The sequence below is a fragment of the Lithobates pipiens genome, unplaced genomic scaffold (genome assembly GCF_037356315.1).
Source record: "Lithobates pipiens isolate NorthernLeopardFrog02 unplaced genomic scaffold, aLitPip1_a1.2 Scaffold_18, whole genome shotgun sequence".
Taxonomy (NCBI): Eukaryota; Metazoa; Chordata; class Amphibia; order Anura; family Ranidae; genus Lithobates; species Lithobates pipiens.
Window position 1 is genome coordinate 600635531 of NW_027507758.1, and position 72089 is coordinate 600707619.

A 72089-nucleotide genomic window follows, 5' to 3' on the forward strand; every position below is an offset into this window, starting at 1 on the left:
CAAATCCACTTTACACTGAAAGTGCACTTGGAAGTGCAGTCAATCTAAATATAAGGGGTAGATCTGAAATGAGTGGAAGCTCTGCTGATTTTATCATCCAATCATGTGCAAGCTAAAATGCTGTTTTTTTTTTTCTTGCATGTCCCCCTCGGATCTACAGCAACTTTACTTCCAAGGGCACTTGCAGTGCAAAGTGGATTTTCCTTTAGTAAATAACCCCCTATGTCTTCAATAAAGATATTTTCTTGGAGTGCGGCCATCCGGATTATTTTTGCTCACCCGTTTATATACGTGTAGCTGAAGGGCGGGGACTCAACCCAAGCTCATCCCTAATCCCTAATAAAGGTTTAATTTATATCCTTTGATGGAGTGGACATACAAATTGGTAATATGTATCATTACGCTAACTATTAAATACTAATATACCCCGAGTACAAAGAGAAGAAATTATTTTTTTGGCAGATGACACCTCCTGATGAAAATAATCTCTCCTTAACAACAATTAAAAAACCATTAAAAGGTCTTCAATATCTTTAATATAACAGAAGTGCGTTGTTGATTGATATGCAGAAAACGCAAATTTTCTCTGTCTCTGATACGTAATTTTTTCCCTTTGTAGCCTTTTCTTAGAATTGTTGCATCTCTTTACGCTAATTTAACAACAGCGATTTCACAGGAATTGTATCATTAACTGATCATTTATTTTTCAAAAGATTTTATTGTTCCCCGTAATAGCGGTGTGTCAGCCCTATAATGAAAGGCATTTGTTTTTGTCTTTTTGTCTATTGCAGGCAATTGAGTGAACAAGAAAAAAATTTGAGGAGCATAAAGTGATACATTGTTTCTGACGCCTTCCATTCTTTCTGCTCACTTTCACGGAGAGGAATTTGTACCTTTCAGTGGAGTGACATGTAGAATTTAATGAGATTGCTGCATCCTCCGCTTCTTAATTTTTCTTTTTCCTAATGTCATATTAATTACGGTTTAATGGGCTCATTGCACAATGGGAATTTTCTTCTTCTCTCTTCTTCTCTTGATGATCAAAACCTAAATCCAACTTTTGAAATCCACTCCATGGGGTTGATTTACTAAAAGCAAAACTACTGTGAACTTTGCAAAGTGCGGTTGCTCCAGAGTTTAGTGAATGAGGTACAGCTTCACTTTGCAAAGAATGCCCAATCAGGAGCAAGGAAAATTTAAAAAAAAAAACAGCACATTTGCTTGCACATGATTGGATGATGGACATCAGCAGAGCTTCTGCTCATTTACTAAGCTCTGGAGCAACTGCACTTTGCAAAGCGCACAGTCTATTTGACTTTAGTAAATCAACCCCCATGTGTTTTTTGTTTTTTTTAAAGTGGTTGTAAAGGCTCAAGGTTTTTTACCTGCATGAAGGTAAAAAACCTGTTCGTGTACAGCAGCACCCCCTCCAGAGCCCTTAATACTTACCTGAACTTACTTGATCCAGCAATGGGCACGAGTGCAGCGGCTCTCCCAGGTCTCTTCCTCCTCATTGGCTGAGACAGCAGCGAGAGCTTTCAAGCACAACCTGTGAGCCAATGAGGAGCAAGTGTGGGTGGGGCTGAGCCACGGACTCACAGAGAAGGTGTTCGGTAGGGAGTCTGCTTGGGTGTTCCCCACAACAAGCTGCTTGCTATGGGGGGCACTAGACAGAAGGAGGGGGCCAGGAGCACCAGTGGGGGTCCAGAGAAGAGGACGTTTGGGGCTGCTCTGTGAAAAACCACTGCACAGAGCAGGTAAGTATGACATGTTTGTCTTATAACTTTAATCACTTAATCTCCAAAAGGTTTTACCCCCTTTGTTCTGCCTCCAGCAGGATTTTAATTAAAGTGGAGTTCCACCCATTTTTTATACTTACTGTCTATTGTCCCTTAAGCATCCTTTTCCCAATGGAAATAGTTTTTTCTTTTCTTTTGTGTGTAAGTGCCTTTTTCAGCTGCACTTCCAGCAGCCCCCCACCTAGACGATTACGTCACTAGGCGAATCACAAGACTCCTGGGATAGTGATAACATGTATCCCAGGAATCCTTGCAAATTGCCTAGTGATGAAATTGCGCGTTATTTTCAGACAGGAAATTACGAGAACGGGAGGACTGGGATGTCATGATTTTTTTTTTTTTTTTTTTTGTGGTGAGGCTAGGACGGCCTTCAAACCTATACCAGCTGTGTTTGTGGCCAAGAGGGTTGAGCGAGAGGGGTGTGGTTTACAGGGCAGTGGGAGGGGCTAGGACGGCCTTCAAACCTATACCAGCTGTGTTTGCGGCCAAGAGGGCTGAGCGGGAGGGGTGTGGCTTACAGGGCAGTGGGTGGGGCTAGGACAGCCTTCAAAACTATACCAGCTGTGTTGGCAGACGGGAGGGCTGATTGGGTCGAGCTGTGTTTGCGAAAAAATAGGTGATAAGTAATCCCTAACGTGCCACATCCCTATAAAGAACTGAAAATGGAAAAACATCTGGGGAGGACTTTAAAGGCACTCAATAGTAGTACGGTAGAGTATTCGATAAAATACAATTTATTAATAGAGAAATAAAAATTGGAAACATGAAATGAACATGGCCTAAACAACTGGAAATACATACAGACAGAAATACAGATACTTATTATTCATAAGGTTTATAGAAGCAACAAAGTGGTTGCCTCTACCTGGCACACAAGCCTTCAACTAGCATACTTTGGATCCTGGCCAATCCAGGGTTGAGCTTCATGGGCTTGGTGTTACCCTACATAACTCTGCCTGTCTGGCCTCAGTGCTCTTGGTCTTTCCCTGCAGAGGCACCTTTATTCTAGGGCCGCTCCTTTCACCTTATATGGGGGTCCCTCCACTCCCAATATCTCCATCTCGAAGCAGCTTTAAAGCAGGCAGAGTTTCCAGACACTCTATGTGACAGTGTTTTGTTTTAAATACAACATGGAATTATTACATGTACACGACTGGAATAGATATTATTGCTATCCGGTTAACCCCTCATGAAAGAGATGCCAATCAGCTCTGAAACGCGTCGGGTTAAGAATACCAGTGTATCTGTATTTCTGTCTATATGCATTTCCAATTGTTTAGGCCATGTTCAGTCCATGTTTCGAGTTTAAATTTTTCTATTAATAAATTGTGTTTTATCGAATATTCTATTGTACTACTATTAAGTTCCTTTAAAGTCCCACCCCCAGGGTACACTTTACTTCATGTGACACTTCAAAAAATCTCCTGAGGAAGCTCATCTGAGCGAAACATGTAGAGTAAGAAGTGGTTGTACATGTAAAAAATTGATACATAAAATGTATATTTTTCTAAATGTATTGTTTATTTTCAATCCTTGGTACCTTAAAAGTCCCACTTGTCCCTTTTCCCTTTTTTTTCCCCACCCCCAGAGATTTTTCCATTTTCTGTTTGTGGACAAGAGGGCTGAGCTGGAGGGGCCTGGTTTACAGGTGGGTTGGTGGAGCTAAGATGGGACAAATAGTCTCGGCATCAGAGCTATTCGCACTGTCTGTAGACAAGAGGAGGAAAATGAGCAAGTGAGGCGTGGTATACAGAGCGGTGGGAGGGGCTATGCTGGCCTTTAAAACTATACCAGCTGTGTTTGTAAATGGGAGGGCTGAGCTGGAGGGGCCCGGGATGTCATGACAGGATTCTATAGCAACGAGGCGGGGACATCCGCCGACGCCGCCATTGCTATGGCAATCTGTCGGGAAAAGAGAAAGCTGTTCAGTGGCTTCACTGCGCAGGCGCGAGATTGGAACCTGCTGGGTAGCCAGCTGCATGGAAATCCCAGAAATGAAGATAGGAGGACTTCAGATGCCCACAGCTAACATGGAACCTGCCGGCTGGGTAGCCAGCTGCACAGAAATCCCAGGAAATGAAGGCAGGAGGACTTCAGATGCCCACAGCTAACACGGAACCTGCCTACTTCCGAAATCTGGTTAGTAATAAACTTTTTTACAGAAACTAAAACTACAGCACATATAACATGTTCTAAATATGTTCTAAATGGTCATGTACATTCTTAGACAAATACAGAGGAGTCTTTAAAAAAAAAAAAGCGTTTGGGGGACTGGAACTCCGCTTTAAGTTGTTTGCCTGCAATATCAGATTTGACCACAAGATAGTAAATTTACTGTTTTAGCTGAAACATCATTCTTCAGAGAAACAGGTGCATCCTGGGAACTCTGGAAAAGAAGGAACCAGCTATCATGTTGGACTAAAATTTGCATCCCCCTAAATGCATTATCACTTGTGAGATTCAATTCCCTATCGCCATCGACAGCCTAGCCTATTCCTATTTCTGTATACTTCATATACCAATATATGTATCTGTATTTATTTTTTTCTCAATAGTTTCACCCGCCCTGTTTTGTTAATAAAAATTTAAAATATAGCTCAATCTGGCTTATTGCAGGATAGGAGGGTTTAGTTTCATGTCGAACTACACACAGGGAAACGTGTAGCGGGGACAGAACACCCTTTGTGACCAGGGAATTTTTTGCTATTTCGCACTGCGCAATTTTAACTGAAAATTGAGCGGTCATGCAACGCTGTACCCAAATCACATTTTTTTTAAAGAAAATTCACAGAAATAAAGATTTGTTTTGGTGATATTTGATCACCACTAGGTTTTATATTTTTTAACATATCAACCGAAAATTTTGAAAAAAAAAAATAAACTATATTTTTTACTTTCTGCTATAAAACAAATCCAACAAAAACATTAAAAAAAATTTATTCTTCATAAATTTAGTCCAAAATGAATTCTACTACATGTCTTTAGTAAAAAAAAAGAAAAAAAACAAACAAAAAAAAAAACAATAAGCGTATAACGATTGTTTTTTGTGAATGTTATAGTGTCTACAAACCATGGTATATAAATATACTGGAATTTTTTTTTTTTTTTTTTTTTTTATACAAGTAATGACGGTGATCAGTGACTTATAGTGGGACTGTGAGAGTGCGTTGAGAAATTTGGCACTAACTGACAGTGGGTGGGAACTAACAGACACTGACACCACCAGTGACCCTAAAATAGTGAACAGTGCTAACACTATACACTGTCACTGTACTAATGACACTGGCTGGGAAGGGGTTAACATCTGGAGGCAATCAAGAGGTTAACTGAGTGCCTAACAATGTGCAATGTCAGGTACTCAGTGCTACTTTTACTAAGCGATGTGGCTGATTTTAAAAACTGTGTTGTGAGTAACCACAGGGCTCTGTACTAAGTACATCAGTCATTGGCCAGGGACCCGCTGATCGGCTTGTGCTTTACCGAATCACAGGACAGATGTGGTGACGTTCGCACGTGAACATGCCCCGCCTTCTCGGAAATGCCAGATCACGTACATGTACATGATCGTGATCCGGCGCAGAGCTGCCTCCCTGTATGTGTATGGGGCAGTCCTCAAAATGAATATATCACTTTGTGCATACATTAAAGCAGAGTTCTGCCTGCAAAAAATAAAATAAAAATTAATTCAGCAGCTACAAATACTGCAGCTACTGACTTTTAATCTAAGGACACTTACCTGTCCAGGGCACCTGCAATGTCCTCACCCAAAACCGACTCGTTCCTTGGCTCTGGGTGGAGGCGCCGGCATCTTCAGTAAGGGAAACAGGAAGTGAAGCCTTACGGCTTTACAGCCTGTTTCCTACTGCACATTGACAAGTAGCTCTGAGCGTTCTGAGTGGTCCCTGCTATCTTCAGGGACTTGTGTGTCTCCCAGAGGACATTGGGGGGAAAGAGGAGGGCCGGACAAGGCATAGTTCACTGCAAAATCCGTGGCACTCTTTCACTGGAAGTGGGAGCAAGTACCTGGATTTGACAGGTATCTGCTCCCCCCTCCCCCTGAAAGGTGCCAAATGTGATTGTCATTGATAAAGACATATAAACATCTGTGAATTTTTACAAAAGCTTTTTAAAATTCCACAAAGAATAGGTAATAACCATATACAAACATTACAATATATGCAGATTCCAAGGATATGGTAGACAGGCATGCAGGCCTGTCTACCATATCCTTGGACTCTGCATATATTTTTGAGTACTCTCAGTATCTCCATTTGAGTTATGGTTATATTACAGTAGCGGTAATGTTTGTATATGGTTATTACCTATTCTTTGTAGAAGTTTAAAACGTTTTTGTAAAAATTCACAGATGTTTTTATATCTTTATCAATAAAAATGTATTATTTTGATAAACAAATGCTTGTTATTGTGCCTATAAAGTCCATAGTCCCTCTATTATTTTAGTTCATGTTATGTTAGGACGTGGCACATTGTTACTTTGGTTTTGTATCCACAGTACCACTCTGTGATTGGATACATCAAAAATTCTGTTTCTCAGCCCAGTGTTAATTAACATGGCAAGAAACTAGGAATTTTGCCTGAACCCACGGTCCTCGGCCAATAAGCTTCAGCCCCACAGCTGCACATGACATAGCCCCTGTACACACGGTCGGAGATTTCGACAACCAAATCTGTCGGACCTTGTCCGTCGGATTTTGCCCGTCGGATCTTGTCCGAAACTTTTGCATACACATGGTCGGACTAAGTTGTCGAAAAATCCGATCATTCAGAACGTGATGACGTAATTTCGTTACCATGGGGCTACGTTCAGGCTAGTAGCCAATAGCTTTGATGTAAGAATTTGATCTGAGCATGCGTGGCACTTGGTCCGATCAAAATTCTCTACACATGATCGGAGTATGTCCGATCGAACCAGTTGGTCTTAAAATATTTCCAACAAGTTGGAAAATTGGGTCCGATGGATATTCCGATGGAATCAGTCCGATGCATACCACACACAGTCGGATTATCCGACAACGCGGTCCGATAGGACACATTCCGATGGATTCTCCAACCGTGTGTACAAGGGCATAGGAGCAAGAGGAATGTTGGTGACATTATTGACCTAATCTAGCCACCTAGTCATAGTTGGGCAACGCCATTAAACAAATCTGTCCATGTGGTCATATTAGATGCCACCAGAATCCCAACCCCTTTGTTACAATGGCTATGGGTTGGGGGATTCCTGTCCACAGCTGATCGGGCCGGCGACCTGCTATCGTGGCACCATAGCTCATCACTAAACAGGAATGCGCACCTGTGTGTGCTCCTAGTTCTCAGACCCTGCTGCTAAGCTGAACCATTTTTTTTTTTTATAGACATATTCCATATTCAAGTTAATTATTGTGGAGCGGGTCGTTACTAATTTTGATCTGGTCATTTAAGCTTCAACAGTCAACAAAAAAAACGTTAAACTGTCTGTGCATTTAAAAACACACTAAAAATATAATGATTTCCTAAGATAAATGGCAAATGAGCCATCGGTTCTATTCCTGCTGTAAAGAGGTAATGCCATTGTTTGTAGGATAATTCACAGTGTGGAAGATAAATCAGGACAGGGCAGACATAGCTCGTGAATTAGATTGCAGAGTTAATTACAGTGAGAATTAGAATGGAGGTGTGCACGCATTATCCTGAGACTGTGATGGAAGCACAAGTGACCCCAAGCGATGGATTAATTAAAATCGTACATTATGTGTCACCCATGATTGATCATCCTCTGTTAGGACACCATAACGTCTGATTTTCTGGGCTGAGGAAGAACCATCGGTGGCTGAGCAGTTTACATTTACAATCGGAGATGTAGAGAACAGAATACAAATCATTCCCATTTAGTTGCTTAGATTTCAGGGTAAGCCAATAAGCTTTTCTTGGTACAACCAAATTACTCAGAGGCATATCTAGAACCTTCAGGGCCCTGGTGCAAGAAAACCTGTAGGACCTCCCTGGTCTCCTGGCAGGGGCCCTTCCCACTGATCCCTGGGCCCTTTACTTCCATTGTGGGACCCTTTATTATGGTCCTGCAGTGGGCCCCGTTACTGCCGTCTTGGGTTTCCCCCCACAGTGGCGGAACGCCAGGGCCTAGTCGGAAGTGCGACCTTTGCGACTCCAGTAGTTCTGCCACTGGGGTCAGTAGTTTTTTTTTCATTTTTGCTATTTTTTTTTTTTTTATTATTTCTTTACCATTTTATTTGATTCATTTATTTTTCTCAATTTCATATTTTAAAATTTCGTAAAAAAAAAAAAATGCTAGAACCCCTGTTGGGGAACTTTGGTGAAATATCAGAGGTCTAAACAGGACACCTCAATCTCCACCTCTGCAGCCTCAGCTGCTCAGAATGAATGAACAGGAATAGCTCTGTACAGAGCTTCCTGTTCGTTCATTAACTGAAGCATAGTCAACACAGTTGACTATGCCTCAGCTATGCATGGAAAAGAAAATAATGATTATATTCATTTAGACAAGGAAGGGGCCGGTGAATGACACATTTACCGGCTCCTTCCCTGCTCTCTATCCTGATAGTATCCCCCATGGCAGCCAGAAAGAAGGTGGGAGAGGGAAACCTGGTAGCACTTTAGGGGGCAAGGGGGGACCAGGTAAGCACCCAGGGGCCCAGGGCAGTAGGACAGGGATAGAGTGGTGACCAACCGATGACCTCCATTTTCTTCCTGTAGCCACTGAGGAGGGAGAGGAGGAGAAGCATGCATTCAGTGGCTGCATTAAGGGATTCCTCTACATGCCACTGTCCCTTCTATCCAGGTGTAGAGGGAGGGGAGGCACATGGGTCGCAATCGTGATCCCTGCAACCTCTGTACATATGCCCTTAAAATTAGTCATTTTTGATAATCGTTAATAATCATTGTCAATTTTGCACTAATATGGCCACATGTGGACAATGTCATTCACCAAATGTGGCCATTTGACCATATTAGATCAATGATGTCCTCACCCCTATGTTATGTTTGGCAGCAGGGTGGAGTGTTGTTCCTGATTTCCTCACTATCATGTGACCCATGGCTCATCCTTTTGATCTGCAGATAAATTAAACAGAGAAGATACAAAAGTGTAAACATGTTACTTTCTATCTCTCTCTCTCTCTCTCTTGTCTGATCAATGTTTATAAACAATGTTACTTTATTTCTCTCTAGCTACCATCTGATCAATGTTTATAAACAATGTTAATTTTTAACTCTACCTCCCATCTGATCCATATCTATAAACAATGTTACTTTGTATCTCTCTATCTCCTGTCTGATCAATGTTTATAAACAATGTTACTTTTTATCTCTCTATCTCCTGTCTGATCAATGTTTATAAACAATGTTACTTTGTATCGTTCTATCTCCTGTCTGATCAATGTTTATAAACAAGCAGTGATTGCTATCATATCCTAGGTAGCCCCCCCCCCCCCCCCCCACACAGTTAGAATCACTCCCCGGGACACACTTAATCCCTTCATCGCCCCCTAGTGTTTAACCTCGTCCCTGCTAGTGTCATTTACACAGTAATCGGTGCATTTTTATAGCACTGATCGCTGTATAAATGTCAATGTTCCCAAAATAGTGTCAAAAGTGTCCGATGTGTCCACCATAATGTCTCATGTCATGATAAATATCGCAGATCGCCACCATTACTAATTTAAAAAAATCAATAATAAGATGCCATAATTCTATCCCCTATTTTGTAGACGCTATAACGTTTGCGCAAACCAATCAATATACGCTTATTGCGTTTTTTTTTTTTTTTTACCAAAAATATGTAGAAGAATAAGTATTGGCCTAAACTGAAAAAAAATATTTTTTTATATTTTTTTGGTGATGTGTATTATAGCAAAAAGTAAAGAATGTTGCTTTTTTTCAGAATTGTCGCTTTTTTTTGTTTATAGTGCAAAAAGTAAAAATCGCAGAGGTGATCAAATACCGCCAAAAGAAAGTTCTATTTGTGTGGAAAAAAGAATGTCAATTTTGTTTGGGTGCAACGTCGCACGACCGCGCAATTGTCAGTTAAAGTGACGCAGTGCGGAATCGTAAAAAGTGGTCTGGTCTTCGGCCAGAAAAATGGTCCGGTCTGAAAGTGGTTAAAGCGTATTGCAAAAAGTGCTCTGGCCTGAAAGGGGGTATATTCTTCCGGGGCTGAAGTGGTTAAAGATGTAATTAAAGGATAAAGGAAAAGGAGGAAGTTTAGCAGGAGCCAATCAGGAGTGCTGCAGCTCACATGTGTGGACAGAGTGAGCAGAGGAATGACCTCATCAGGCTGCTGCTGCTTCTCCACTGTCCAATCACACTGTACATGCCAGAGCGGTGACCGAGCTGTATTGCTCAACTGCAGCAAGTAAAAGTCAGGTCACCCACCTGTTTGACCTACCTGGCAGGGCTGTGTAAATGCGAGGACTGGCTGGACACAAATACAAATCCTTTGATGGGGTGATGCAGATTTCAGAGGTGCATTTAGCTGTTTGCCCGCAGCTCAGCTTTAAAGGAATCCATCGCGATGATGAGGCTTCCTCATTTCCACCGCAGAGATCTGGAAGGTGTCTTTGATCTTGCAACAAGCAAAACCTGAACGTCTCCCACAATGATGAGCAATGACAGTGACAGATGGGCCCGCTGCTTGTTTAGTTCTTCATGAAAATCACGCCATAAAAACTTGTTATTTTACTGGTGTCAGCGCGATTTCCATTTTTCACGCCGGCTTTGAAAGACTCATTATGATTCTCTGTCATAAAGAAACTCACCAGAGTCTTCATATACAATAAGAGGTGAAGGGGAAATATTTCTCAAGTGACTGCTGACAGCTGAGCTTACAATTAAATATTTCTTGTATCAGCTGTGACCTGTGAACACCTGAGATGGGCTTCTGATGAGGCTGCATGGCGATCAATATGCATAGAGCCTTCGATCACCGGTCCCCATCATCTTTTATTGTCCCCATTCACACAGAACGAATGTACATGCAGATATGCAGGCCGAATAGATCTGTGAATTTTTTATTTCTATATCTCTTAGGCTGCTTTCACACTGGGGCGGTATTCAGGCGTTACAGCGCTAAAAATAGCGCGTGTGTAACGCCTGAAAAAAAACGGCCCCTTTAACTCCAGTGTGAAAGCCGGAGGGCTTTCACACTGGAGCGATGCGCTGGCAGGACGGTGAAAAAAGTCCTGCTAGCCGCATCTTTGCAGCGGTGAAGGAGCGGTGTATTCACCGCTCCTACCCATTGAAATCAATGGGACACCGCGGCAATACCGCCGGCAAAGCGCCGCTGCAGCGGCGCTTTGCGGGCGGGTTTAACCCCTTTTCGGCCGCTAGCGGGGGTTAAAACCACCCCGCTAGCGCCCGCACACCGCCGCTAAAACGACGGTAAAGCGCCGCTAAAAATAGCGGCGCTTTACCGCCGACGCTGCTCCCGCCCCAGTGTGAAAGCAGCCTTAGTGATCATTGTTTTTTTTTCCTGGGAAATACAATTATCATTGTTTTGGCAACCAGGTGAGGAGTACAAAGACAAGTGTGTCTTGCCTACAATCAAGCATGGTGGGAGTGTCATGGTCTGGCGCTGCCAGCACTGGGAAGCTACAGGTGATTGAGGGAACCATGAATGCCAACATGTACTGTGACATACTGAAGCAGAGCATGATCACCTCCCTGGACCGCAGGGCAGTATTCCAACATGATAATGACTCCAAACACACCTCCAAGATGATTGGTACAGATCACTCACTGTGACATCCTGAAGCATCCCCCTTTCCAGCAACCTCCTCTCCGCAGAGGAGAGGAGGGAAGCTGGCAGCACCACGGGGGGGGGGGGGGTACAGGGTACACCAGGAAGCAGGGGGAATCATCACTGGACAGGGTGATTAGGGTGTGCCTAGGTACACCCAGCACACCCTGTGCGCACGCCTATGGAAGCTCTGTGCACGCATAGTGCGCACGCCTATGGAAGCTCTGCTGACTGCCATCATCCAATCAAGTGCAAGCAAGCAAAAATTCAGTTTTTTTTTATTGTCCTTGCACGTGATTGGGTATTCTTTGCAAAGTGAAGCTTTATCTCATTTATTAAGCTCTGCAGCAGCTGCCCTTGCAGAGTGCAACTGTACTTTGCAAAGTGCACAATCTATTTGCCTTTAGTACATCAACCCCTATGTGTTGAAGAGACAACCCACAGGGGGTTGATTTACTAAAGGCAAATAGACTGTGCACTTTGCAAGGGCAGCTGCTCCGGAGAGTAGTAAGTAAGGTAAAGCTTCACTTTCCAAAGAATAACCAATCATGTGCAAGGAAAAAAAAAACAGCATTTTTGCTTACACACGATTGGATGATGGAAGTCAGCCGAGCTTCTGTTTATTTACTAAGCTCTGGAGCAACTGCCCTTGCAAAGTGCACAGTCGATTTGCCCTTAGTAAAGCAACCCCACGGAGGGCCATTCAACTGAGTGGCTGCCCTACTGTCCAGGAGGACCCTAAGCAGTAGAGCCGTGATATCTCCCGTGGTGAGATCCATTGTCTGCACCAGCGGCATGCTTAGGGGGTCTATGCCATGTATAAACACTCTGGGGGTGCCAAGTGTCCACCCAGCATTTTTTACATTGTTGCACTATAGTGCTACTATCATAGATCCCAGCTCGAGAAGGTGATCGGGGAGCCCACATTAGAGAGAAGGAGGGGGGAGCCCACATCAGAGAAAAGGGGAGGGAGGGGTCCAGTTTGGCATTTTACCTTGGGCACTGGATGACTTTGACTACTACTGGGTCAGACTTGTCCTGACACCCCCTCCTTCCTGCATAGCTTTTCACTGGGAAGATCAGTGTAATGCTGTTTCTTCCCCCCTCACCTCTCCAAGATCCTCTAAGATCCTTATGCAGCTGATAACAGAAGGAATGTGAAAAAAAAAGGAAAAAAGGGTATTTATATATATATATATATATATATATATATATATATATATATATCTATATATATATATATATATATATATATATATATTTATATTTATACTCAAATGTTTGCCTTTCATTTCTAATTTAAACTGAATTGGTTGTCTTACATGGTGATCATTTACAATCACTTTAAGCACTTGACGACCGCAATACATATATATACAAAGCGGTTCGCAGTGGTTTACCAGAATTATGACTGAAGATATCAACCATAACCCCCGGCTTTTTGCAGCCGGTGGCTGTTTTTTAAAATTTTTAGTTTATTTTATATATTTATCAGTCTTACCGTTTCTGCTGCTAAGAAAAGATCCGATGGGGCGGTCGGCTGCTACCATAGGCGATCAAAGAGTTAATACTCCTTTATCCCCTCTGTGGCTTTGGAGGACTGCAGCTAAGTCATGACTTCACTTCCGGTCCAGACTGGAAGTAAATCAGTTAAAAAAAATAATAATTTAAGCAAAAGATCAAAAATATATATTTTTTGATCCTTTGCTTTTAAAGGTAAAGAAGAGATTTGGGGTCTTTTCCACCCCAGATCTCTCCATAAAGATGACCTGCCATCTTTATTTATATTACATGGGATGTTTACATTCCGTGTAAGAGGAATAAAAGTGATAAAAAAAAAAAAAATTAAGGGAAAGTGTAAAAATAAAATATAAAAAATAAAATAAATAAGAAAAAAAATGTAAGCGCGCCCATCCCTTCGCGCTCACGCACAGAAGCGAACACATAAGTGGTGCCAGCATATGTACACGGTCTCACACCACATGTGAGATATCGCTGCGAACGTTACAGTGAGAGAAATAATTCTAGCACTAGACCCCCTCTGTAACTCTAAACTGGTAATCTGTAAATGCGTTTAACCACTTGCTTACTGGGCACTTAAACCTCCCCTCTTGTCCAGACCAATTTTCAGCTTTAAGCACTGATGCATTTTGAATAACAATTGTGAGGTCATACAACACTGTACCCAAATTATATGTTTATCATTTTTTTCCTACAAATAGAGCTTTATTTTGGTGGTATTTGATCACCTCTGCGATTTTTATTTTTTGTTAAAAAAAATGTAAAAAGACAGAATTTAAAAAAAATATACATATTTTTTATATTTTGTTATAAAATTTTGCAAATAGGTAATTTTTCTCCTTCATTGATGTACGCTGATGAGGCTGCACTGGTGGGCACTGATAGGGGGCACTGGTGGGCACTGATGGGTGGCACTGAAGGGCATTGATATTTGGCATTGGTGGGCACTGAGAAGTGGCACTAATAGGTGGCACTGATTAGTGGCACTGATAACAGGCAGAGATGGGCACTGATGAGTGGCAGTGATGGGCACTGGGTGGCAGTGATGGGCACTGATAGATTAAACTGAAAGGCAGCACTGCTAGGGGGCACTGATGAGGCACTGATTGGCACCACTGGTGGGCATTGATAGGTGGCACTCATGGGCATTAATAGGTGGCAGTGGTGGGCACTGTGGGCAATGACAGGTGGCACTTGCAGCCATAGAGGAGGAGGCAGATGTGCCGCCTTCCTCTATGGGACCGATGTCCCTTGAGCATAAGCCGGTGATTGGCTTTTTTTCTCCTCACGCTGTCAGCCGATTACCGAACTTTTGTTTACATACGTGATCAGCTGTCATTGGCTGACAGCTGATCACATGGTAAGGGGTCGGGACCGAGCGTGCAAAGGGGAGGACGTCCTATGATGGCCTCCCTGAAATTCAGGTCTGCGCTGTGGCCATCATTCGGCTATAACGCGGACCTCAAGTGGTTAAAGCGTCGTCTATGGAGATTTTTAAGTACCGTAGTTTGTTGCCATTCCATGAGCATGCACAATTTTAAAGTGTGACATGTTTGGTATCCCCCAGAAGAAGACCCCTACTTCTAAGGTCGAAACGCGTCGGAGTTGGGGAGCATAGTATGATTACATAATTGTTTATACCAGGGATATGCAATTAGCGGACCTCCAGCTATTGTAAAACTACAAGACTCTGACAGCACAAGCATGACACCCGGAGGCAGAGGCATGATGGGAGTTGTAGTTTTACAACAGCTGGAGGTCCGCTAATTGCATATCCCTGGTTTATACCATACTATGAGTATGTACTCATGGCTGTATTACTATGTACATGTTTTAGCCATATGTCTAGAAGCTCATGTTTTAATACAGCAACGTCTTTTTTGTATTTTTTATTAAATAAACAATTTATACTTTGTAAAAGAAAGAACCTGTTTCTTTAATTTTATGTTTTGCTGGCAATAAAACCCCATGGGGGAAATTTTTCCATTTCATATATACTCGGGGTGTGCAGCACCTTTCATCTCTTTAATAGTATTGCCATTCCCTTTCTATAATGTTTGGTATCTATTTACTTGGAGTAACATCATCTTTCACATTATACAAAAAAAATATAAATAAAAATCTTTTTTTTAATTCATTAGAGTGTATTTTTTTAAAATGGTGTTTGCAAAACCGCTGCGCAAATACCATGTGACATAAAAAATTGCAATGATCGCCATTTTATTCCCTAGGGTCTCTGTTAAAAATATCTATAATGTTTTCTAGCAAAAAAAAAAAAAACTGATTTAAACTTGTAAACAAGAAGTGTCAGGAAAAGCCTGGTCGGCAAGTAGTTTTGGATTTTATACCTATGTCACAGGCACATTACATCACATGCCTTTTTTGGGGGGAGGGGGCAGGTAAAACAGTAGCCGGAGTTACCCTTTAAAGCGGAGGTCCACCCTAAAGTGGACCTTCCGCTCATTGGATTCCTCCCTCCCTCCGGCGCCACAATTAGCACCTTTCAGGGGGGAGGGGGGTGCAGGTACCTGTACAGTACAGGTATCAGTACAGTACAGTACAGGTATCTGCACCCACTTCCGGGATAGCTCTCTGTGGAAAGGGGCGTAGATTACGCCCCTTTCCGAAAGTCCCCCGCTGCCTGCTGGGAAACACACAGATCCCAGAGGCAGCGGGTCCATCCTTATTGCGCAGCGAGACTCGCGCATGCGCAGTAGGGAACCGGGAAATGAAGCCGAAAGGCTCCACTTCCTGATTCCCATACCCAAGATGGCGGCGGCAGCACCCGAGAGACGATCGAGAGATCGGCTTCGGGTGCCGACATCGCGGGTGCGCTGGACAGGTAAGTGTCACTATTTTAAAAGTCAGCAGCTGCAGTATTTGTAGCTGCTGGCTTTAAAAAAAAAAACAAAAAAACGCGGACTCCCAGCGGACTCCCGCTTTAAGACGGATTTGCAGGTCATTGTCATCGTCACCTTGAAAGGAGCGATCTCTCCCGCTCCTCCGGCTTCTGTCACTTCGAAAAGTGTTTAATGATTGTGGCATAAACTTGGCTTGGACTGTCTGAGAGAATGGAATATGCCACATCCAATTTATTACAACAGATCTTTCATTAAACTTCTCTGTTATCAATTTATATTTATATAACAGGCAGGACGTACCGACTTTAAAAGGTCAGCGGCACCCAGAACTGGAGAGGAAGCATGTAAATCTTCTGTATGCTGCTACATAGGAAGATTGAACACCAAAAGCCAACACAATGTGTATAGTGCTACCAAAACAAAAATGTCAAATTGGTAAAACAAAATGTCAAAATTATAAAAATGGAAACAAATATAACTGTGTATCCCATGATAAATAAAAACCTAAAATAAATACTAAATAAATAAAAATAAATAAATATTCCTCATCGTTCTCTTCCACTGTGATACAACAACCAATTTGTATGCTGCACTTGACACCACTTATTATTATATAGTTACATATCTATAGTTACATAGTACATATAATTGGTGGTATGTAGTGGATTAACGAGTGGTAATAGCAATAATAAAAAAAACTAATTATATACATAACATAATAAAAAACTAAAAATGTGTACACCAGGTGATACAGAATAATATACATTAGGTATACGTGAAAAAAAAAATGATTGATCACAAAAATATACAATAGTGATGAATTTAAAGTCCCAAATGTGAAGAACAACAACAATAATATTGTAGACAGAGTGGTCCTCTAGGTGTATAGACTCTTCTGTGTAGATAGTGGGAGTTCCTTCACTAAGCCCTTGTACACACGGTCGGAGATTCAGACGGAATGTTTCCTATCGGACCGTTTTGTCGGATATTCCGACTGTGTGTGGTCTCCATCGGACTGTTTCCGTCGGAATTTCCGACGGACCAACTTTTCCAACTTGCCGGTAAAATTTTCAGACAAAATGCTCCGATCGGACATACTCCGATCATGTGTAGCCTACTCCGATGGACAAAGTGCCACGCATGCTCACATCAAATTCCTAGACCAAAGCTACTGGCTACTAGCCTGAACGTAGTCCCGTCGTAACGAAATAACGCCATCACGTTATGTACAATCGGATTTTCCGACAACTGAGTCCGACCGTGTGTATGCAACATCATTTCCGGACCTCTTCCGGAATTAATCCGTCGTAATTAATCCGACGGATTTGGTTGCCGGAATCTCCGACCGTGTGTACGGGGGGCTAAGAAACAAAATGACATTCCACAGTGCTGAGTAACAAATCTGCTTACCAGATACAATTGACTTCTTTAATTAAAAAGAAAGCCACAAAGAGCTTATGCAGGATTGCGTCTGCTCACATGTAGAGACTGGAGATCAAATGGAAAGCTTCCTCCCTGGATTGTTAGACATGGGATAAAAACAATGCAGTTTAATATGAAAGATTAAAAGCATAAAACATAGCCAAATGGCCGCTTACATGTGTTGGTGCCTACCCGGCACTGAGGCTGCTCACTTAACGATATTAGGGCTGTGCATGAATGTCGTGAACCACCTCTGTTGGTCGGCTTGCGTTCCACCCAATGATAGCAACAACCAGAGGAATACGGCGTAGGGTAATGTGACCAGGTACCGCTCCAACGTACGTTTCGTAATGACGTCTTCAGGAAGCTTTCTGAAGACGTTATTACGAAACGTACGAAACGTACGTCGGAGCGGTACCTGGTCACATTACCCTACGCCATATCCGGTTCCTCTGGTTGTTGCTATCGTCAGGTGGAACCACTCAACGGGAGGACCACTCTGTCTACAATATTATTGTTGTTCTTCACATTTGGGACTTTAGATTCATCACTATTGTATATTTTTGTGATCAATCATTTTTTTCACATATACCTAGTGTTTTTGGCAACCATTATTCTGTATTATCTGGTGTATAAATTGTTAGTTTTTTATTATGTTATGTATATAATTCGTTTTTTTCATTATTGATATCACCACTCATTAATCCACTAGCGACCTCTACATGCCACACATTCGAATTAATCAATTTGTTCAACTAGGAGAGCAGCTTAAAATGGAAGTAAACCCTTCCAAACAACTTTGACCTACAGGTAAGCCTAGATTAAGGCTTACCTGTAGGTCCAAGTAATATCTCCTAAACCTATATGGTTTAGGAGATATTTGCCCGAAAATGGGCACCGCTGTCTACGGCGCATGCGCCGTAGACAGCGGCGCGCAGGCGCACTAAATGCGGCAAGTCCAAGAATGGATTTGCCTAATTTGTCGACTCCCGTGCGCATGCGCGGGAGTGACGTCATCGCGGCTCCGCCGAATGGCAGCGTCGGAGCTCCGAGACGCGACTCCCGTGCGCATGCGCGGGAGTGACGTCATCGCGGCTTCTCCGCTGTCATTCGTCGGAGCTGCGAGAGACGCCACAACCAAGATGGATGCGGCGGACTACAGGTGACAGCGGCGACTTCGCTGGCTCCTGTGTCAGGTAAGTGACACATAATGAGCTACTATGCGATGCATAGTAGTCCATTATGCTTTACCTTTGCAGGGAAAAAAAGAGGAAGTAAACCCATCAGGGTTTACTTCCTCTTTAAATATTAATTATTTCGTTTTTTTTCACTTTTTGGCGCAGAGTTTATTTAAACATTACACATAGTACTTATAGTTACATAGTTACATAGGGGTCACCAGTACAGTATTTGTATATTGAAATAATATCCCCTCTCAAGCATCTCTTCTCCAGAGAGAATATTATTATATAGTTACATAGTAGGTGAGGTTGAAAAAAAGACACTCACTCAGGTTGGACTGGGTGGACTGGTGTCTTTATTCAACCTTACTATGTAACTATGTAATTCTGTAAAAAGGCTGTTTGATCCTCCCCTTCCTCTACAGTCCCCAATCTATCTGCTAATAGAACAGAGCCCCAGGAGGCATTCTGCGCATGCTGCGTTTGTTGTGTACAGTATTGTTAGAGAGTTTTTTTTGTGAGGATGCATGTGATCAACACAGGGCCAATCTGCACTGTGCAGACAGAGGGTCAGGGGTCCTGCTGCCTCATGGGACAGTCATAAGAGAGTGAAAACTCCTCCTATAAGCTTTAACCAGTGCTGGGCCAGACACTGATAGAAGTCACAAGACTGCTATATACTGCTGATAAGAAAAGGTATTGAGCAGCTTATATTTACAAAAATATTAGCATTTCCATGTTCTGTGTACTGTGGGAGACCAGATATAGTAAATGCAGGCTCCGGGGTTTAGTAACACTTGAACTAGCACCAATAAATAGACTTTTTTCTGTTCCAAATGCAGCTTTATGCATTGGTGTAGCTCCTTAGGCCGCGTACACACGAGCGGATTGTCTGCCCAACTAAGTTCGTCAGACAATCCGACAGACAGTCCGTTCAACTTTTGAATGAACGGACTTGACCACACACAATGAACAGACAGTCCGACGGGACTAGAAAAACGACGTCCAATACACTGCAATGCAACCTTCGGCCGTGTAAATCCTTTCTGAGCATGCGCCATACTTAGTCCGTCCAACTTGCCTACACACGAGCGGACTGTCCGCTGAAACCAAGTTTGGACGGACAAAACCAAGTTTGGACGGACAAAATTACGGAAATTCCGAAAGACAAAGTCCGTCAGACTGTCCGCTGAAAAAGTCCGCTGAAGCCCACACACGAGCGGATTGTCCGCTGAAACACGGTTCAGCGGACTAAGTTGGGCAGACAATCCGCCCGTGTGTACGTGGCCTTAGACTTAGGCCCCTTTCACACTGGGGCGCTTTGCAGGCGCTACAGTGCTAAAAATAGCGCCTGCAAAGCGCCCTGAAACAGTCGCTGCAGGACGGTCAAAAAAGTCCTGAAAGCCGCATCTTTGGAGCGCTGTAGGAGCGGTGTATTTACTGCTCCTAAAGCACCCCTTCCCATAGAAAACAATGGGTCAGCGCTGCAAACCCACCAGCGCCGGCTGAATAGCTGCGCTAAAATGACGTTAAAGCAGCGCTAAATATAGTGCCGCTTTACCGCCAGTGCCCGCAACGCCCCAGTGTAAAAGTAGCCTTAGTTTGTCTGGACACTATGGTCTCACCTGCTGACTTGGCATCATCCACAGGCAGCTTAAATGTGTGATGACAGGCTGATGGCGGAAAATCCGACCGTGTGTACGCTCCATCAGACAATTGTTGGATTTTCCGCTGACAAATGTTGAATGGCAGGTTTTAAAAATTTCCATGGACAAATGTCTGTTGTCGGATTTTCCGAGCGTGTGTACACAAGTCCATCGGACAAAAGGCCAAAGTACAAATGCGCATGTTCGGAAGCAAGGACGAGCGAGAAGCGGTCGGTCTTGTAAAACTAGCGTTCGTAATGGAGAATTCACATTCGTGACACGGCAAATGATGAAATCTCCAAATGCAGCGCACATTCTCTTCTTCTTTAATGAGATAATAATGAAACTGCTTTGCTGGTGATACTCATGGAGTTATTGCAAAACAAATTTTCAAAGGCTTTTTTTTTTCTAGTGATGTCAAGAATAATATTATTGTATAGTTACATAGAAGGTGAGATTGAAAAAAGACCATCAAGTCCAACCTATGAATGTGATTATATGTCAGTATTACATTGTATATCCCTGTATGTTGTGGTTGTTCAGGTGCTTATCTAATAGTTTCTTGAAACTATCAATGCCCCTCGCTGAGACCACCGTCTGTGGAAGGGAATTCCACATCCTTGCTGCTCTTACAGTAAAGAACCCTCCACGCTTTTTACCACAACATCATTATCCCGTTATTTTTAAGGTCAAAGATACAACTATGTTGGTGTCCCTTGTCAATTTTACATTGTATTTTTTTAAATGTAACTGCCTACTCCCAAACTGTCATTTGAAGTAAAACACATAGCCAAGTATTATTCTACACAATTGTTTTATTGTGCATTAAAAAAAGAAAATAAATAAAATTAGACATGCTATCTGCCAATAGAACTTAAACAAAAAGTGCATTCTATGCATTTAAACAAATTGAAAATATACCAATCAAATCATTATTCATCCAAAAAAATTATGTCAATGGTAACCAATAATAAAGCAACCAAATTTTGGTTCAAAAAATCCTCTTCCTCCTGTTCCTGGACTTGATTTGGGTCAAAGCAATAACTCCAAGGCCAATAATTTATAACACATTATCTCCTCCGATTCCGCAACATGGCTGGCTGACGAATGGCCGTTCAGAAACTAACTGAAAAGCGCAAAATGAAAAGTGCGAAATGAAAAGCACGAATCAACACTCATCAAACTTCTACTAATACAAAATTAGTAGAAGGAGCCCAAAGGGTGGCGCTAAAGAGCTGAAAAACAACGTAGTACGTCTAGTACGTTCGTATTTGTTGGCCGACAATTCCTTGCCGTGTGTATGCAAGACAAGTTTGGGCCAACGCCCTTCGGACAAAAGTCCATGGTTTTGTTGGCCAACAATCCGATCGTGTGTACGAGGCTTAACCCTTCAAAAAGAAACAGAAAAAATTACTCCAATGCAACTTTACTTCAGCTAAATGCAGTATGGAGAATGTGTTTTGAGTCTTCTGAAGTGTAATCCCGCGTACACACGGTCGGATTTTCCGACCGAAAATGTTTGATGGGAGCTTTTTGTCAGAAATTCTGACCGTGTGTAGGTTCTGTCGGAACTTTTCCATCGGAATTTCCGACACGCAAAATTTGAGATCTGGATCTCAAATTTTCCGACAACAAAATCTGTTGTTGGAAATTCCGATCGTGTGTACACAATTCCGAAGCACAAAGTTCCACGCATGCTTGGAATCAAGTAGAAGAGCCGCACTGGCTATTGAACTTCAATTTTCTTAGTTCGTCATAAGCGTTGTATGTCACCACGTTCTAGACGTTCGCAATTTCCTACAACTTTGTGTGACTGTGTGTATGTAAGACAAGTTTGAGCCAACATCCATCGGAAAAAATCCCATGGATTTTGTTATCAGAATGTCCAATCGTGTGTGTGCGGCATTAGAAGGCAATGACTTTCTAGAGTCCTGACTATGTGAATAACTAACACTGACTGAGGGAACATACCTATATACTTGAGACAGAAAGAGGCTTATTCGCATATACTCCATGGTTGAACATCAATACAGTCCTCGTCACTGTTTTTTTTAACATGGGTGGAAGTTTATACTACCCCCTGAAAAAGTGATCCACAGTCCGAGAGCAGCAGAGCAGTGGAGGTATGGTTTGGGATGTGTGATGGGCAAGGCCGACGATAAGGTGGTACCATTGGTCTTCCTGTATGGGGCCCTGGCACACAGGGGAGCCCAGGCAGCAGGGGGAATCAGATGTAGGCCAAACAGGGAGGATGATCAGTGTAGGCTGAGGGCAATTACAGGAACGATGCCCTGTGCGGCTCTCTGCAGCAACTGTCAGGTAGGCTGTACAGGGTTTTCTAACAGCAGCCTGGCGATAGGCGATAACAGAATTGTGGGTTGCCAGAGAGAGGGGCACAGTTTCCCTTTTTTGCCTAGAGCACTGGATGACCTTGTCCTGGCATTGATTCTGGATATTTCTTTTAGTTCCTACCACTAAACTGAGAATTAAGGGAGCTAATTGTAGATGCAATGCTTTACAGGCTCCTATTAAAATAAATAAAAATAAGCGCACATTTTTTTACCTGCAAAAAGATGTGCATTTATTCAATTTTTTTTTACAAAGGTGAGCTTAGCCTTTAAAGTAGCACATAACCCTTTTTTCCAACACAACGCACTACCATGGTACTATGGCCTTATGCCGATGGCATCACATGGCGAATGGCACTGCAAAGTGCCAACACACGTTACATGCCCTATGACAGTGATGGCGAACCTTGGCACCCCAGATGTTTTGGAATTACATTTCCCATGATGCACCGGCACTCTGCAGTGTAGTTGAGCATCATGGGAAATGTAGTTCCAAAACATCTGGGGTTATGACAACCTGGCACTGTAAATAGGTCCTCAATCCCTCATCACCAGTGGCATATACTCAAAGGGTAAGTATACTTTTTAGGAATGTGGAGATTTTGAGACCCATCTGGAAAGCTTTAGTGAGAGGTGCTTGCAAAAAAGCATCTAGAAAAGAAATGCTGCTTTCATAGTTGCCACTGGAGAGGACATGCCCTCTGCTGTGTGGCCACCACCCCCCCCCCCCCCCCCCCAACCTAAGAATGCATGGCCACACTATATTACTAGCTTGAGACTGTGGAGCAACCATTCTTAAAGAGGGTTCCTCCACAGGTGAATAGAGGTTGCTTGAGCTGTAGCTGATTGTTATCATGGCTGCCTTGTTCAAAGCCAATGCCACTCAGCAGAGCCAGTGGCATGACACCAAAGACATTTTTATTTGTCTCTAAGGATGACAGTGAGACTGTCACTGTAAGGGGGGGTATCTTTTCAATTAACCATCAATGTAAGCGGGCCATTTTTACAACTGACCACTGTGTAAGGGGGGGCATTCCAACTTAACTCCGAAGTAAGGAGGACATCAATGACCATCAATGTAAGGGACATTCTTCCAACTGAACAAAAGTGTTAGGGGTACATTCTTCCAACTGAATACCAGTGTAAGGGGGACATTCTTCCAACTGACCATCAATGTAAGGGGTCATTCTTCCAAATGATATATAGTGTAAAACATGGCGCTAGTCCGTACATTAACCCAAAAACTTCAATCTTAAATTGTGAATAATCAAAACATATACTGGAAGAGGACTCCAGGGACAACCTGTGAAGCTCTGGGGAACTCCATGCCCAAGAGGGTTAAGGCAATGCTGGAAAATAATGGTGGCCACACAAAATATTGACACTTTGGGCCCAATTTGGACATTTTTACTTAGGGGTGTACTCACTTTGTTGCCAGCGGTTTAGACATTAATGGCTGTGTGTTGAGTTATTTTGAGGGGCCAGAAAATGTACTACTTTACATTGTCGCAAAGTGTAATTTTTTCAGTTTTGTCACATGAAAAGATAGAATAAAATAGTTACAAAAATGTGGGGGTGTACTCACTTTTGTGAGATACTGAATATATGTTTAAAGTTTTTGAGTTAATATGCGGACTAGCGCCTCTCTCCTGCAATAATTAGAGTAACAGCTGTCCATTAGAGCACATATCTGTAGCACTGTAATATTTGACACATTCTTCCAACTGAACATTAATGTAAGGAGGACATTCTTCCAACTTAAAGGGATTGTAAAGGTATTTTTTTTATTTTTAAAAAATAACAAACATGTTATACTTACCTTCACTGTGCAGCTCGTTTTGCACAGAGTGGCCCCGAACCTGCTCTTCTGGGGTCCCTCGGCGGCTGTCTCGGCTTCCTCCCGCAGGTACTTCTCACGTTCATGCAAGCTCCCTCGCATGGTGAGAAGCACCTGCAGGCGCGCTCCCATGATACAACTGGTGGCTATAGCAGCTCGCTGTATCACACTGCCCCGCCCCCGGCACGCCACATCATTGGATGTGATTGACAGCAGCGCGAGCCAATGGCTGCGCTGCTTTCAATCCATCCACTCCAGCCAATCAGCGGCCAGGCTGAGTGGCGAAGAGGACGTCGGGGGACGAGCACGGGACTTTAGAGGGGTCAGGTAAGTAAAACAGGGGGGCTGGAGGGGCCGGCACTGTCAGATGTTTTTTCACCTTAATGCATAGAATGCATTAAGGTGAAAAAACATTTACCTTTACAAACCCTTTAACACCAAAACAAGGGAGACATCCTTGCAATTTAACAGTATAGTCAGTGTTTATCTGGCACTCCAAGTAGAGTAATCCTTAAGCTCCATACACACTATCAGTTTTTCTGCTGAGTTTTCCCTTCAGGTTTACCAAAACCATGTAGTGCAAGGGCCTGCCTGATTGCATACAAATTGAAACTCCTAAGGTTTTACCTCATATTATATGGTTTTGGTAAATTTGAAGGAAAAACTCAGCAGAAAAACTGATAGTGTGTATGGGGCTTTAGGGGTATAGTCTGTGGCTGTAATAGCTGCATTGTGATGTACCCATAGGTTGGGTGGTTGGAGAAGAAAGGGGTATTAAGGATTAAAAAGGAAGGCAGCCATCCTTCAGAGTGTGTCCAGAACTCTGAAAGACATGTAAGTAAAAAACAGGGAGGGGTAGGCGCCGACCTGAGTGTAGTATTACAATGACTTTAATGGGATAAGATTATAAACACTTACAAGATGATAGAAGCTGCATGCTCGTCAAAGTAAAGTGCAGTCCTGGCATTCCTCATGGCTCTGCGGGTCCCACCGCTGTTCCGCATAGCTGGAAAGGAATGGGCAGCTGGCTGAAATGGATCACAATGTTTCTCCAGGAGCAAGGAACCAGGAAGCTCCATCTCCAAACGGTCCATGCTGGTCAGTGTGGAGCTTTCTAGTGTTTTTAACCACTACAGATCCGTGCTATTGCCAAATGACGGCATCAGCGCGGACCTACATTTCCGGGACTACGTCTATTGACGTCGCCCCGGATACGAGCGGCCTGCGCGCCCCCTGAGGGGCGCGCGCGGCGCGCTCTGTGATCGGCGAGTCCGTGAGACTCGCCTGATCACCGATCCGTGCAAGGGGTCGATCCCGACCCCTTATCACGTGATCAGCTGTCAGCCAATGACAGCTGATCATGTGATAGAACGGAGCCGGTAATCGGCTATTATTCCTCCTCGCGCTGACAGCGCGAGGAGAGAAAAAAAAAGCTGATCACCGGCGGCCGTGATCGGGACATCAGTCCCGATCACGGCCAGCAATACAGCTGACCACCTGCCCCCTGCCAGTGCCCACCTGCCCACCGCCGTGCCATCCTGAATAAAAGTAAGTGCCCCCCATCAGTGCCCCCCATCAGTGCCCACAGTGCCACCTACAGTGCCACCCACAATGCCACCCACAGTGCCACCCACAATGCCACCCACAGTGCCATCCAGCAGTGCCACCAACAGTGCCACCCACAGTGCCCACAATCTGCCTCAAAGGTGCTGCGACCCAGTGCCGCCCATCAGTGCCCAGCAGTGCCGCCCATCAGTGCCCAGCAGTGCCGCCCATCAGTGCCCAGCAGTGCCACCTATCAGAGCCACCTATCAGTGCCACCTATCAGTGCCCATCAGTCCCATCTATCAGTGGTACCTATCAGTGCCCATCCGTGCCACCCATCCGTGCCACTTATCCGTGCCACCCATCCATGCCATCTTATCTGTGCCCATCTTTGCCCATCAGTGCTGCCTTATCTGTGCCCATCGGTGCCGCCTTATCTTTGCCTATTAGTGCCGCCTTAACTATGCCTATCAGTGCCCACCAGTGCAGCCCATCAGTGCCCACCAATGCAGCCCATCAGTGCCCACCAATGCAGCCCATCAGTGCCCACCAATGCAGCCATCAGTGCCGCCTAATCAGCGCACTTCAATGAAGGAGAAAAATGACCCGTTTGCAAAATTTTATAACAAACTATTAAAACATGATTTTTTTTTTTTTTTTGCATCTTTTTTTGTTTGTTTAGCAAAAAATAAAACTCCGAGCTGTAACTAAATACCACCAAAAGAAAGCTCTATTTGTGGGAAAAAAAATGATAAAAATTTCATTTGGGTACAGTGTTGTATGCCCGCGCAATTGTCATTCAAAGTGCATCAGCGCTGAAAGCTGAAAATTGGTCTGGGACTGAGGGGGGTTTAAGTGCCCAGTAAGCAAGTGGTTAAAGTGGTTGTAAACCCTTATAGACCACTTTGACCTGCCGGTAAGCCTAGATTAAGGCTTACCTGTAGGTCCATGAAATATCTCCTAAACCTACACATTTTAGGAGGTATTTGCAAAAAGATAGGCAGAAGAAAATGGACGCTTCGTGCTACAGGGGACAGCGGTGATATCGCTGGCTCCTGTGTCAGGTAAGTGACACATAATGGGCTACTATGCGATGCATAGTAGCCCATTATGCTTTACCTTTACAGGGAGACAAAGAGGAAGTAAACCCCTCAGGGTTTACTTCCTCTTTAATGTTATCTTATTAAAGTCATAATTTTAATACTAGACTCAGATCAGCGCCTCCCTCTCCCTGTTTTTTATCCTTCCACCATAATACCACTGTAAAGCAATGTACACACGTTAGAATTTTCCGACAACAAAATCCATGTTTTTTTTCTGATGGATGTTGGCTCAAACTTATCTTGCATACACACGGCCACACAAATTTTGTTGGAAATTCCAAACATCAAGAACGCAGTGACATTCAACACCTACGACAAGCTGAGAAAATTGAAGTTCAGTAGCCAGTGCGGCTCTTCTGCTTGATTCCGAGCATGCGTGGAACTTTGTGCGTCGGAATTGTGTACACACTAACGGATTCCAGATCTCAAATTTTGTGTGTCGGAAATTCCGATGGAAAATGTCCGCTGGAACCTACACACAGTCGGAATTTCCGACAACAAGCTCCCATCGAACATTTTCCGCCGGAAAATCCGACCACGTGTACGGGGCACTAGGGGGCATTCTTTCAACTGAACACCAAAGTAAAGGACCCATTCTTCCTACTGAACACCAATGTAAGGGATATTCTTCTAATAGAACACCAATGTAAGGAGGATATTTTTCCAATTTAGCACCAAAGTATGGGGAATATCCTTCCAACTCAATAACAAATTAAGGGGGGCATGCTTCTGTAGCACTTACCCCCGAAGAAGCGGCTGAATTTTTCTGGGCTTACCGATTACCTCCTCCAGCTCGTACTCGTTGTCCTTGTCTAGGGGTTCCCAGGGTTGATAACCCAGTAACTGTAGAGACCGACACTTGAATTCCTTGTTAGGATTTTTATTTTGCATAAAAAGGTTTAACAAACTCAATCTCTAAGTTGGGAATAGAGGGTATCAGGGTAGAGTTTAGCTCAGGTGCTTGGAACTGCTGACTTCAATAAAAGTCTCTCTCTATGTACACAATCCAGGGAACAGCCGCTCGCAACTGGACTCTTTAACTGTTGGATAAATCCTTAAGTTTTGGGTTTAGCAGCCAACAGGTAATTCTAGCTTTTGAAAGTTTCTCACGCAGACTTGGTTGGAAACTTAGTTACAACTGGAAGGTAGAAGTAGGAACTTTTCTTACTGTACCAGAATCTTTCAGCCGGTCCGGCGATACTGTAAGAATTGTGGATTCAATCAATGTCCATGGCAGCTCAGCTTCCAGGCTCTTACCGATCAGCCAGCCTTGTGCGTGGCTCTCTTACTGAAGAGTCCTCACCTGGTCGCGTGTAGAGTTGCTGGGCCTCTCCAAAACCCGAGACAGCACCGGAACACCTTAGAATTCTCCTTTCAGTTACTGTGCCTTGAACTAGCCAGTTCTGAGGATTGGAAATGGATGGATCCGCACCCCAGGCCATGAGGGCCCCTGGGGGCTGGTCAGGAGGACCAGGACCACGGAGTCAGCAAAAACTTCTGGACTGGAACCCCGAACAACGTGACTTCAACACCTTAAATACCCCTTCCCAGATTACGCAGTGAGACAAACTCCCACTGATTGGTTCCGAGAAGGAGATTGGTACCCAATGCGTCCAACCAGACTGTGTTCTATAGCCTCCCACAGGTGTACAACCCCACCTATGACCAGGCAGAACTTCTATACAGCTCAGCCAAACTGATGCCAAAGTAACAATTAGCCCCAAAAGTCATTACAGTTTTTGGCAAAAACTAAATTTAAACATATAACGCATACTCATTAGGAGTACCGGCGCTACACTTCCAACTTAACACCAATGTAAGGAGGACATTCTTCCAACTGAACAGCAGTGTAAGGGGGACAGACTACCAACTGACCATCAGTGTAAGGTGGGCATTCTTCCAACAGAGCACAAATGTAAAGGGCCCATTTTTCCAACTGAACCCCAATGTTAGGTTGACATTCTTCCAACTGAACGCAAATGTTAAGTGGACATTCTTCCAACTGAACACAAATGTTAAGTGGATATTTTTCCAGCTGAACACCAATGTAAAATACATTCTTCCAAATGTAACCACAAATGTAAGGGGATATTATTCATCCGACTGACCACCAATGTAAAGAGGAAATTCTTCCTACTTACCTCCAATGTAAGTCAGGCACTCTTCCAACTGACCACTAATGCAAAGGGGAGTATTTGTCACTAACTCCCAATACACTGGTTTTAGTTGGGGAGACCTGAGACCTGGACAAAAAGTTTAAGGGTTCCTCTGGGATACAATGGTGGTTTAGAAAGGCTGCTCTGGAGTGATCCCTCCTCCTAGGCTGCCTCTTTTCATTTTGGTAGGAGAACAGTGGGATCATGTGAACTAATGTGAGCAGTTGTTTTTATGAAACTTTGACTTTTTTTTATAAGTGAGTGTTTTTATGCATGTACTGGAGGTTCTCTAACAAACCATCTTTATTCGGGTACCTTGACTACCATTATAATAAATTATATTACAAAACAGCTTGCTTAGCAATTACGGTACATAAATCTTTTTTTTTTTTTTTTTTAAACAAGAATGACATTTTCCTCTCCTTAAGCGCTTGCTTAATCCCCTTAGATGTTCACACACTGTGCAAGTGTCTCATTAAATATTAAACTGCCAATACAAATATAACATCTTTTTTTTTAACGAGTTTTATTAAATTTTTCATTTCGAGAAAAATAGAAGGTTGGTACAAAGCAAAGTGAAAGGTGAACAGAGAAATTTATTCAAGAATCCCAGTCAACAGGCATAAGAGCAGACAGCGATATTAATATGAAAATGAAAGGTTTACTCAAAAGTTTTATGAGATATTTTGTAATTACGTACAGGAACCTTATAACCCCGTGCACAAGCGCAGTCGCTTTGTGTGGCACCTGGAAGGTCGCCACATGGCATGCACATAGCCTCCAACTGTCTTGCCTGATGATCCTCCAGTGGTCCTCCTTAGGAACTCACTAGTCCCTAAGCCCACTCACCTCTAAAATGATTCAGAGGGGCACCCCTGATGTCACTGCTGTTTAAGTGCTTCCTTCCAATACCAGCCTAGGCCCACCTGTGGCTACGGATGTTGCTATGTAAAGAAACCTGCCAGTCTACCCAGTTTCTCCTCCTACTAGAATTACCAGCTGCAGCTGGTATGATGTAAAACCCCTGCGTTTCTAATGGTGCAGGAAACTAGTAGATTTAACCGCTTCAGCCCCGGAAGATTTTACCCCCTTCCTGAGCACTTTTTGCGATTCAGCACTGCGTCGTTTTAACTGACAATTGCACGGTCGTGCGTCATCGCTCCCAAACAAAATTGACGTCCTTTTTTCCTCACAAATAGAGCTTTCTTTTGGTGGTATTTGATCACCCCTGCGGTTTTTATTTTTTGCGCTATAAACAAAAAAAAAAGCGACAATTTTGAAAAAAAAAACACATTATTTTTTACATTTTGCTATAATAAATATCCCCCAAAAATATATAAAAAAACATTTATTTTCCTCAGTTTAGGCCGATACGTATTCTTCTACATATTTTTGGTAAAAAAAATCACAATAAGCGTTTATTGATTGGTTTGCGCAAAAGTTATAGGGTATAAAAAATAGGGGATAGTTTTATGGCATTTTTATTAATAATTTTTTTTTTTTTACTAGTAATGGCAGTGATCTGCAATTTTTATTGTGACTGCAACATTATGGCGGACACATCGGACATTTTTTACACATTTTTGGGACGATTGTCATTTCTACAGCAATCAGTGCTATACAAATGCACTGATTCCTGTGTAAATGACACTGGCAGTGGCAGTGAAGGGGTTAACCACTAGGGGGCAGGGTAAGGTTTAAGTGTGTCCTGGGGCATGTTTCTAACTGTGGGGGGGCTGTGGCTACATGTGACCCAAACACAGGGAGCAGAGATCAGTGACACTGTCACAAGGCAGAACGGGGAAATACTTGTTTACATTAGCATCTCCCCGTTCTTCCTCCCTGTGTGATCCCCACGGCAATCAAGTCTGCGGAACCCGCGATCCGACTCATGGAGGTCCCGGCGCATGTGATGGCAAAGCGGCAAATTGAATGGGACATACCTGTACACCCATTTGCCTGTCGGTGCCATTCTGCTGACGTACATCGGCGTGCACCGATCAGGAACTGGTTAAAGTATAACCTTCACCTTTTAAAGCAACCCATTCAGTTTAAAACAGAAATGAAGGCCAAAACATCTGTGTATGCATATAAAAAAACATAAAAAAAAATCTTTTCCCTTTTTTTTAATAAGGGATCACGTAACCTCTGTTCTCAGCTGAATACTGCATAGTGATCTTAGAAAACTAGTGGAGGAGAAACAGGAGCACAGCAGGTGACCTGAGGTGTGAAGGTGCAGAAATTGGGGCTAATCTGAGGTGTGAAGTTGTAGGAGTTGGGGTGATCGGAGATGTGAATGTGCAGGAATTGGGACTGATCTGAGGTGCGAAGGTGCAGGAATTGGGGCTGACCTGGGGTGCAATGGTGCAGGAATTGGGGCTGATCTAAGTCATGAAGGTGCAGGAATTGGGGTAATGTGAGGTGTAAAGGTGCAGAAATTGGGGTAATCTGAGGTGAGATGGTACGGGAATTGAGATGATCTGAGGTGAGATGGTGCAAGAATTGGGGTAATCTGAGGTGTGAAGGTGCAGGAAATGGGATGATCTGAGGTGTAAAGGTGCAAGAATTGGAGTGATTTGAGGTGTGAAGGTGCAGGAATTGGGGCTGATCTGAGATGTGAAGGCACAGGAATTGGGGCTGATCTAAGTGGTGAAGGTGCAGGAATTGGGGTTATCTGAGGTGAGATGGTGAAGGAATTGGGGTAATCTGAGGTGTGAAGGTGCAGGAATTGGAGTGATTTGAGATGTGTAGGTACAGGAATTGAGGCTGATCTGAGGTCTGAAGGTGCAGAAATTTGGATGATCTGAGATGTGATGTGCAGGAATTGGGGTGATCTGAGGTGTGAAGGTGTATGAATTGGGGTGTTCTGAGGTGTGGAGGTGCAGGAATTGCAGGAATTGGGATGATCTGAGGTATGAAGGTATAGAAATTGTGATGATCTGAGATGTGACGTGCAGGAATTGGGGTGATCTTAGGTGTGAAGGTACAGGAATTGGGATGATCTGAGGTATGAAGGTGGAAGAATTGGAGATGATCTGAGGTGTGAAGGTGCAGGAATTGGGGTGATCTGAGGTGTGAAGGTGGAAGAATTGGAGATGATCTGAGGTGTAAAGGTGCAGGAATTGGGGTGATCTGAGGTGTGAAGGTTCAGGATTTGGGATGATCTGAGGTATGAAGGTGCAGGAATTAGGGCAATCTGAGGTGATGCAAGAAATGTTTTGCTGACCTGAGGTATGAAGGTGCAGGAATTGGAGATGAGCTTAGGTGTGAAGGTGCAGGAATCGGGGTGATCTGAGGTTTGAAGCTGCAGAAATTGGGGTGATCTGACGTGTGAAGGTACAGGAAAGGGATGATCTGAGGTGTGATGGTGCAGGAATTGGGGTGATCTGAGGTGTGAAGGTGGAGGAATTGGGATGATTTGAGGTGTGAAAGTGGAGGAATTGGGATGACCTGAGGTGTGGAGGTGGAGGAATTGGGGTGATCTGAGGTGTGAAGGTGGAGGAATTGGGATGATCTGAGGTGTGGAGGTGGAGGAATTGGGGTGATCTGAGGTGTGGAGGTGCAGGAATTGGGATGATTTGAGGTGTGAAAGTGGAGGAATTGGGATGATCTGAGGTGTGGAGGTGGAGGAATTGGGATGATTTGAGGTGTGAAGGTGGAGGAATTGGGATGATCTGAGGTGTGGAGGTGGAGGAATTGGGATGATATGAGGTGTGAAGGTGCAGGAATTGGGGCTGATCTGAGATGTGAAGGCACAGGAATTGGGGCTGATCTAAGTGGTGAAGGTGCAGGAATTGGGGTTATCTGAGGTGAGATGGTGAAGGAATTGGGGTAATCTGAGGTGTGTAGGTACAGGAATTGAGGCTGATCTGAGGTCTGAAGGTTCAGAAATTTGGATGATCTGAGATGTGATGTGCAGGAATTGGGGTGATCTGAGGTGTGAAGGTGTATGAATGGGGGTGTTCTGAGGTGTGGAGGTGCAGGAATTGGGATGATCTGAGGTATGAAGGTATAGAAATTGTGATGATCTGAGATGTGACGTGCAGGAATTGGGGTGATCTTAGGTGTGAAGGTACAGGAATTGGGATGATCTGAGGTATTAAGGTGGAAGAATTGGAGATGATCTGAGGTGTGAAGGTGCAGGAATTGGGGTGATCTGAGGTGTGAAGGTGGAAGAATTGGAGATGATCTGAGGTGTAAAGGTGCAGGAATTGGGGTGATCTGAGGTGTGAAGGTTCAGGATTTGGGATGATCTGAGGTATGAAGGTGCAGGAATTAGGGCAATCTGAGGTGATGCAAGAAATGTTTTGCGGACCTGAGGTATGAAGGTGCAGGAATTGGAGATGAGCTTAGGTGTGAAGGTGCAGGAATCGGGGTGATCTGAGGTTTGAAGCTGCAGAAATTGGGGTGATCTGAGGTGTGAAGGTACAGGAAAGGGGTGATCTGAGGTGTGATGGTGCAGGAATTGGGGTGATCTGAGGTGTGAAGGTGGAGGAATTGGGATGATTTGAGGTGTGAAAGTGGAGGAATTGGGATGACCTGAGGTGTGGAGGTGGAGGAATTGGGGTGATCTGAGGTGTGGAGGGGGAGGAATTGGGATGATTTGAGGTGTGAAAGTGGAGGAATTGGGATGATCTGAGGTGTGATGGTGCAGGAATTGGGGTGATCTGAGGTGTGAAGGTGGAGGAATTGGGATGATTTGAGGTGTGAAAGTGGAGGAATTGGGATGATCTGAGGTGTGGAGGTGGAGGAATTGGGGTGATCTGAGGTGTGAAGGTGGAGGAATTGGGATGATTTGAGGTGTGAAAGTGGAGGAATTGGGATGATCTGAGGTGTGAAGGTGCAGGAAATGGGATGATCTGAGGTGTAAAGGTGCAAGAATTGGAGTGATTTGAGGTGTGAAGGTGCAGGAATTGGGGCTGATCTGAGATGTGAAGGCACAGGAATTGGGGCTGATCTAAGTGGTGAAGGTGCAGGAATTGGGGTTATCTGAGGTGAGATGGTGAAGGAATTGGGGTAATCTGAGGTGTGAAGGTGCAGGAATTGGAGTGATTTGAGATGTGTAGGTACAGGAATTGAGGCTGATCTGAGGTCTGAAGGTTCAGAAATTTGGATGATCTGAGATGTGATGTGCAGGAATTGGGGTGATCTGAGGTGTGAAGGTGTATGAATTGGGGTGTTCTGAGGTGTGGAGGTGCAGGAATTGGGATGATCTGAGGTATGAAGGTATAGAAATTGTGATGATCTGAGATGTGACGTGCAGGAATTGGGGTGATCTTAGGTGTGAAGGTACAGGAATTGGGATGATCTGAGGTATTAAGGTGGAAGAATTGGAGATGATCTGAGGTGTGAAGGTGCAGGAATTGGGGTGATCTGAGGTGTGAAGGTGGAAGAATTGGAGATGATCTGAGGTGTAAAGGTGCAGGAATTGGGGTGATCTGAGGTGTGAAGGTTCAGGATTTGGGATGATCTGAGGTATGAAGGTGCAGGAATTAGGGCAATCTGAGGTGATGCAAGAAATGTTTTGTGGACCTGAGGTATGAAGGTGCAGGAATTGGAGAAGAGCTTAGGTGTGAAGGTGCAGGAATCGGGGTGATCTGAGGTTTGAAGCTGCAGAAATTGGGGTGATCTGAGGTGTGTAGGTACAGGAAAGGGGTGATCTGAGGTGTGATGGTGCAGGAATTGGGGTGATCTGAGGTGTGAAGGTGGAGGAATTGGGATGATTTGAGGTGTGAAAGTGGAGGAATTGGGATGACCTGAGGTGTGGAGGTGGAGGAATTGGGGTGATCTGAGGTGTGGAGGTGGAGGAATTGGGATGACCTGAGGTGTGGAGGTGGAGGAATTGGGGTGATTTGAGGTGTGGAGGTGGAGGAATTGGGGTGATTTGAGGTGTGGAGGTGGAGGAATTGGGATGACCTGAGGTGTGGAGGTGGAGGAATTGGGGTGATTTGAGGTGTGGAGGTGGAGGAATTGGGATGATTTGAGGTGTGAAGGTGGAGGAATTGGGATGATTTGAGGTGTGGAGGTGGAGGAATTGGGATGACCTGAGGTGTGGAGGTGGAGGAATTGGGATGATTTGAGGTGTGGAGGTGGAGGAATTGGGATGATTTGAGGTGTGGAGGTGGAGGAATTGGGATGACCTGAGGTGTGGAGGTGGAGGAATTGGGGTGATTTGAGGTGTGGAGGTGGAGGAATTGGGATGATTTGAGGTGTGGAGGTGGAGGAATTGGGATGATTTGAGGTGTGGAGGTGGAGGAATTGGGGTGATTTGAGGTGTGGAGGTGGAGGAATTGGGATGATTTGAGGTGTGGAGGTGGAGGAATTGGGGTGATTTGAGGTGTGGAGGTGGAGGAATTGGGATGATTTGAGGTGTGGAGGTGGAGGAATTGGGATGATTTGAGGTGTGGAGGTGGAGGAATTGGGGTGATTTGAGGTGTGGAGGTGGAGGAATTGGGATGATTTGAGGTGTGGAGGTGGAGGAATTGGGATGATCTGAGGTGTGGAGGTGGAGGAATTGGGATGATTTGAGGTGTGGAGGTGGAGGAATTGGGATGATTTGAGGTGTGAAGGTGGAGGAATTGGGATGATTTGAGGTGTGGAGGTGGAGGAATTGGGATGATTTGAGGTGTGGAGGTGGAGGAATTGGGATGATTTGAGGTGTGGAGGTGGAGGAATTGGGATGACCTGAGGTGTGGAGGTGGAGGAATTGGGATGATTTGAGGTGTGGAGGTGGAGGAATTGGGATGATTTGAGGTGTGGAGGTGGAGGAATTGGGATGACCTGAGGTGTGGAGGTGGAGGAATTGGGGTGATTTGAGGTGTGGAGGTGGAGGAATTGGGATGATTTGAGGTGTGGAGGTGGAGGAATTGGGATGATTTGAGGTGTGGAGGTGGAGGAATTGGGGTGATTTGAGGTGTGGAGGTGGAGGAATTGGGATGATCTGAGGTGTGGAGGTGGAGGAATTGGGGTGATTTGAGGTGTGGAGGTGGAGGAATTGGGATGATCTGAGGTGTGGAGGTGGAGGAATTGGGATGATCTGAGGTGTGGAGGTGCAGGAATTGGAGTGACTTGAGGTGTGGAGGTGGAGGAATTGGGGTGATTTGAGGTGTGGAGGTGGAGGAATTGGGGTGATTTGAGGTGTGGAGGTGGAGGAATTGGGATGATCTGAGGTGTGAAGGTGGAGGAATTGGGATGATTTGAGGTGTGGAGGTGCAGGAATTGGAGTGACTTGAGGTGTGGAGGTGGAGGAATTGGGATGATTTGAGGTGTGGAGGTGGAGGAATTGGGGTGATTTGAGGTGTGGAGGTGGAGGAATTGGGATGATTTGAGGTGTGGAGGTGGAGGAATTGGGGTGATTTGAGGTGTGGAGGTGGAGGAATTGGGATGATTTGAGGTGTGGAGGTGGAGGAATTGGGATGATCTGAGGTGTGGAGGTGCAGGAATTGGAGTGACTTGAGGTGTGGAGGTGGAGGAATTGGGGTGATTTGAGGTGTGGAGGTGGAGGAATTGGGGTGATTTGAGGTGTGGAGGTGGAGGAATTGGGGTGATTTGAGGTGTGGAGGTGGAGGAATTGGGATGACCTGAGGTGTGAAGGTGGAGGAATTGGGATGATCTGAGGTGTGGAGGTGCAGGAATTGGAGTGACTTGAGGTGTGGAGGTGGAGGAATTGGGGTGATTTGAGGTGTGGAGGTGGAGGAATTGGGGTGATTTGAGGTGTGGAGGTGGAGGAATTGGGATGATCTGAGGTGTGAAGGTGGAGGAATTGGGATGATTTGAGGTGTGGAGGTGCAGGAATTGGAGTGACTTGAGGTGTGGAGGTGGAGGAATTGGGATGATTTGAGGTGTGGAGGTGGAGGAATTGGGGTGATTTGAGGTGTGGAGGTGGAGGAATTGGGATGATTTGAGGTGTGGAGGTGGAGGAATTGGGGTGATTTGAGGTGTGGAGGTGGAGGAATTGGGATGATTTGAGGTGTGGAGGTGGAGGAATTGGGATGATCTGAGGTGTGGAGGTGCAGGAATTGGAGTGACTTGAGGTGTGGAGGTGGAGGAATTGGGGTGATTTGAGGTGTGGAGGTGGAGGAATTGGGGTGATTTGAGGTGTGGAGGTGGAGGAATTGGGGTGATTTGAGGTGTGGAGGTGGAGGAATTGGGATGACCTGAGGTGTGAAGGTGGAGGAATTGGGATGATCTGAGGTGTGGAGGTGCAGGAATTGGAGTGACTTGAGGTGTGGAGGTGGAGGAATTGGGGTGATTTGAGGTGTGGAGGTGGAGGAATTGGGGTGATTTGAGGTGTGGAGGTGGAGGAATTGGGATGATCTGAGGTGTGAAGGTGGAGGAATTGGGATGATTTGAGGTGTGGAGGTGCAGGAATTGGAGTGACTTGAGGTGTGGAGGTGGAGGAATTGGGATGATTTGAGGTGTGGAGGTGGAGGAATTGGGGTGATTTGAGGTGTGGAGGTGGAGGAATTGGGATGATTTGAGGTGTGGAGGTGGAGGAATTGGGATGATTTGAGGTGTGGAGGTGCAGGAATTGGAGTGACTTGAGGTGTGGAGGTGGAGGAATTGGGATGATTTGAGGTGTGGAGGTGGAGGAATTGGGGTGATTTGAGGTGTGGAGGTGGAGGAATTGGGATGATTTGAGGTGTGGAGGTGGAGGAATTGGGGTGATTTGAGGTGTGGAGGTGGAGGAATTGGGATGATCTGAGGTGTGAAGGTGGAGGAATTGGGATGAGTCAAGGTGTGGAGGTGCAGGAATTGGAGTGACTTGAGGTGTGGAGGTGGAGGAATTGGGATGATCTGAGGTGTGAAGGTGGAGGAATTGGGATGAGTCAAGGTGTGGAGGTGCAGGAATTGGAGTGACTTGAGGTGTGGAGGTGGAGGAATTGGGGTGATTTGAGGTGTGGAGGTGGAGGAATTGGGATGATCTGAGGTGTGGAGGTGGAGGAATTGGGGTGATTTGAGGTGTGGAGGTGCAGGAATTGGAGTGACTTGAGGTGTGGAGGTGGAGGAATTGGGATGATCTGAGGTGTGAAGTTGCATAAATGACGTTGCTATTTCTGCAGTGCACTGTTGCTAACTGGCATGGTGATTGTCTAATGCTAGAAAAAAGAGACATTAATGTGGAACTGGTGGTTGGAGACCCCTGCTCTACTGTATTAGCTCTAATTTATTACACTTAAAGTAACTCTAATAGCTGTGCTGCTATTTTGAAAATAGCAATGCTAACAAGCTGTACTTGTTAGAGAGAGATAGTGGGTTATTTACGAAAGGCAAATCCACTTTGCACTACAAGTGCAAAGTGCACTTGAAATTGCGCTGAAAGTGCACTTGGAAGTTTAAATCTGAGGGGTAGATCTGAAATGATCATCCAATCATGTACAAGTTAAAATGCTGTTCTTTATTTTCATTGCATGCCCCCCTCGGATCTACAGCGACTGCACTTCCAAGTGCACTTTCAGTGCAATTTCAAGTGCACTTTGCACTTGTAGTTTGCACTTGTAGTGCAAAGTGAATTTGCCTTCAGTAAGTAACCCCCATAGTCTTGCTCTTAGTGTATATTTTTTTAAATCTACCTTACCTCTCAAGCACCATCTGCATTTGGATCGCGTTCCAGTGGCGATTAACAGGCGGGGAGGAGGCGATGCATTATCTCCTCATTGCCTGTTTTAACCCCATATTTTCTGGCAAACCTACCAAAACAGCAGGTATTGCATGCAGTTTCAGAGCATTTGCAGTGGTTCACTGTTCACATTAATGCATCGCCGATCGCTACATGTCCGGAAGGTTTTGTCACAGGCAAAAGGCATCGGTCTGTGGCAGGTAAACACCCCGGTCTGCTGCCTAATACAACTTAAGAGAAGGTGGTTTTTGGGTGGCAAAAACACATCTCAACTGGGCTTTTTTATTGCCCCAACCCCACGTCTAATTGAGGCCTAAGATTTTTGGCATTCAACTTTTCTCGGCATACCAGATGCTGCATCCCCCCCGCTGAACTCTGTGGTTTCCTTTGCCCACCCCTATAATGCTACCGGACAAAACAGTGAAGCAGGGGCTGGTGAGTAGGACCACAATGCACAACGGAGGTGTGAACTCAGTGGCACAGTTTTTTGGAGAAACATGCTGCTATTGAAGTGGTTAAAACATGGAGTTTGTGGTAATGGTGCACTAGATACACAACAGCATAATGGGTCATATACAGAGGAAGGAGGAGGTGAAAAGGCTAATGTACAAGTCACATAGAGAGAGTGGATGGAGATATACCGGGGAAGAGGGGGTAAAAGAGATAAAAATGATCCCACAGCCTTGAAATCTTGGAAGCCTCCATAGCCAATGCTGATAAAGCTGCTCAATCCATCACCGACACCCCAAGGAATGATACCATAGTGCATGTGTTACTGACACCCTAAGGCATATGTGTCAAGGACAAGACGTGGGGCGAATGCAGCCCACCAACCTTTTTATGTGGCCCTTGCACTTTTCCTGCAGCTGTGGCACACACCGCCGGTATCCAAAAGAAACTTTTTTGGAGACTACTCAGACAGAACACCAAGATACAACAATGTTCTGTCTGAGCAGTCTCCAATAACGTTTTTTTGTGGATGATACCAGAAGTATATGACCCTCCTTTTCAGACTTGAATCATCTGCTACAGGAGTGTGAGTGGGCTCTATGCTGGTCTGCACCTACCTTTCACACCTTAAGTCTGAAATTATTCCTAAAACCAGTAATAGTCAATTGCAGAGGCCATCATTTAATGTGATAAGGAGTAGACACATTTACAGATACAATTGGCCCTTTGAGGGCAACCATAATGCTGATGTGGCCCATGATAAAACTGAGTTTGACACCCGATCTACTGAATGCTGGAACTATACTTCTAGAGAGCATTTATGGTGGCAATACCAGTGTAGCAGCCTCTAGTGTGCTATGGAAATAGTGTAGGGTTTTTCCAGAGTAGGTACATTTCCAGGCTTGGAGTAGTGCTGGGTGTCTCACAGGTGGCATCATTAGGACCTCCTACTTCTTTCCAAAATCTTCTAGTTCTTTCTGGAAAGAGAAACAGGAAGGGAGGTGGAGCCATCTGGGGTGTTCTAAGGAGCCCTGACCAATCCCCAATTTGGATTGGCAGGGGGCAGGCCTCCTTAAATACCCAGGGTCAGCCCAGCTGGGTAAGAGTTGATCAGGTGGAAGATGGAGTGTTAGGCTGTTGGGGTCTTTGAGGTAGCTTCCCAGTCTGGGGGGGTGACCTTGGGCCCGGGCTTGGGCAGGGGCGGGACCCTCTTACAACTCAAGAGAGGAGAGCAAGGGAACACTTCCGGACAAGTCTCTAGGAGTTCCACAGAGGCAGCCAAGAGGGCTGGTGAGTGTTTACACCATCGGGAGGACTGGGAAGCATGCCTGAGAGGACTGAGATGCAGCAGTCTGGGATGGGTGCAGAGCCAGTCTGGAGGATGGTGGTAGCATGGACAGTGGAAAGGGGCAGCTGCAGCCAAGGGGGCTGGCAGTGCCTGAAGAGGTGGTGCTTAGAGCAGTAGCCACAGGGACAGCTAGCACTGGGACCGTTCTACACATTTTTTTGCTACACCATAGGGGCTCGCGGTCCCTGCCTGTTAAGGGCCCCTGCTTTAGGCTTGGCTGAGCCAGTGTCAGGCCTACCAAACAGTGATAGCTAGTCGGAGAGTGAAAGAAAGGAAGCGATGTGCAGGAGGAGAGAGGAGTGATGATCTGAAAGGAAGTGATGTGCAGGAGGAGAAGAGGAGTGTATATACTGTAATGTATATAGAAGCCCCAACTTTGACTTTGATTATCTGGACATCTCATAAGTTCCCTATCCCTATCCAAGTTTATTTCCCCTCAATAAAATTCTAAAAACAAGTGCAAGGACTGTTTCATGTCTCTGGATGCTTGAAATCGTGTGCCTGGCTGGGCAGGGTGACAGACCGACCACAAAACTCAGCAGCTCCTACGGGGGTACTGCTACACCAGTGGTGGCACGGTGCGTCCATTAAGGGTGCATTGGCGTTGCATCCTCTCTCCAGCCACCCCCCTCTATGTATCATGGAAAGATTAATGTATTGCTTGAATCTATACATGGCGGCCGCTGCCACTGCCTATTCAGACGTCCGGCCCCTTTTTGGATGCCAGGCGCCAGAATTACAGCAGCGGGGGGTCTATTTTTTGAAGCACCTGATAAAAGCTATAGGCTCTAATAAGCTTAAAAAAAAGTGAACTACGAGCACAGAGCATTGCGCTTGCAGTTTACCCAGGCGCTGTGATTGGACGGCTATCAGGAGGAGGGGAGGAGACGCATGGAGGACACATGTCGCCGTCGTCACCCGCTGCCTCACTGAGATAGGATAAGTAATGGGCAGATGGCAAGCGGGCAGGGGGGGTCACAGTGTTAACTTTTAAATGGGCACAGTGGCGGCATTTGATGGGCATAGTGGCGGTATTTGATGGGCACAGTGGCGGTGTTTGATGGGCACAGTAGCGGCATTTGATGTGCACAGTGGCGGTATTTGATGGGCACAGTGGCAGCATTTGATGGGCACAGTGGCAGCATTTGATGGGCACCGTAGCGGCATTTGATGGGCACAGTGGCGATATATGATGGGCACGGTGGCAGCATTTGATGGACACAGTGGCATGATTTGATGGCACAGTGGCTGCATGATAGGGATGCGTTTGATGGGCACAGTGCCCATGTTTGATGGGCACAGTGGTGGCATTTGATGGCACAGTGGCTGTATTTGATGGGCACAGTGGCAGCATTTCATGGGCATAGTGGCTGCAAATGATGGGCACAGTGGCTGCGTTTGATGGCATAGTGGCTGCGTTTGATGGGCACAGTGGCTACATTTGATGGGGCACAATGGCTGCATCAGATGGCACAGTGGCTGCTATTGATGGGCACAGTGGCTGCTATTGATGGGCACAGTGGCTGCATTTGATGGGGCACAATGGCTGCATTTGATGGCACAGTGGCTGCAATTGATGAGCACAGTGGCTGCAATTGATGAGCACAGTGGCTGCAATTGATGAGCACAGTGGGGCTGTTTTTTTTTCAGAATTTTTCAGCTAGTTTGTGCCCCCTCAAAAATTTTGAGCACCAGCCGCCACTGTGCTACACCTGTCCTAAACCAACTGGATATGCACTGTCCAAAAGAAAAGGATGATGGTAGCGGAGGGAGCAGGGAAACAAAAGGGGGCTTGCAAAATAATTATTACGGGGAGGGGCAATCATTTGAGATGCCTTTCTGCTAGCTATCGCAAGGCCCTTTATAAGTGTTGGTACACTTAATGAAAGTCCTAGTTAAGCTGCATGCAGTATATGTGCAATATAGGTACGGTATAGTCTCAGCACAGCTGAAGGGAAGATGTAGTTCAGGATCGGTAAAGGTATAATTCAATATAGGGTTGGTATAGATCCACCCTAGGTTTGCAATAAGTGCAGTGAAGAGTGCAGTATGGCTGTGGTATAGATTGGGTACACTTAGGGGGTTATTTACTAAAGGAAAATCCACTTTTCCCTGAAAGTGCACTTGAAAGTAAAGTCGCTGTAGATCCGAGGGGGACTTGCAAGGAAAATAAAAAACAGCATTTTAGCTTACACATGATTGGATGATAAAATCAGAAGAGCTTCCCCTCATTTCAGATGTAGCCCTTAGCTTTAGAACGACTGCACTCCCAAGTGCACTTGCAGTGCAAAGTGGATTTGCCTTTCGTAAATAACCCCCTTGGTGTCCTGCTCTCAGTGGCTCAGTCCCGGCTACCAGTGTTAGCAACGGGCGAATAGCCTTCTCACCAGTTCCAGGGATGCTTGGTCTCTCCCCAAAAGCCTCCGGTGATCAGCAGTGGGAAGCAAAGTATGTGACCCCCCCTTTTCAGACTTGCATCATCTGCTGAAAAAGTGTGAGTGAGCTCCATGCCAATCTGGCCCAAGAGCACAAGATGGCCCCCCTATTGGAACTGGAGTACTCTGGTATAATTTCAATACATATTTTTTTACCGTTGGGGCATGCAAGGTTTTTAGGAAGAAATTTACTAGGCTCCGGCCGCAACAAGGTTGAGAAAATTAGCTCTGGAGAGTGAAACCAGGTAATTCAGTTCACAGAGAAGCCCAGGTTTTCCAATCAGCATTGCGGAAAGTAGTGGGGGAAGATAGGTTCACAGCAAATCAAGAATACGGGGAAATTTTTTTTCCACACACACCAAAGCACAGTGGGGTTGATTTACTAAAACTGGAGTGTGCAAAATGTGGTGCCAATCTGCATAGAATCCAATCAGCTTCCAGGTTTTATTGCCAAAGTTTAATTGAACAAACTGAAGTTGGAAGTTGATTGACTACCATGCACAGCTACACCAAATTTTACACTCTCCAGTTTTAGTAAATCAACACCACTGCACTACCATGCATCATGCTGCACTGCAAGACAGGGTTGCTATTTGAATTTCAAACCACAAGGCACTAACATGTGCATTGTATGTTGCTGTGGACTGAGGCGTCATGCACATTACCACAATCCATACACTATATTAACAAAAGTATTGGGACGCCTGCCTTTAGACGCCATGAACTTTAATGGCATCCCAGTCTTCGTCCGTAGGGTTCAATATTGAGTTGGCCCACCCTTTGCAGCTATAACAGCTTCAACTCTTCTGGGAAGGCTGTCCACAAGGCTTAGGAGTGTGTCTATGGGAATGTTTGACCATTCTTCCAGAAGCGCATTAGTGACGTCAGGCGCTGATGTTGGAGAGAAGGCCTGGCTCGCAGTCTGCGCTCCAATTTCTCCCAAAGGTGTTCTAGTGGGTTGAGCTCAGGACTCTGTGCCGGCCAGTCAAGTTCTCCCACTCCAAACTCACTCATCCATATCTTTATGGGCCTTGCTCTGTGCACTGGTGTGCAGTCATGTTAGAACAGGAAGGGGCCATCCCCAAACTGTTCCCACAAAGTTGGGAGCATGAAATTGTCCAAAATGTCTTGGTATGCTGATGTCTTAAAGCGAAGTTCCACCCAAAAATTGAACTTCCACTTTAAGTGCTGGTGACCCCCTGACATGCCACATTTGGCATGTCATTTTTTTTGGGGGAGGAGCGGGTACCCTGTTTTTAAAAAGCACCCAGCTCCCACTTCCACCTCTGGCTCAGCGACACCAGAAGGAATGTCAACCCCCCCCCCCCCTGCAATCTTCTGGGGCACATCAGAGGTCCCATAAGATTGCCCGGCCATTCACATCGCGCAGCGTGGCTCACACATGCACAGTGCGCGCCTGGCTGTGAAGCCACAGCCGGGCACCCACAGTTAGAATGCTGGAGCCACAGAGAGGAGGGGGAGAGAAGCGAGGCTTCCTGCACCCGCATCGCTATACTGCGGGACAGGTGAGTGTCTGATTATTAAAAGTCGGCAGCTACATTTTTTGTAGCTGCTGACTTTTAAATGTGTGGAACTCCGCTTTAAGAGGTCCCTTCACTGAAACTAAGGGGCCAAGAAAGGCATCCCATTACTTTTTGTAATATAGTGTACGTGTGAAGGGAACAAAAGATGATGTTTACATGGAGTTTTGTCCTGCATTTGCACCATAATCCCTGCATTCAGTGTAGGGTTCCGCATGTGACTTTACATGAGTTTTCAATGTGTTTGCACTTGCATGCATTTGTGGTGCGTTCACATGCAAATAATATACAGCTTATAAAAATATACTGAAATAGTGTAAACTAGGCTAATTTAAAAGCAATAATATTTCTTGCATATGCAGTTGCACTGTGTCTAAAAACATCTTTGATTAAAGAGGAAGTAAAGGGAAAAAAATTAAAAACACACCCTGCAAGGCAAAGGCATAATGAACTAGTATGCATAGCATACTAGCTCATTATGAATAACTTACCTGAGAACGAAGCCCCCGAAGTGGTCCTCCGTCTTCCTCTTCGCCGCTGTCATGGATCCCGGAGTGACTTCCGGGTCTGGCGGCTCCAGCGCTGTGATTCACCGGAGCCGTGATGACGTCACTCCCGTGCATGCGCACGGGAGCCGACACTCACCGCGATCTGCGGCCTGCCCAGTGCGCCTGCGTGCCGGTGTCTACGGCGCATGCCCCGTTGACAGCGGTGGCTGTCTTCGGGTAAATATCTCTTAAACCGTATAGGTTTAGGAGATATTTCTTGGACCTACAGGTAAGCCTTAATCTAGGCTTACCTGTAGGTCAAAGTGGTTTGTAATGGTTTACAACCACTTTAAATCTGGTGTCAACAAGCTACCCACCAATCTGACCTTTTGTTTCTTATTTGTGTTGAGTTCTTCACTCAATTTTCTGAAGAATCCTTGTTAACAAAGGTCTAGACGGCTTTATACAAAACAACCCCCTCTGTGATTTACACATTACGGCTTATTAGCAATCTTTACGTCAGAAACGTGAGCCAAACCCAAGAAGTTCTGATTAAAGTATCGATCCAGGGAATGTTCACTCAGGTTATAACCTCCTTTAGGTCTTCACTGAGAAATTAGTAATTGGTCTTTTTTCTTCTGCAGAAACGTAATTAATTGGACTGAAAATAGATGTACAAGACGTACAGGTGATGTCAGGTAGTGGAGGACAGGGAGGTCCGCCTGATGATGAAAGGGACGTCTTTCTACGGTGGAGAAGAAAAAGAGCCTTCATTAGACGACTGCAAATTATGAAAAGGGAGAACTCCAAAAGACACTTCAAAGTTGTGTTTTATGTCGTCAGAGGAATGTAATCAAGGGTTTCGCAGCCATTGACAGGGAGATGCAGTTAACCTCACTCATTTGTTGAGACCAAATTAAAGTGATAAATAATCCTAGAGGGTCCGATGTCCTGTGTGATCTTCCTCATCCTTATTTTCAAAATAATGACAATCATATGTAATAAAAAAATGCTTTTTAAAGCCCAGCACCAGTCCCGTATTAAAATAAAAATAGATCCGGGAAGGGGAAATATTTCTGTAATTTTTTTTTATTGGTTTCCATGACCTTATTGAAGAGAATTAGAAACATGAAAGAGAGACAGCAAAGAAAAAAAAAAGACCAAGTGATCCATCAAATCTGTTCCATGAATCAACTGCTCTTTTTGCTTTGAACCTTGCTCCTGCTAGTTTGGGGTCATGTGCTCATATTCTTGGTATTGGCTTTGAATGAAAAATACTGCCTTCCTGATCCTTATTTGCACCCATCATGTATTTAAAGGCTTCAGTCATATCACCCCTTTTCCTCATACATATTAAGTTCCTGCAGTCTCTCCTGATAAATGTTATCCCTCAGACCTTTCGCCATGTGTGGTGCCCATCTCTGGACTCGTTCTATCGTAGAGATATCTTTTTGTAAGTGAGGTCTTTAGAATTGGACACAGTATTCCAAATAAAGATTAACTAAAGATCTGTATAGAGGAATCAGAACCGCTCCTCCTTCTGATGGTGATCCCTCTAGTGATAACTAAAGATCTATATAAAGGAATCAGGACCGCCTTCCTCTTGCTGGAGATTCCTCTAATGATTTAAAGATCTATATAGAGGAATAAGGACCTCCTTCCTTGAACTGGTGACCCCTCTAGTGATAACTAAAGATCTATTTAGAGGAATCAAGACCTCTTTCCTCCGGCTAGTGACCCCTCTAGAGATATAAAAACCTATATAGAGGAATCAGGACCTCCTTCCTCCCACTGGTGACCCCTCTAGTGATATAAAGATCTATATAAAGGAATCAGGACCTCCTTCCTCCCACTGGTGACCCATCTAGTGATAACTAAAGATCTATTTAGAGGAATCAAGACCTCTTTCCTCTGGCTGGTGATCCCTCTAGAGATATAAAGATCTATATAGAGGAATCAGGTCCTCCTTCCTCCTGCAGGTGATATAAAGCTCTATATAGAGGAATCAGGTCCTCCTTCTTTCTGCTGGTGATCCCTCTAGTGATATAAAAGTACTAAGAATAATTTACAAAGCCATCCATAACTCTTCCCCTAGTTACATCACTAACCTAGTCCCAAAATACCAACCAAGCCGCTCTCTTCGGTCATCCCAAGACCTCCTGCTCTATAGCTCCCTTGTCACCTCCTCCCATGCGCGCCTCCAGGATTTCTCCAGAGCTTCTCCCATCCTTTGGAACTCCCTACCCCAATCTGTCCGACTGTCCCCTAATCTATCCATCTTTAGACGATCCCTGAAAACCCTTCTCTTCAAAGAAGCCTATCCTGCTTCTAACTAACACTGTTTTACTTCCTCCATCAGCTCATCCCCCATAGATATTACCTTTTTTATCAATTGCCCCTTCCTTTTTAGATTGTAAGCTCTAACGAGCAGGGCCCCCTGATTCCTCTTGTACCAAATTGTAATGTAACTGTAATGTCTGCCCTCATGTTGTAAAGCGCTGAGCAAACTGTTGGTGCTATATAAACCTTGTATAATAATAATAATAATAATATAAAGATTTATATAGTGGAATCAAGACCTCCTTCCTCCTGTTGATGATGAATTTTTCATCACAATTTTTTGGAATAATAAAGAAATATTTTTTCACAATTAATTTTTTCACATACTGTCACCAGTGTAGTAGCATCATCATATAACTGGTGTGGCAGGGGTCAGAGACAATGACTGGTGACTGGTGACAGTATGTAAAAAAAATGTAATTTTTTTTAATGATATTTTTTAACACACTGTGACCAGAGCAATGCAGTATTACCATAGTAATACTGTACTATTCTAGGGAAGTGATAAGGATTTTGTTTTACACATTATGATTGCTTATAACAAGTAAACACTAGTAAAAGCAACCTTTTTTTACTAAATTAAAGCGAGAGTGCGCCGGGACTCCGCGTTTTTTTTTTAAAAAAGCCCGCAGCTACAAATACTGCAGCTGCTGACTTTTAAAATAGTGACACTTACCTGTCCAGCGCGCCCGCGATGTCGGCACCCGAAGCCGATCTCTAGATCGGTACTCGGGTGCTGCCGCCGCCATCTTGGGTATGGGAATCAGGAAATGGAGCCTTTCGGCTTCATTTCCCGGTTCCCTACTGCGCATGCGCGAGTAGCGCTGCGCAATAAGGACGGTCCCCGCTGCCTCTGGGATCTGTGTGTTTCCCAGCAGGCAGCGGGGCACTTGCGGAAGGGGGCGGGCACTTGCGGAAAAGGGGCGTAATCTACGCCCCTTTCCGCAGAGAGCTATCCCGGAAGTGGGTGCAGTTACCTGGATTATCCAGGTAACTGCACCCCCCTCCCCCCTGAAAGGTGCCAATTGTGGTGCCGGAGGGGGGGAGGATTCCGATGAGCGGAAGGTCCATTTTAGGGTGGACCTCCGCTTTAAATTGATTTTCTCAGTGTGTATTGTTGTGATTAGTTGTGATTGGCCACAGCTAACCACATGGTACAGATGGGCGGTGATTGGCTCTGTGTGTACCATGTGATCACTGTGGCCAACCATAGTTAGCAATACAATTGTACATAATGAATGGCGTGAATCAAAGCTATTCATTGTTTACAATTGTTATATGATCTGCTCTGATTGGTCACAGCGATCACATGGTACCATCAGCAGACCGGTACAATGATCAGTCATCGGCTGTGTCCACTGAACGCAGCTGGTGGCAGATCACGCTGCAGCGTGGCCCCACAGCCTCGTGCGAGAAGCATTCCAGGAGGACGTCATATGACATCACACAGAATGACAAAGGTCCCATCCAGCCGTCATTTGACAATAGGCTGGGCGGGAAGTGGTTAAAATGTAATTCCACATATCTTCTATTTGGGTGATCCATTGCAGGGTTTTTAACAAACAATGTAGCAGATTCCTAGTTTTTATTGCTCTGTAATAGCCGTGTGTTTCACCATGTCCTGTGCAGACTGATTCTGAATAGGAGAGTCTGGTTCAATATAATCAGCCGGAGCAATCTCAGTGTTCTAGTGAGAAAAGTTGCAGGGTCTGTATCCCTTTAAATGTATTTTATGCTTGGGGATTGTCGCACCAACCTTCTCCTATTGCAGAGGGTGCCTGAAATCTGACTTCTGGGGAAATCAATAAGACCATAACAACAAAGCAGAAAATAAAATTTCTCAGGGAGTTTCATACACCAAGGGTATACAGAACATCTCCAGGTTGCCACGTTGTATTGGACTTTACAGTAAATTACAGCACTGCAGTTTGAAATGGAAAGGTTATTTTTAATAACATTAAATTATAACACACATGAAGTACAGCTGCCGTTTTTCTCATCAGAACACCGAGAGGGCACCAGGTGAATATAATGAACCAGACCCTCCCATTCAGATTCAAGCTAGCCGTAATTACTGCAGTTGCAGTGTAGTAGTGGTGCCTACTACATTGATTTCCAGCTTCCACAGGTATCCCACAGGTATGGCTATGCTGGAACAATGGCATCCAGTATACCTGGAATTCAGCTGTAAATCTGAAGCAACACTGAAATGTAGCAAACAATGCAAAAAGGTAAAAAACAAGTATTTTATAAAAACAATAAATAGGGAAGTTATTTATGATACACAGTGCTTTAGCAATCTGAATATTTTCCAGACAGGGTTTACAGCTACTTTAAATGACAATGATGACCTCATAGATGGTTTACAGATGAGCTAACCACTTTAAGTCTCATCCTGCATTCTGTAGATATGTCAGCTTGCATTGTAATCATCGCTCTAGTAGTGATTGAGGTGCAGTGAGGCATGCAGAACTGGATTTAAGCTAAAACATAAGCTACATAAACAGGAGAACTTCTTCCATTGCCATCATAGCATTATTTCTTCAAGAGCAAATCCGGGCGACAAGTGAGGGCAATCAGAGAACACTGCAGCTGCTCTACAATCAGATATTTCATGCAGATGACCTTAAACCAGAACTACCGTTTCTACATTTTATATAATATATTCTTGCTTGGCACATTTAAAAATACAGCTTTTGCTGCTATACTCACCTTTTATCTGGTGCTGTACCCTGCAGAAAGCCTGCTCCATCCAGGTTACATAGTTAGTAACGTTGAATAAAGACACCAGTCCATCCTGAACATGTGTGTGCATGTCTACAATTGTCCCTATCACTATACATTGTGTCTCATTAAGATGCTCATCTATTATTATTTATTTAAGGTACCCATATAACGCCATCAATTTACACAGTGTTCATTCACATCTAGCCCACAATCCAAGGTCCCCTACTCACATTCATTTATTTGGGCCATTTTTTTTTTTTTGGTCAGAGGCCAATTAGCCTACCTACCACTCTAATGTCTTTGGAGTGTGGGGGAAAACTGGAGTGCCCACAGGAAACCCTTGCAGGCACATATAAAGCTCCAGGCAGGTTGAGTTGTGGTTGGGATTTGAACCAGTGACCCTTTTTACTGCTAGGCAGGAGTGCTACCCACTACACCACTGAGCAGCCCCTTGTATTCCTGAGGGTCTTCCAGGTCATTTGTCATTTAATCTACTTCCTGTGAGCCTGGGGTGCCGTGTACTTTGGGAACTTAGGGTACATTATCAATACAGTTGTGAGCAGTAGTTACAGTACCTACTGTACATGTAGTGCCCTCCTAGTTAGGCTACTAGGTACATTTTGTTTTAGGCTTCTGCTGTAATCAGAGGAGCAGTGATTGTTGAGTTTGGCCTGTTCAGGGCTTTACAGGCTGAGAGTTTGATTGCTTCCCCTTGAGCTTAGGGAGGGATAATTCAAATGACCAGACTGAATATTTAGTAGGGCCTAGCCAATCCTTGGGGGGGGGGGGGGGGTGCAGATGGTGGTTGGGCTGATGTTCAGTAGCCTGCAGCCTTGGGGAGATTGTCTTTTTTCTCCCCTGGGGGGGGGGGGTGGATTTACGAGCATTGAGGAAGGGGGAGCTGATTGCCCCTGGACCCCTTTGGACTGGATCAGGGCTGGACTGGGACAAAAATTTGGCCCTGGACTTCATCATGACCGGCCCACTTTAACTTTGAGTGTCCCCAACAGCATCCCCCTTACATCAGTGTGTCCCCATCAGCATCCCCCTTACATCAGTGTGTCCCCATCAGCAGCCCCCTTCACATCAGAGTCCCCATCAGCAACCCCCTTCACATCAGAGTCCCCATCAGCAGCCCCCTTCAAAACAGAGTCCCCATCAGCAGCCCCCTGCACATTAGAGTCCCCATCAGCAGCCCCCTGCACATCAGAGTCCCCATCAGCAGCCCCCTGCACATCAGAGTCCCCATCAGAAGCCCCCTTCACATCTGAGTGTCCTCCCTCTCCCACATGTACTCACAGTTTTGAAGGCAGCTTTTCATTCCTCTCTCCAGTCATGTGATAACAAGTGATAAGGGGAGAGAGGAAGGAAAGTCTGCTGGCTGTATATCTCCCCCTGCAGGCTGGAGGGAGCATAATGCCTAATTCTCTCTCCAGCAAGTGACAGAAGCAGCTCCTCCTGATGGGAGTGAAATTGCTATCACTACTGTCAGAGAGGAGCGGCTCCAGGACTGCACCCGACAAGCCCACTGAGCCATTCGGCCCACCAGGAATCTCCCGGTAGTCCAGATGGCCAGTCCATGCCTGGACTGGATACTGGGCTACTCTACAAAAGGCTGCACCCATGGACTTATTTATCCCAGAAACCTGTGAGCAGAGCCTCTCTCTTTGTACTCAAGCTACTTCATGGGGTGTGGAGAAGGCATTGGACTTGAAAAGTGGGGTTGATGTAAGTGGCCTGGATTTGGAGGGCAGGGTGCAGAGGAGGCTCTGAGCTTGGGGGGGAGGGGGGCTGTAAAGGAGACCTTGGACTAGGAAGGAAATACAGAGGAGGCCCTGGACTGGGGGGAGCTGTGCAGAGGAGGTCATTGACTAGGAATTGGTGGTTGGTGTGGCAAAGTCCCCTGGATGGGGGGTATAAGTGAGATACTGGGCTAGGTGAGGGGGTGGTCCAGAGTATCTCCCATGCACCCCCTCTATCCAGATTAGGAGGTCCCATATTAGGAGAGGGGTTGTCTGGGGGCCCTGGTCTATGAGAAGGGGATCGTAAAGGCCCTCTGGACTAGGAAAGTGGGTGCCTGAAGGACCTGACAGCTTCAGGGAGAAAGAGCCTGGATCTAAAGCCTGGGCAGAGGAAGAGCCTGCCTGAGGGTGAGTTCACAACATAAATGGGGAGTTCGCAACATAAATGGGGACATTTATGAATTGTCACAGTAATGCCAAACAGGAGCAGAGAGACAGGTCATGTGATAGATTTAATAAAGGAGAAGTAAAGCCAAAGCTTGTTTGGTTGTAAAAATAAGAGAAGGTGAGCATTGCTGGCATTCTTTTTGTTCTACATAGTGCTGGGCGGCAAATTAAAAGAAAAGTCTGTGGTACAGGAATGGAATGAAGCCAGGGCCATATATAAAAAACAGTCACATATTTCCCTGCATACGCCCCTATGGGGGAACCCGTCTCTCCCTCATTTATATGCAGTTTTCTGATTCATACATATGGGCTAAACGAGGAATAACCACTTTAAAACACATTGTGACAGATGGCTCCCCTTCACAGACCTGTGACGATCGTTCTCTCTACCTAATTCATTGGAGTTCCGTGATTGGCAATTGAGACGTGCTATGAGGGCTTAATTCCCTGAGTCAATTGTCCTTGAATCAGATCTCATAGAGTGCTTTCTGTCCTCTAAGGTGATGGGAAAACCCTTATCTTCTTTTTACCTCCGACTGATAGGGTAAATTTATTATTTATCAAACATTTAGTTATAAGTAGGGATGAGCTGCGAGTTTGAGTCGAACCCATGTTCGACTCGAACATCGACTGTTCGCCCGTTCGGCGAATTCCGAACATTATGTGCCGTTCGCGCCAAATTCGAGTGGCGCGTCACGGCCCATAATTCACTGTGGCATCACAGTGCATTGCTGGCTGATAATTTGCCAAGCATGCGCTATGACCCGCATGCTTTGGCCAATCACCGCACTGAAAAAACGGAGAGCCATGATTGGCCAAAGCCAGGGTGGCTTTGGCTAATTATGGCTCAGGGGGTTTAGTACAGGCCCCGCACTATATAAGGCCGCCTGCGTGGCAGCCTTGTGTAGTGTGTTGCGTCGGCAGAGAGAGAGATAGATGGAGAGAGAGTGTCTTTAAAATTCCTTTGAAGCTGTTGCAATTACAGTCGGTGTATTGTGCCACCTGCACAGTGTACACCTAAAGCTACCCCAATTGCTGGTGTTCCTCTGATCCTATACCACAGACAGCTGCTGCAGCAATTACAGTTGGTGTATTGTGCCATTTGCACAGTGTACACCTAAAGCTACCACAATTGCTGGTGTACTGCTGGTCCTATAGCACAGGCAGCTGTAGCAATTACAGTCGGTGTATTGTGCCACCTGCACAGTGTACACCTAAAGCTACCCCAATTGCTGGTGTTCCTCTGATCCTATACCACAGACAGCTGCTGCAGCAATTACAGTTGGTGTATTGTGCCATCTGCACAGTGTACACCTAAAGCTACCACAATTGCTGGTGTTCTGCTGGTCCTATAGCACAGGCAGCTGTAGCAATTACAGTCGGTGTATTGTGCCACCTGCACAGTGTACACCTAAAGCTACCCCAATTGCTGGTGTTCTGCTGGTCCTACACCACAGGCAGCTGCTGCAGCAATTACAATCGGTGTTTTGTGCCATCTGCACAGTGTACACCTAAAGCTACCCCAATTGCTGTTGTTCTGCTGGTCTTATACCACAGGCAGTTGTAGAAATTAGTCAGTGTATTGTGCCACCTGCACAGTGTACACCTAAAGCTACCCCAATTGCTATTGTTCTGCTGGTCCTATACCACAGGCAGCCGTAGCAATTAAAGTTGGTGTATTGTGCCACCTGCACAGTGTACACCTAAAGCTACCCCAATTGCTGGTATTCTGCTGGTCCTATACCTCAGGCAGCTGTAGCAATTACAGTGGGTGTATTGTGCCACCTGCACAGTGTACAGCTAAAGCTACCCCAATTGCTGGTGTTCTGCTGGTCCTATACCACAGGCAGCTGCAGCAATTACAGTTGGTGTATTGTGTCATCTGCACAGTGTACACCTAAAGCTACCCCGATTGCTGGTGTTCTGCTGATTCTATCCACAGGCAGCTGTAGCAATTATAGTCGGTGCATTGTGTTATCTGCACAGTGTGCACCTAAAGATATCCCAATTGCTGGTGGTCTTCAGATCCTATACCACAGGCAGGCAGCTGCAGTAATTACAGTCGGTGTATTGTGTCATCTGCACATTGTGCACCTAAAGCTACCCCAATTGCTAATGTTCTGCTGATCCTATCCCCAGGCAGCTGTAGCAATTACAGTCGGTGTACTGTGTCATCTGCACAGTTTGCACCTAAAGCTACCCCAATTGCTGGTGTTCTGCTGATCCTATACCGCAGGCAGCTCCAGTAATTACAGTTGGTGTATTGTGTCATCTGCACAGTGTGCACCTAAAGCTACCCCAATTGCTGGTGTTCTTCAGATCCTATACCACAGGCAGGCAGTTGCAGTAATTACAGTTGGTATATTGTGTCATCTGCACAGTGTACTCCTAAAGCTACCCCAATTGCTGGTGTTCTTCTGATCCTATACCACAAGCAGGCAGCTGCAGTAATTACAGTTGGTGTATTGTGTCATCTGCACAGTGTGCACCTAAAGCTACCTCAATTGCTGCTGTTCTGCTGATCCTATCTGCAGGCAGCTGTAGCAATTACAGTCGGTGTACTGTGTCATCTGCACAGTTTGCACCTAAAGCTACCCCAATTGCTGATGTTCTGCTGATCCTATACCGCAGGCCAGGGGCGGATCCAGGGGGGGGCAACAGGACAATTGCCCCCCCCGAAAATATCACACTGTCACCGACTGACTTGCAGGCTGCAGCGCTGCTATGCCCAAGTCTCTCTCTCTGTCTCATCAGCGATCAGCGGCGCAGAGAGAGAGAGAGACTCTGGTGTATTACACAGCGGGACTGGACCAGGAGGAGCTAGGAGGTGGGTGGAGCTGAGCCGTTGGCTTGGCAACCCTGCACTCGTTGCTAGCGCCTGCCCGCCTGGCGTCTAGCAACGAGTGATGTCATTGAGACAGTCACGTGACTCACGTCAGACTCGGAGTCTCAGACTCAGAGCCGACGTCACGTGACAGGAGCTGCCTGGAGGAGCGGTGTAGTGTCATATTTTGCTCCCCATCATAGAATGCTCCCGAAGTGACGTTGCGGCCAGAAATTTAGCACTGCGCATGCGCGATGCGTTCCAAATGCTTGCACATGCGTTTCAGAGGGTTTCCGACAATGTAGGTCAGTGAAACCGTCAGATAATGTCACGGAAGTGAGGGGAGGTAATCGTGACATTAACTTTAGACAGAGCGGCGAAGAGAGAGCAGGTAACTGTGGCTCAGGGAGGGGATTACCTCCCCTCACTTCTCTGACATTATCTGACTGTTTCACTGGTCTGCATTGTTGCAAATCATTTGAAACGCATGGCGCAAGTGTTTGGAACGCATCGTGCATGCGCAGTGCTAAATTTCTGGCTGCAACATCACTTCCGGAGCATTCTGTGATGGGGAGCAAAATATGACACTATAGGGGCACTGTGTGACAGAGGCAGAGCGCCAGCAATCTTCCCTTTATGCGTCCGCCCCTGAGTTTGTTGAGTGTGCTGGCCCCTCCTACCTGCATCACCTCATCCCTTCATCTTGTCCATACTCATCACAATCACTCCCTCCGCCCCGACAGCAGGGAAGTGACGTGGCAAGTGACAATTGGCAACAAATGACAGGTGACATGGCAAGTGGCAATCTGTATCTGGTGGCAGGTGACGTGGCAAGTGACAATCCGCAACGTGTAGCAGGTGACGTGGCAATCTGCAACATGTGGCAGGTAACGTGGCAAGTGACAGTCCGCAATGTGTGGCAGGTGATGTGGAAATCCGTATCTGGTGGCAGATGACGTGGAAAGTGACAATCTGCAACATGTGGCAGATGATGTGGCAGTCTGCAATGTGTGGCAGGTGACATGGCAAGTGGCAATCCGTATCTGGTGGCAGATGACGTGGCAAGTGACAATCTGCAAAGTGTGGCAGGTGACATGGCAAGTGACAATCTGCAACATGTGGCAGGTGACGTGGCAAGTGACAGTCCGCAACATGTGGCAGGTGACGTGGAAATCTGTATCTGGTGGCAGATGGTGTGGCAAGTGACAATCTGCAACGTGTGGCAGGTGACGTGCCAAGTGACAATCTGCAACGTGTGACAGGTAACGTGGCAAGTGACAGTCCGCAATGTGTGGCAGGTGACATGGAAATCCGTATCTGGTGGCAAGTGACAATCTGCAACGTGTGGCAGGGGACGTGGCAAGTGACAATCCGCATCTGGTGGCAGGTGGCGTGGCAAGTGACAGTCCGCAACGTGTGGCATGGCAAGTGACGATCTGCAACTGGTGACAGGTGACACACTCTGGGCTCTCACTGATTCTGCATTATGGTGAGTTGAACCATTTCATTTTATATAACATTCTATATAACAATGTAATAATAAAAATAATGCGCTTCCAACATCCTGACACCATATTAACCATGGTGCCGTCATGATTGAAACGCTAGCACCAGCCATGTCCCCGATAAATTGCCCGCAAAAAAAAAACTTATTTTCTGGCAGTGCCCCTCCCGAGACTAGACTCTGGATCCGCCCCTGCCGCAGGCAGCTGTAGTAATTACAGTTGGTGTATTGTGTCATCTGCACAGTGTACGCCTAAAACTACCCCAATTGCTGGTGTTCTGCTGATCCTTTACCGCAGGCAGCTACAGTAATTACAGTCAGTGTATTGTGTTATCTGCACAGTGTACGCCTAAAGCTACCTCAATTGCTGGTGTTCTTCTGATCCTATAAGACAGGCAGGCAGCTACAGTAATTAGAGTTGGTTTATTGTGTATCATGTCGTCCATAGTGACCCAGAGAACTCTGGACCGAATGCCTCAGCTAACCTACACTGCATGGCCTCCCTGATCCTGCAAAACCTCGTATTCATCGAATCAAGGAGAGGGATCATTACTGGCTGGCAACTGTCCTTCATCCACGGTACAAGGGTAAGGTTGCGGACCTTATCTTGCCGTCGCAGAGAGAGCAGAGGATGAGACATCTTCGGGAGGCCTTGCAGAAAGGTCTGTGCAACAATTTCCCAGAGACTGGGCGGTTACAAATTCCTGGTCCTGGACAACGTGTTGCTGAGGCTTCGGTCAGTCAGAAGAAGCGGTGGAGAAGGTGGCCGTCTGACCGATGCGTTCCGACGGAAAATGTCTGATCGGACCGTGTTTTTCCATCTCCATCTGACTTTTTCCGTCTGAATGTCCGACCAACAAAGTTTGAGAGCTGGATATAAAATTTTCCGACAACATGATCCGATCGGACTTTGTCCGATCGTTTGTAGATAATTCTGATTGGACAAAGTGCCACGCATGCTCAGATCAAATTATGAGACCAAAGCTATTGGCTACTAGCCACAATGTAGTCCTGTCGCAACGAACGAACGTCATCACGTTCCGAACGATCGGATTTTCCGACAACTTTGTCTGACCGTGTGTATGCAACACCAGTTTCGGACAAAATCTGTCGGAAAAAATCTGACGGATTTTGTTGTCGGAATGCCCGACCGTGTGTACAAGGGCTTACAAGTGTTGGGATTTAGGATGTAGAATTTCTTCTGCATCTAATGTTTCCCCACAATAATAAATTTACCAGGTAAAGGTGAGCCAGAAAACTGCCTTGAGTCTTACTCTATCTTTGCATTTTCTTGCGGTTTAGATCTACTTTAACATAAAGAAAATGTACTATGCATAGAACAATATTCATCCCCTGCAAGGTATTATTAAGTGAGCAGTTGCATAGGAATTAATGTTCTCAAAGTGTAAATAGTCTGGTTTAGAAAGCAACCCAACCAAGAATACTCAGTAACACTGAGAGGACGTATAGAAAAGATGAAAAGTGAGGGGCCTTCTCTCCAGCGTGAGAATATGGAGAACTGAAGGACAATGTCGTCATTCCATGCTTGTCTGTGTCCATTTACTCCAGCCGTGCCGGGAACCATCTTTTGTCATATTAGAATGTGAACTCCCCACACAAAAGCCCATTTGTTGGCTTGGTTGTGGGTAGACAGATAGGATACCGGGAAACTGCTAGCTTCCATCAACATCAGGGAAAACTTTAGAATTTCTGCTTCAGATTTTCCAGTATTTGTTCTGAAAAGTCTATAAATAACAATAAACAGTAGAATAAAAAGATGGAACATTTATTAGAAACATAGAAGCGTGATGGCAGAAAAAGATGAAGACGTTTTTATTTATTTATTTTCTGCTATTTTTTAACCTTTTTTTTGTCTGAGTATAGATCAATGTCTGCCCCAAGCATATTTAAATCCATTTACTGTTGCCTGACTCACTACCTTTGCTGGAAGACTGTTCCAAGTATCAACTACTCTTTCAGTAAGCCCCCATTCACACAGTTTCAATCACATGACAAGTCACGCCCCATTGACAGCAATGGAAGAGCAACTTTGAAAAGGGTTCCTGCGCTGATTTTTGCCGATTTACTTGCGACTTGCATAGACTGCCTTTGCATGAAGTAGCAACCTGCAATGAAATCGGCAATGCAAATTGCACTGATGACCGGATTTGAAATTGCGCTGAAGTAGTGCAATTACAAAGCCGCACCGGTGTGAACGGGGGCTTAAATAATAGTTTTGAGCTTTCCTACTGCTAGTTTGAGGTCATGTCCCCATGAACCTTATTAAGACCTTTCATGTATTTAAAGGTTTCAGTTATGTTCCCTCTTTAGCTTCTTTTCTCCAGACTATACATGTCCTGCAGTCTTGCAGTCACTCCTGATATATTTTATACCTCAAACCTTTCACCATTTTTGCTTCCCATCTCTGGAGTTGTTCTGTCTTAAAGAGGAAGTTAACCCTGATGAGTTTACTTCCTTTTTGATTCCCTGCAAAGGTAAAGCATAATGGACTACTATGCATCGCATAGTAATCCATTATGTGTCACTTACCTGACACAGGAGCCAGCGAAGTCACCGCTGTCCCCTGTAGCCCGCAGCCTCCATCTTCTTGGTGGGTCTCGCTGCTCCGGCGCTGTCATTCGTCGGACCGGGATGACGTCACTCCGGCGCATGCGCACGGGAGCCGCCACTCGCAGCATATTGCCATTAACTGCGGCGCTTAGTGCGCCTGCGCGCCACTGTCTACGGCGCATGCGCCGTAGACAGCGGTGCCTGTCTTTTGGAAAATATCTCCTAAACCTACGGTTTAGGAGATATTTCGTGGACCTACAGGTAAGCCTTATTCTAGGCTTACCTGTAGGTCAAAGTGGTTTGTAAGGGTTTTGTAAGGGACCTCCCTCCTGCTGGTGACCCCTCTAGAGATATAAAAATCTATATAGGGAAATCAGGACCTCCTTCCTTTTGCTGGTGAACCCTCTAAAGATAACATATTTATTGGCGTATAACACACAATTTTTTCCCCTTAAAATCAGGGGAAAATCGTGGGTGCGTATTATATGCCGATCCCCCACCGTTGCGAGCCTCTGGGTGGCTTTCAGCCGCCTTCAGCCCTTCTCTGCAGCTTTCGGCCGCCAAAAGCTGCCAAGAATGGCCGAAAGCTGCCGAGAGCGGGCGAAAGCTGGCGAGAAAGGCCGAAAGCCACGAGAACTACCGAGCACCGCCGAGATACACAGGACACTGATAAGGCTGCATTGATGGGCATTTAAATGTATGTTTTTTTTTCCTTAAACTTCCCTCCTAAAAGTTTTTTTCCTTAAAATTCCCTCCTAAACTTGGGGTGTTTGTTATACGCCGGTGCGTGTTATACACCGATAAATACGGTAATTAAAGATCTTCAGTATATACAGTATTTCACAAAAGTGAGTACACCCCTCACATTTTTGTAAATATTTTATTCTATGTTTTCACGTGACAACACTGAAGAAATTACACTTTGCTACAATGTAAAGTAGTGAGTGTACAGCTTGTATAACAGTGTAAATTTGCTGTCCCCCTCAAATTGACTCAACACACAGCCATTAAAGTCTAAACTGCTGGCAAAAAAGTGAAAAGTGAAAATGTCCAAATTGTGCCCAATTAGCCATTTTTCCTCCCCGGTGTCATGTGATTCATTAGCGTTACAAGGTCTCAGGTGTGAATGGGGAGCAGGTGTGTTAAATTTGGTGTTATCGCTCTCACTCTCTCATACTGGTCACTAGAAGTTCAACATAGCACCTCATGGCAAAGAACTCTCTGAGGATCTGAAAAAAAAGGATTGTTGCTCTACATAAAGATGGCCTAGGCTATAAGAAGATTGCCAAGACCCTGAAACTGAGCTGCAGCACGGTGGCCAAGACCATACTGCGGTTTAACAGGACAGGTTGCCCTCAGAACAGGCCTCACCATGGTCGACCAAAGAAGTTGAGTGCACGTGCTCAGCATCATATCCAGAGGTTGTCTTTGGGAAATAGACATATGAGTGCTGCCAGCATTGCTGCAGAGGTTGAAGGGGTGGGGGGGTCAGCCTGCCAGTGCTCAGACCATACGCCGCACACTGCATCAAATTGGTCTGCGTGGCTGTCATCCCACAAGGAAGCCTCTTCTAAAGATGATGCACAAGAAAGCCCACAAACAGTTTTCTGAAGACAAGCAGACTAATGCCGCGTACACACGATCAAACAATCCGGTGGAAAAGTCCGGCAAACTCAAGTCCGCCAAACAATCCCCCCGTGTGTAGCCTCCGGCATACTTTTTTGACCCGAAAGTACGGCGGACTTAGAATGCCGTGTTGCACTCCAATCTTCCTGCCGGACTCGCATTTCGGCGGACAATCCGGCCGTGTGTGTGCCAGTCCGCCGGAAGGCGGCGGCGGTGACAGAAGACCGGGCCACCGCCTGTAAAAGAGCTATAAGAAGGCGCGGTGGCCCGGCAGAAGAACCGAAGAGGGGGACAAGACCCCCGAAGTCGGAAGAAGAGGCCGGCGGCGAGGAAGAAAGCCGGACTCCTCCGCTAGCAAAAGAGCTACAAGAAGATAGCGGAGGAGTCCGGCGAGAAGACCCCCGAAGACGGAAGACCCCCGGAGCTGTGCAATAAAGTATTTTATCTCGTGTATTGTGTTTTTTTTGGACTTTTATTTTACAGGTGAATGGGTAGGGGTACATTGTACCCCATACTCATTCACATAGGGTGGGGGGCCGGTATCCGGGGGCCCCCTTATTAAAGGGGGCTCCCGGATTCCGATAAGCCCCCCGCCCGCAGACCCCGACAACCAACGGCCAGGGTTGTCGGGAAGAGGCCCTTGTCATTATCAACATGGGGACAAGGTGCTTTGGGGTGGGGGGGCTGCGCGGCCCCCCCTTCCCCAAGGCACCCCCCATGTTGAGGGCACGCGGCCTGGTACGGCTCAGGAGGGGGGGGCGCTTGCTCGCCCCCCCTTTCCTGGCCGGCCGGGTAGCGTGCTCGGACAAGGGTCTGTTGAGGACTTGGGGGGGACCCCCACGCCGATTTTTTTCGGCGTTGGGGTTCCCCTTTAAGTCCATACCAGGCGGCGGGGCCAGCGACGTATCCTTCGCGGGCCCCGCCTACCTGGAGACGCGTTTGAAATGAGCGGACTTTCCTCCGCGTGTGTGGGCGAGTCCGTTCATTTCAAAAGTAGGGCGGATAGTACGGCGGACTTAGTACGCCGTATTAGTCCGCTCAAAAAGTGCCGTGTGTGGGCAAGTAGCCCGTTCGGAAAGTCCGACGGACAGTCTGGCGGGAAATCCGACAGACTAAGTACATCGGACATACCGCTACGTGTGTACGCGGCTTTAGGACATGGATTATGGAACCATGTCCTGTGGTCTGATGAGACCAAGATAAACTTATTTTGTTCAGATGGTGTGTGGCGACAACCAGCTGAAGAGTACAAAGACAAGTGTGTCTTGCCTACAGTCAAGCAAAGTGGTGGGGTATCATAGTCTGGGGCTGCATAAGTGCTGCCGGCATGCCGGCACTGGGGATCTACAGTTCATTGAGGGAACCATGAATGCCAACATGTACTGTGACATACTGAAGCAGAGCATGATCCCCTCCCTTCAGAGACTGGGCCGCAGGGCAGTATTTCAACATGATAATGACTCCAAACACACCTCCAAGACGACCACTGCCTTGCTAAACAAGTTGAGAGTAAAGGAGATGGACTGGCCAAGCATGTCTCCAGGCCTAAACCCTATTGAGCATTTGTGGGGCATCCTCAAATGGAAGGTGGAAGAGCGCAAGGTCTCTAACATCTACCAGCTCCGTGATGTCATCATGGGGGAGTGGAAGAGGACTCAAGTGGCAACCTGTGAAGCTCTGGTGAACTCCATGCCCAAGAGGGTTAAGGCAGTGCTGCAAAATAATGGTGGCCACACAAAATATTGACACTTTGGGCCAAATTTGGCCATTTTCACTTAGGGGTGTACTCACTTTTGTTGCCAGCAGTATAGAGATTAAAGTGGCTGTATGGTCAATTTTTTAACTTTTACCTACAGGAAAGCCTATAATAAGGCTTACCTGTAGGTAAAAAAAATATCTCCTAAACCTGTACGGTTTAGGAGATATTCCCCTCGGTATGCGCCGCTGACTGCAGCGGCGCATGCGCACAAGGGGGTTCTCGCCGTGAAAATCCGGCAGCGCTCGTCCGGCCGGACTGAAATCTCCCGCGCACATGCGTGGGAGTGACGATATCGCGGCTCCGGCCACTCACAGCGCCGGAGCCGCGATACCCGGGAGAGACGCCGAGGGAGCATGTCAGCTTCCTCGGCGTGGATCGGGCCAGATGTCGGGGCCTCGTTCTAAGGTAAGTATTTCATAATGAGCTAGTATGCGGTGCATACTAGCTCATTATGCCTTTTGCTTTGCCGGTTTAAAAAAAAAAAAGCGGGTTTACTACCGCTTTAATGACTGTGTGTTGAGTTATTTTGAGCAAATTTACACTGTTATACAAGCTGTACACTCACTACTTTACATTGTAGCAAAGTGTCATTTCTTCAGTGTTGTCACATGAAAAGATAGAATAAAAAAAATTACAAAAATGTGAGGGGTGTACTCACTTTTATGAGATACTGTAGATACTGTACTCTAACTCTAGTGACATAAAGATCTATATAGAGAAATGAAGACCTCCTTCCTCCTGATGGTGATCCCTCTACTAATATCAAGATCTATATAGAGGAATCGGGACCTCCTTACTCCTGCTGGTGATCCCTCTAGTGATATAAAGATCTATATAGAGGAATCGGGACCTCCTTACTCCTGCTGGTGATCCCTCTAGTGATATAAAGATCTATATAGAGGAATCAGGACCTCCTTACTCCTGCTGGTGATCCCTCTAGGGATATAAAGATCTATATAGAGAGCTTAGGACCTCTTTCTTCCTGCTGGTGATCCCTCTAGTGATGTCTAAAAATCTATAAAGAGGAATCAGGACCTCCTTCCTCCTGCTGGTGATCCCAATAGTGATAACTAAAGATAAGGGGAATCAGGGCCTCCTGTTTTTGATCCCTCTGCATATCAGGACCTCCTCTCTTCTGCTAGGGACCCCTCTAGTGATCTAAAGATCTGTATATAGAAGTCAGGACCTCCTGCCGATGATCTCTCTGAAAGCTGCTAAAGGAGCCAAACAGCTGTGCTGTTGGGCAAGGAGCATGCTGATAAGAGGAGAGAGTATAATAAGATAAATGAGCTCATTAGTCTAATTTCAATGCCTAATCACATATTGGGGGGGGGGGGGGGGGGGGGGTGACAAGACCTATAAGTGTTGCTTAACTACAGCAAGGGAAAATCAGGTCTTCAGGGCTGTGCAATGTAGCAGAGCTGTGAAAATTTTAGAAATGGACAGGCAGAAATGCAAATCCTTTGGCAGGTATTTTGCAGCGCCTTGAAAAAATATTCATACCCCTTGAAATTTTCCACAATTTGTCATGTTACAACCAAAAACGTAAATGTATTTTATTGGGATTTTATGTGATAGACCTAAACAAAGTGGCGCATAATTGTGAAGTGGAAGGAAAATGATAAATGGTTTTCAAAATTGTTTACAAATAAATATCTAAAAAGTGTGGCGTGCATTTGTATTCAGCCCCCTTTACTCTGATACCCCGAACTAAAATCTAGTGGAACCAATTGCTTTCAGAAGTCACCTAATTAGTAAATATGGTCCACCTGTGTGTAATTTAGACTCAGTATAAATGCAGCTGTTCTGTGAAGCCCTCAGAGGTTTGTTAGAGAAACTTAGTGAACAAACAGCATCACGAAGGCCAAGGAACATACCAGACAGGATAGGGATGATGCTATGGAGAAGTTTAAAGCAGGGTTAGGTTATAAAAAAAAAATATCCCAAGCTTTGAACATCTCGAAGAGCACTGTTCAATCCATCATCCGAAAATGGAAAGAGCATGGCACAACTGCAAACCTACCAAGACATGGCCGTCCACCTAAACTGACAGGCCGGGCAAGGAGATCATTAATAAGAGAAGCAGCCAAGAGGCCCATGGTAACTCTGGAGGAGCTGCAGAGATCCACAGCTCAGGTGGGAGAATCTGTCCACAGGACAACTATTAATCGTGCTCTCCACAAATCTGGCCTTTATGGAAGAGTGGCAAGAAGAAAGCCATAAGAAGTCCCGTTTGCAGTTTGCGAGAAGCCATGTGGGGGACACAGCAAACATTTGGAAGAAGGTGCTCTGGTCAGATGAGACCAAAATTGAATTTTTTGGCCAAATATCAAAAGGCTATGTGTGGCAGAAAAGTAACACTGCACATCACCCTGAACACACCATCCCCACCGTGAAACATGGTGGTGGCAGCATCATGTTGTGGTGATGCTTTTCTTCAGCAGGGACAGGGAAGCTGGTCAGAGATGATTGGAAGATGGATGGAGCCAAATACAGGGCAATCTTAGAATAACTGTTAAAGTACGCAAAAGACTTGAGACTGGGGCAGAGGTTCACCTTCCAGCAGGACAACGACCCTAAACATACAGCCAGAGCTACAATGGAATGGTTTAGATTAAAGCATATTCATGTGTTAGAATGGCCCAGTCAAAGTCCCGACCTAATATCAATTGAGAATCTGTGGCAAGTGGAAAATTGCTGTTCACAGACGCTCTCCATTCAATCTGACAGAACTTGAGATATTTTGTAAAGAAAAATGGGAAAAAATATCACTCTCTGGATGTGCAAAGCTGGTAGAGACATCCCCAAAAAGACTTGCAGCTGTAATTGCAGTGAAGGGGGGTTCTACAAAGTATTGACTCCGGGGGGCGCCATACAATTGTACCCCACACTTTTCACATATTTATTTGTAAAACGTTTTAAAAACCATTTATCATTTTCCTTCCACTTAACAATTATTTGCCACTTTGTGTTGGTCTATCACATAAAATCCCAATAAAATACATTTACGTTTTTGGTTGTAACATGACAAATTGTGGGAGAATTTTAAGGGGTATGAATACTTTTTCAAGGCACTGTATCCCTTGTATTAGCTCTTTGCCTTGTGTTGAGCTTTACATCATACAACACTTTCTAGGGAAAAAAAAGGAAACTCTACATTGTAACTACACCAAAATATGTATTCTACCCAAATAATGTATTTATAGTAACAGCAGAGCTCTATTACTGTTCCAAGGTTTTATAGACTATACAAAGAGAAATGAGCTCGCCTTCGCCCGGCAACATCAACATTAATTTAGAGTCCACCGTGAGTGAAGCTTATTTGTAGTTCCAAATTAATTTTAAGCACATTACAAGGGAACATTTCCTATTTAAATGATAATGATCTAACGTTTTCAAATATCCTGCAATAAATTAAGCTGCAAGCACGGAGGCTGGGGCCAGGGAGGAAAAGCGTCACGTTTAAGCAAATTTATATTAAAGTATTGAGGGCTAATTTATATTTCCAAGATAAATGTCACATTAATTAATCATATCTGGCAGTTTCTGCATTAGTCAAATATCAACGGGTCTCTCTCTTATTCCGCCTGCCGAAGCCTTCTTCACCTCCCAGCTAGGAGACAATGAAAACCATTACCTCGACAAAATGATACCTTATCCAAAGCACAATTAAAAAGGACACTGATATTTTTATTCTTTTAACCTTCTTTAATAAGTTAATTACAAATATTAAAAAAAGCATATATGAATGATCACCTTGGAAAAATACATAATTGGTCCATATTTTTATCTTGGTGCAAAGTTGTTAACCTAAAGGTCATTGCAATTTACAAGAGGATGCTAGGTTTGGTTCAAACTTGGTCTGTAGAACCCATGTAAAGCTGTCATATAATTGCATCCTCAACAGCCTAATCAGCTGTGCCCAGGGCATTCCTTGACCCAACAAGCAGGGTAATTTGTTGACCGATGTCATTGACCAAAGTCGAAGACCAATGACCAATGTCATTCACTAAATATGGCCATATTAGGTCATTTAAATCACAAGCATTCGCAGCCATGTGCGTGCATACAGCTGTTGGTTGGGGAATACCAAGGCTGCACCTGATTGGACCGTTGGGGATTTGATCATATGACAGCTTCCCATGGGTTCTGCCAAACTGGATTTGGACAGAGTTGGGACCAAACCAAGGTCATCTCTATTTAAAACCCTACATACATAAACCCTACATATTTCAGACCCTGTAAAGAAGACAAAACTTTAATTTATCATTTCATTAATACACCATATATTTAGATTGGTCCTATACTATTTCAAAGAAGGGGAAGCCAGACTAGGACTTTTGTCCCCCCCAAGGGACATAATTTGGAAAACAAACTCATACCTCCTCTTTTAAAGCAAAGACCCATCCTGTTATAAACCATTAACTTGGTTGTACAGAGTTCGATCTAAATGTAACGCTATAATCCCACAAAACCAAAAAGAAAAATTAGGGAAACCTACAGAAGGGGAAGTTCTGAAGAAAAAAGCGGCTACCAAGGTGGCACAAGGCAATGCTGGAGTCTGGCAATCACGTACAAAAATGTTTTTAATAATAAATATTCAAATAAAAATCTATAGAATTAGCTGAAAAATAATAAATGTGCACACTGGTTATGGTTTGTTGAGTTCCATACTGCAAAATTGAAGTGTGGAACTAACACAATGGACATACAAACAAATAAAGAAGAACAAACAGAACAAATAACAAGGTCCGGACACCAACTTACCATACACACAGAGACCGCCAGTGGTGATGACCACATGGAAGATGGAACAAAAATTGCACCAAAAAAAAATATTCTTGTTAAGGCGGACTGTGTGTGTATGGCCCCCTGGGGATATGGAAGAGCAATGAATATATGTTGATGGTAAGTCTGCTGGATGCTGAGTGAAAAATAGCAAATACTGGGGTTTGCAGTAAAGGATCTCAAGCAAAAGTTCAGTACATAATGCCCATATATTCAGATACTTTGGAGCTGTATATCTGAGGAGCAGATGGAATTATATGAAAAGTGACAACTGTCACATGAGGAAATCCTACAAGACAGAATGGTATGTTGCCATGGGTGGTGACATCCAGAGTAGATGGACCCAGGAAGCTTCTAGTATAGTCTGCTACTCATGTGAATAAATAACATCCCAAATCCAGTCACAGTGAAGTGGAATCACAATTGGGAAATGGATAGCGTGTCATATAGACAAGGTGGGCAGTTAAATTATTGCAGGGATATTAGCTCCAAAGATGTGCTTTAAGGCATAAAGAGAATACCACGTTACAAAGTCCCAAGGCCGATACGATAAGTAGATTGCTTTTCCCACGGGCGCCAAACATGGAGTCCTCGCTATGTGTCAGGAAGGACGTGCCAGCACCCAAGATGGCTGCCGAAGAAGACTACCTGTTACCTCAGCCCCTGTCAGAATGCCATTGGTGCGCCTGCGTGCACCCCTGCATGCATCAGCATGCGCAAATGCGTGTTGTCAGGGGGGGCATGCCACTACCCAAGATGGCAACCAAAGAAGACGGTCTGTTTTGCATGCTGAAGCGCGCACGTGCTCATAAGCGTACGCGCATGAGCGTGCGAGCGCACCCTGTGACAGCTTTTGGCACCCAAAAAAAACTCAGCCAGTTTCCAGACTCAGTGCTGTCTGCTCTACAGCGCTCCCGTGTGTTCCCGTTGCCTTGTATCTGATACCTGTTCCTGTTAACTGACACAGTCCTGCTTTCTGCCTGTACATGACCCGGCTTGTTTGACTCAACATCTGCCTGCTCCCTCTGCTACCTCGCTGCCAGCCCATCACCGATCCAGCTTGTATCCTGACTACGCTTCTGCCTTAGCATCTGCTCCTGCCGTGCCCTCCAGTGTATGACCCGGCCTGCCTGTACCTGCCTTCTCTTCTGCTTGAAGAATCCTACTGAACTGCCATCCCTCCTGCAGCTGCCCCGGCTCCACTGTCTGCGATCCTTCTGGCACTCGTGCGACTCTGCACTCCTGCGCCTCCTGTCTGCTCTACCAGGGGGCCTCGAGTCAGTGGTGAAAGAGAGGCCATCCTCTGCATATCAGGTTCTACCATCAGGCACGTGACACTATGTGACTCAGGCCTTCCCTGGCCAATATGGGAGACAGTGCTACTTCATAGTCAGCTCTAATATGGTATTGGTGCAGAGGACATGAGGTATACCGCAATGGTTCTGGGTGGGTTCGTGGATGTTCCCCGCAGTCAAGCAGGCTTGCGCTCTTCCTATACCTGGTGAATGGGGGATCATGTGAGCAGCGTCACATGACTGTGATGACGTCAATGCGTTTTGGAACAGCAAGTGGCGTAGTTTTGTCTTGGACGGGGACGGGACTGACACACACCATACCCTTTTATCTACTATTGTGTGATGGCAGAGCCACGCCTCGTAAAATCATTTTATTTCAAAGAAAAAGGGGAAAGATTTCTTCAACAAACGTTACGTCCATTGTAGATGATGATTACTTATTGGGGGATGTTGAGACACCATGACAAATATTTTTATTGTTATTCAATTGGAAAACAGCCAACTACCCATTTCACATTATATGGGACATATTGCTACAAGCAATACAGTGATGTTCACTCATTTGTCTCTCCCCCCAAATATGGAGGTACTATAGATATATATTCATGGTAGGGGCACGCATGCATGGCATAACAAAACACCATGCATGCAGGTCACAGACACTAAAAAAGCAGGTGATGGAATAGACTGAGACAGGAAAAAGTGACATATAGTGGAAAAAGTGCATTTGCAGGTATAGAAAAGCTAAAAATTGAGAAAAGAGGTTAATCATAGAGCCAATACATAAATAGAGGAAGGCCTGCAGATTAATTTCAGTGTTCAGGCCCTGGGGGGTGAGAGACTTCAACGTGAATATCCACCACTTCTCTTTTAGTAGTAGGATACGGTTGAAGTCTTCGCTTCCTGGTGGCAGGGGGGACCCCAAATATGGATGATCTTGTCACGGATTACAAGGTGTTTTAACTCCAACCGGATATATCCAAAAAACGGTTTAGGAACATAAGAAAAAGAAGCAGGGACCAAACATAGCGTAATTCCGTTTTTATAGAAATAGATAAAAAATAAAAGTACAAAACTCACATGTATAAAGTGGTTTGTGTGCTTAACAAGATAAAACAAGGTTGCAGCAGAGTCCCGACACGTTTCGTCGTATAAGACGTCATCTGGGGTACTACTCGGCTGCAGCTTACAGAGCTGAGCTCCAGAGAGCGATTGATACTAATAGGGCTAATCTTGTTGCAGAAAGACCACAACGGGAACATGATGATACCTATAAGTGGTCCATGTTGACATCCTTCTCACTACAACATAGACAGATCAAAACGATTATAAACAAACATTGGGGAATATTGAAAAATGATCCAGTCTTATCGTCTAAATTACCTGAACAAGCAAAGGTGCTCTTTAGAGGAGTGACATCTTTACAGAGACATATTGCCCCCAATGTCTTGGATCCACCCAGTCGTCCATCTTTCTTTCATAACATGACGGGGTTTTTTCCGTGTAAGAGATGTGTCGTGTGTAGGCACAATACATCATGGAAGACTTAAGACAACCGAGTTTATATCATCTGTAACTAATAAAATACATACCATCAAACCATTCTGTACCTGTAATACCAGATATGTAGTATACCTAATTACGTGCCCATGCGGTAAACAGTATATAGGAAGAACAACCAGAACCTTTGCTATCAGAGTGGGGGAACATATAGCCCTCATAAAGAGTAGGGACTCAAAACACACTGTTCCGAGGCATTTTAAGGAGTATCACAACAGTGACCCCACTGGAACACAATTCCTGGTCATAGATAAATATACACCACCTTGGAGGGGAGGAGCTATGACCAGGGGCGTGTCCAGATTGGAGACTTACTGGATATACACGATTAAATCTTACTTTCCCTTTGGACTCAATGTGGAGTGGGATATTAATGCGTTCATTAATGAGGGTTGAGATAGTGTTATGTATACCTTAAGATTTTCTGGTCGATATTTTTGGGTTTTTTATATTTTAATTTTTGTTTGTATTATCTAGACGCCGTTATGTGACAGATAGACATTTGATGTTGTCACTAGGGTGTTAGTATGTATGCCTTGTAATACACAGCCTGAAAATAGGTATAAAGATAGCTTTATATTAACAACTACATCTCAGATTAATTAGATTAGATTATTGTTACAAACTAATGTTTATTGTTTGTTATCTTCTGCACTAGATGATTGTTTATTCCTATAGATGAGATATATGTACCAGGAGAATGTTTTTGCCATATATGTTATGTTATTTTAATGTTGTAATATAATATATGTAAAGTTATTCCAACCCTGATAGGCACCACGTTCCGCCCGCTTTTTTTATATATAATTTTTTTATTTTTACCCATTTACGTTTCATATACTTTGGAAATGATGAGATTACGTTCCACTCATTTCCCTTATTGAAAGACGATCACACTACACGATGCGTTCCACTTCATAAGTGCTTGCGTACCACGTAAGCCGGAAGTGGGACGTTCGTATCCATGTGTCTGGTCACGAAGGTCATTCCTTTACGGTCGATTGTTCGATTGGCTGATCGACTAACGTGATGAACGCCTCTGCGTTCGCGCCTTTTTACTGCTGTTGCTGTGATTGGCTTAATCATATACTAAACCCGGAAACATTTGTATGTTCTTCCGGAAAAATAAGACTGGTTTTACAGTTTTTTATCATTGCTTTAGCCGTTTTTTCAATTCGACGTTTACTTTTTATTCGAGGTCCACTATAAATATTAATGGTTGACCTTTGGATAATCTAATTCAATATAAGTTAGGCCTTTTTTCCGAACGGGTTCATAACGAGGCGTGAAACGCGGGTTGACGGCCATTTTATACCGGAAATGAATCCCGGTGACACGAGCGGAACGAATTCGTGCCTAATTGAGGGTTTGGTATTTAAGTGTGTAAGCTGCAGCCGAGTAGTACCCCAGATGACGTCTTATACGACGAAACGCGTCGGGACTCTGCTGCAACCTTGTTTTATCTTGTTAAGCGCACAAACCACTTTATACATGTGAGTTTTGTACTTTTATTTTTTATCTATTTCTATAAAAATGGAATTACGCTATGTTTGGTCCCTGCTTCTTTTTCTTATGTTCCTAAACCGTTTTTTGGATATATCAGGTTGGATTTAAAACACCATGTAATCCGTGACAAGATCATCCATATTTGGGGTCCCCCTTGGTTAACTGCTGCTGTGAGGACTTGCATATAATTGCAAAGGCTTGTATGATCCCCCAAATGTAAATTTGTGAGGATCCAACATCTCTGGTAAGCCTCCAATCCGTTTGGTGATGGGAACTGTATATGACTAATATATGAATCTTAGAAAGGAGGTGCAATTTATTTCACGTT